The sequence below is a fragment of the Elaeis guineensis genome, chromosome 5 (assembly GCF_000442705.2).
Source record: "Elaeis guineensis isolate ETL-2024a chromosome 5, EG11, whole genome shotgun sequence".
Lineage (NCBI taxonomy): Eukaryota > Viridiplantae > Streptophyta > Magnoliopsida > Arecales > Arecaceae > Elaeis > Elaeis guineensis.
This window is the reverse complement of record NC_025997.2, coordinates 615539-687627: the sequence shown is the minus strand read 5'-3', so window position 1 is coordinate 687627 and position 72089 is coordinate 615539. Positions and strand designations below refer to the sequence as shown.

Below are 72089 nucleotides of genomic sequence, written 5' to 3'. Positions count from 1 at the left end.
GACAAGCATGAGTGGTAGCAACAATGTAGCTTAAGCAAGGTTTGCAGTACAGATGGGTGCACTGTGACTGTAAAGCTCCATTGCGACCAATGAGCGTTTGGCGCACAGGACAGAAATATTCACCAGGAAGAGAATGAATATTCAGAATGCACTCGTTATCAAATGTTATGGTAATCAATGACACTCCAGCTGAGCTTTTATATCAATATATAGAAAAATCCCTGCAAGCTTGGGGATTCACGCAAACAATCCATTAAAGATGCAACAAGAAGGGAATTACACTGTAACAATCCATAAACACAATGATCCATGTAATAAAAGAGCACAAAATGCAATTCAAACAATTAAGCAGCGAAGACAGGAAAGCGAAAAAAAAAAAATATCCCTTGAGCACTAGCAAACGGTTATCTCACTGATCCACAACATTAGTATAGTAATTAACATCAACAGGCTGATTTGACATGTACTAAATTCATATTAACATGCAGACCCAGGCAATCGGTGAACAAAAAATAAGGCATCATCTTCGTTATCATTTGCTTCAACAGTACCAAGCAAAAGCAGTGAGAAACGGGATCAGTTACTGTGCACACAAATAAAATGAGGAATTGGCTAAAAAAAGTGGCCCAAGGAATATCCAATAAGAAAACAAGACCAATAAAGATAAACAACACCTCATCAATCCGAGTACAGAATCACGTACACAAGATTTTGATAAGTAAGAAACATTAGTAGGCCATCCGAGCCAGGAAGAAGCTCCCGAGTACCCTGACATGTCATAAACTCAAGAAATCCAAGCAGCACAGTAGATTGGCCATAATAGCTAAACCGTTAGTAGAAAATAAAAGGAAATCTGGTGGGGAAGAGGTAGAAAATTACATGACGACTACCTCAAGAACAATCAAATAGCCCGCCAGAAGGAACCGCATCACAAAGGCAAAGGATATTAGAGATCAATAACCTAAACCTTTAGGAATTAAACGGAAAGAGCAGGCCTCATTCGCAAAAACTTGCAATAAAAAGCGGTCGCAATCCTGACAGGTTATAGATCCAGTGCCGCGTAGAAGATTGGGCACAACCATGAAACAACGAACTCGTAATAAAAGAGTATTTGAGAGAGAAGGGATGAAAATTACATGAAATCTTCATCAATAACGACCAAACCTTCCTCCGTTGAAAGCTGCATTAGAAAAGAGATGGGACCAAGGATCCATACCTGGAACCTTTAGGGTTTTGGCTGCAATTGGACAGGATTCGCAGATTGCTTGTGACGGAGGAGGACGCTTGCAGTGGAGAAGCTTTGGTTTTCTTCGAGCGTGCTCGGTGAGAGGGATGGTTTATACAGAGGGTCAGGCGCCGACTCCCCTGCGCCGGGGTTGTGATTTGATTAGGCCTGTCAGAAATGTTGACCCGTTCGGCTGGCCCCGGCCCTTGGCATTTGGCATTCCTGTCCGTCCACATAATTTTGTTTGCTTTTTTTTTTTTTTCGAGAAAACGGGGGAAGTAAGATACTTCCACCATTAAATAGTATATTATAACAAAATTGAGATGAGATATAAGAATAGAGATGCACGCACTCGGTAGGACGTGATCTCAACAATACATATGGGAGAATCCTTTACAACATATTTTACCAACTCCCGGTACACCAAAAATAGTCAGGATGCTGGAAAGTTTGAGACTGGTAACAGACCTGGAAATTTTGTTTGCTTGTCATGAATGCATTTCACGATGTACAGCTTCAGAGTCGGGGGCGGCTGAAGGGCAAAACCAATAAAATCTTTGTCTTAAGCCCCCGCCCCTAAGAGGCCCCCCGCTCGGCGCTCGCTCGCATCCGGCATCGCGGTAATGCGGTCCAGCCTTCGCCTCCGAGTCCGATGTCCTGATCCAGGCGTCCAGCCTCCACCTCCGACGTCTCGATCCCGCCTCCAGACCCTTCACGCTCCATCAGTGATCGCATCCTGGCATCCCGATCCTGTCTCCGGCATCTCGGTCCCGCCTCCAAGTCCAGTCGCAGTCCAGCCTCTGCCTCCACGCCTCCACCTCCGACCGTCCGGACTCCGGCATCCCGCCGTCCCGATCCCGTCTCCACGCTCCATCAGTGACTGTGACCGCATCGGCCGATCGGCGCATCCCAGCATCCCGATCCCGCCTCCACCTCCGGCGTCCCAGTCCCGCCCCGCCTCTAAGTCCACGCTCCACAGCTCCACCAGTCCCGATCTCTCCAGCCCGACAAAGCCTCTCCGGCCGGTAAGGCGGCAAGGCAAGAGCAAGACCACTAGGAGCCGGGAGGTGAGGAGGTCCAGCCGTCCAGGACCACCACCGGTAAGTTTTTTCTTTTTTTTTATTTTTCGGCACTCCCCCTCCACCCCGCTTGGTGCGCCGGGCCGGCGGGCCGCCGGTCCGCCTTCGTTTCTCGAAAGCCGAAGCCCGGAAGAAGGCCCCTCCCTGGCCCCTGTCGGACCCTCCGGCCTGCGCAGCCCCCAAGTCCCCCCTTCCCGCTCGGTCCGAGGGTGAGAAGTCGCCTGTCGCGGGCCTCGCGGCTCACCGACGGCCGATCGGCCGGTGACCGGTCACAGCCACAGAAGATGAAAGGCCTGTGCCGCTGTGGCATCAATTTTTTTTTTTTCAAAAATCAAAACACGTGACCGGTGGCTGATGGGCAGGTAGCGTGGCTGCGTGGGATGGTGGGAGAGCGTGGGAGAAAGAAAAAAAAAAAGGGGCGGCGGGCGGCTTGCATTAACAGCGTTACAGCGGTAATTAATCCGATCCAACCACTTCAACAGAAAAATTTTAACGGTCATTTTTTTTTTATAAAACTAAACTGAATTGCTTCTTTTTTTTTATATTGTTATATTTAGACAATTGATAAAAATATTGTGGAATAGTGTTGCAGTGGATGCTCTATATTTTACACAGCATTCAACAATCGGATGCTATTATTCTCATTTGCAATCAGCATTGAACAATCGGGTACTATTATTCTAATCTTTATCTATTTTTTATTTAATTTAAAATTTATATTATATTATTATATATTATTTTTATTTTATTTAATATTTGATTCATTGAATTAAAAATTTTGATTGTTGATCTTGTATTGGCTATTTAAGAAATATAAAATAATTATAATAATTATATCTTTTTGATAATCCATAATAAAAATTTAAATATGTCAACTCAAAAATATGAATCTGGTTATTCAAAGCTTCAAAAAAAAAAAATTGAAAGTTTAATACAATCTCAAAAAGGAGCTCTTGATAAATTCTTTACAAGTAATAAAAATAATAAATTAGAAAATATTGATGAATATTTTTTAAATAAATAAATTAATAATTCTTTAGAATTAAATGATAATGAAATATTAGAACAAGAAAAAGTCAATGAAGAGATTCAAGATAATCTTCAAAGTCATAGTGAAGAAAATCAATCGGTTAATTTAAATGATTGCATTCCTAAAAATATTTATGATCCAAGTCAATGGACAAATATTGATACAAATTTGAAAGATTTATTAGTAGAAAAATGTCTAATTAGAATTGATGATATAGATTTTTTTAAAGATGAATTTTTAAGATATTTTTCTACTATATACTATATTCAAAAGTTGACAAATGGAGAGAAGCATGAAAGAAGATGGCTAGTTTATTCAAAAGACTTAGACAGAGTATTTTGTTTTTGTTGTAAATTATTTAATTCTGCTTCTAGTATAAGTAAACTAGCTAATGTTGGTAGTAGAGATTGGAGAAATCTTAGTGCTAAACTTAAGAGTCATGAGATGAGTAATGAGCATGTTATTAATATGTGTTCATGGATTGATTTAGAAATGAGACTATTAAAAAATAAAATAATTGATAAAAGTATTCAATAATAAATAAATAAAGATGAAGAACATTGGAAAAAAGTCTTATTAAGAAGTTTTACTGTAGTAAAAACTCTTGGTAAAAATAATTTAGCTTTTCATGAAAAAAATGAAAAGATCTATCAAACAAATAATGAAAATTTTTTAAGTCTAATTGAAATGATTGCAGAATTCGATCCGATAATGCAAGAACATATTCGACGTATTAAAGATGATAAAATTCATACCCATTATCTTGGACATAATGTACAAAATGAATTGATAAATTTGTTAGCAAATAAAATTAAAAATAAAATTATTAAAAAAAATTTAGAAGCAAAATATTTTTCAATAATACTTGATTGCACTCCAGATACAAGTCATCAAGAGCAAATATCTTTTATATTATGATGTGTAGATATTTTATCAAGTCCAATCAAAATTATGGAATATTTTTTTGAATTCTTAAAAGTAGATGATACAACTAGAAAAGATCTTTTTGATGTCATTATGGATGAAATAAAATATAGTGGACTTGATATTAATAATTTAAGAGGATAAGGATATGATAATGGATCTAATATGAAGGGCAAACAGCAAGGAGTGCAAAAAAGACTTTTAGATATAAATCCTAGATCCTTTTATACACCATGTGGTTGTCATAGTTTAAATTTAGTACTGTGTGATATGACTAGTTCTTGTACTAAAGCTATATCATTTTTTGGAGTGGTACAACGTATCTATTCACTATTTTCTTCTTCTACTAAACGATGAAAAATTTTGCAAGATAATATTTCTGGTTTAACTCTTAAATCATTATCACAAACACGTTGAAAAAATCGTATTGAAAGTATTAAAGCAATAAGATTTCAAGCTCCACAAATAAGAGATGCTTTATTGTAATTAGCAGAAGTTAGTGAAGATCCTAAAACTAAAAGTGAAGCTAATTGCTTAACAACATATGAGCTTGAAAATTTTGAGTTTTTATTGGGCATGACTATTTGGTATGATATATTATTTGCTGTTAATTCAGTTAGCAAAAGTTTACAATCAACAGATATGCATATTGATGTTGCTATAGAACAATTAAAAGGTCTTCTTTCTTTTTTTGAAAAATATAGAGAAGATGGATTTGCATCCGCTATGATTTATTCTAAAGAAATTGCATCTGAAATGAAAATAGAACCTAAATTTCATGATAAGCGTATCATTCGCAGAAAGAAATAATTTGATGAGAATATTGACAATGAAATAACAAAATCTCTTGAAGAATCATTTAGAATTGATTATTTCTTATATATAGTAGATCAAGCAATTTTTTCACTCCAAAATAGATTTGAATAATTTAAGATATATAAAAATATTTTTGGTTTTCTATTTAGTGATAAAAAATTGAAGTCATTAGATAATGATAGTTTGAAAGAATATTATCTTAATCTTGAGTGTTCTTTAAAATATAATAACTACTATGATATTGATGGTTTAGATTTATTTTCAGAGCTAAAAATTTAAAAAAAAATTATACAAGTGGAAGATAATAGTCCAATGGATATACTCAATCATATAAGACGACTCGACTCTTTTTCAAATGCATATATTGCTTTTAAAATAATATTAACAATTCTAGTAAGTGTTGCTTCGGCAGAAAGAAGTTTTTCAAAATTAAAATTAATAAAATCTTACTTAAGATCAACAATGTCTCAAGAAAGATTAAATGGATTGGCTATATTATCAATTGAAAAAGAAATATTAGGAGAACTTGATTATAAAAATTTAATTAAAAATTTTGCATCTCAAAAAGTTAGAAAAATAAAATTTTAATAAAAAATTTATATAAATTTTAATTAAATAATTATATTTTAGTTTTTAGCTTTAGGCCTCCAAATATGTTGAGCCGCCCCTGTTCAGAGCTAACGTTTCTAACCTGCTAAGTGTGTAAAAATTGCTCATTTGTATCAAAGGTCCCTCAGACATTGCCATAACCAACTTGACTAAATTTCAGTTTCATGATTGATGGCAAGCTGATGTCTACAGAAAAAGTATGTCTTTTTTGTTTGGTAGGAAGGGGAGCGGAAGCTATATTATTTGAAATAAGCGTAAAGAGTATAAGCTATTGTACCGAGCCAGTCATCAAGTAACAGATCTCTTTACAAAGGGCAATGAATGCAGAATATATACAAAATAAATATTTATGAATATAGCAACTCCATGCATCCACGTTGAACCTTGATTTGAGAGGAAATTAATCATAAATTGAGCATAGCAAACAATCGATAATCTATAACAATACAGAGAAGAGTGCACCAAATGTAGACAATCTCTGAGAAGAAAATAACATAGTGTAACAAAGAAAGCAGCAGGGAAAACAATAACCAGCAAATGAAAAAATATAGAAGCTTCCTGCTTCCCAATTTGAGCAATGGAAAAGAGCAATAAATGCATACATATGGGAAGTAGAATTTCCTCTTGAGTATGGGACCTTGTAATGAAGAACATGAGTTATAGCACATGTGAGTAGACACTATCCTGTGAGCTAAATATAGTTGAATAAAGAGACACTAATGGAAGAATGTAAGAGTCATATACAACTGCTAACCTCAGTAAAGTGATGAAATTTTCATGAGTCCGTGGGTTTACAATATGAGGTTCCGAAGTATAGATACTCCACAGACACTTAGCTCTCATAGATGCCAACACCACAGGTTATAGAGACGGTGCATCAAAAGTTCGCCTCTCCCAACACTTGTCAATGCCCATGCTGATGAGATGAATACAACCATCATTGAAGAATTCAAGACATGTGAAGAAAGACTTTTGACTCCTGAAGCCCACGGAAGGATTGAAGATGCATAGTGAATTGATGTAGATGAATAGTGGTAGCTAATAAATAATTTTGATGTAATTTGAAGTTGGCATTTCATTTATCAATAGCACATTGTCATGCATTAATATCTAAAAGATATATATTTGTAGTAATTACACCGTGCACAAAGAAGAACAATAATATGTTAGAGACTCATATTTTTTTATCTTACTCTATTTTTGTTAACATTTCTTGCACTTTGTTTTTGTCCCTTCCTTTTTTGATTTTTGACCTCTCCCTCAGTGACCTTAAATCTATATATTTGCATTGCCAAACCAGTTTGTTTTCGCTCAAATATTTTTCTCTCCGATGTCCCAGATAAGATTGCTTAAGATCTGTATTGAATATCATCATCTTTGCATCAGAGAAAAGAAAAGAAAGTTATTTCTTCCCTTCTTGATTGGGAGCAAAGAAGAAAGGAAAAGAAAAAAAATGTTGCAACCTTCTTATATCATTATACCCTTGAAAAGAATCCAATAAATCAAAAAAAGAAACCACAAAAAGATCTTGTCTTTTAATTTTTTCCATCTTTCCTTTTGTTTTCGTTGATTTTTTTCCATCCACAGGAGTTCAATCAGATGGGAGACTTAGGTGAAAGGCTTGAAATAAGTCTTAGGATTACAATGTAATATTAACTTTAATCTTTATTATTAAAGAGGTAAGATGAAAATTTTAAAAGATTTACTAACTCTTCATTTCTTTCTCTCCAATTTCATTAGATTTGGAGAAGAAAAAAATTGGATATTTGAGAGGATTTGTGTTCCCTCTGTTTCTCTCCTTTTTTTTTCCTTTCTTTTATAAAATAACTCCCAACCAAGAGAAAGTTAATATTTTCTCTCACATTCTTTTCTTTTCTCTCCTATTTTTCCCTCCCAACCAAGGCGTTAAAGTCAAAAAAGTTATAATGCACCACTTCAACTTTGGCGGAAAACACTTTAACTTCAAAAGTTTAATCTTTTAATTAGATTTTAAATTTTATTTTTTTATTACAATATGGCCTAGCCAATCATCTATGCTTTATCATGGTTAGAGGCAGGTGAGAAATACCTTAGTTACCATTAGAAGATCATTAGTTGAATAAAACAACTTCAAAGAAATCCTCAATCAGATGCTCGACTAATCCATCTTAGCTCTCGCATTTCCCCCACCCAATCAGGCACTCAACTAGATCCTTCTCAATCGGATTAACATCTTCCTTTCATCTCCTCGGCATCCACCACCTCCACCACCATGAGCCCTATATGGTTATGAGCATTTATTAACACTGTACACCGATGATGATATGTATAGAATGACACCCTTGACAATCAAACTCTAAGATAGTGAAGTAAATTGAGAGATAGCAAAAGAAAATGCAAAGATCTTTTTCTTTGCGAGCTCTCATAGAACCCTCATTCCCCCCTCTGTCTGTTCCTCCATCTGCCAATCATTCATCTATCGATCCAATTTTTGTTGCTCTGGAAGAGGTGAATGTTGATCACTCTCAACCCTCTTAAGCTTTTTTCTCGGCTTTATCCAATCTAAATTCAATCCAATCCAATACAATAGATTCTTTTTCTTCCCTCATTGATTTCTTTCATGTATGCATCTTTCTTAGTTATTCTTTTGATTGATTTTTGTGTTTTATACTTAGAATTTTATGAAAATTAATCTTTTTCATTGTAATGAATTCTTTTTTTTTTTTCAAATTGATGCATCATTCCTTGGTCTTTATGTTTGTGCATTGCCATTCTTGATGGAAATTGACTGTTTTGATGCAGAGATTTTACTTGTATGATGCAATAATCTCCTCGTCGATAAGGTTGGTTGAATTATTTAGGGCATGCTTGGTTGGGATGGGTAGGACTCTAGAATAGGATTCAGAATAAGTGATTCTCATTCCAACCGTTTGGTTGGGAGAGATTCCATTCTGATTCTAATTTTGAGAGAGAATAGATATGCCCTAACACCTTTAAACATGATTCCTAATGCTCTAGTATTCAAACTTCATTGCAATTCCGATTTTAATTCTAATCATGAACTAAACATGTCCAGAGATTTAGCCATTCTGATTCCCATTTTAATCCATTTCAATTTCAATTTTAATTTTGATTTCAGTTGCGAACCAAACACTCTTTTAATCACGATGATACTTTTTGATTAAAACTAGATTTCTTGATAAATTTTGAATTACAATCAAACATTGGCATCCCTCTTTGTAGCTAAAGCCAACTTACTGATTTTGCAAAAATTTGGAATAAAGTCAAGAATCTCCATTCACTGTTGGATAATGTTGGGTGGCTTTTGCATCCCTTACAATCAAAAGAAAATTCCATTTTTTTCTTTCTTTTAATATGTTTTTGTTTGTCTGGATTGTGAATGTGGGTTCTAGGGCATTGATGATGTATATATAGAGAGACTTGTTGAGGGATGAGTTGCTAGAATGGCAACAATGGTGGCTAGAGGTAGCAGTTCTTTATCTTCCTTAATCTCTATTCAAGAAAAGGAAAGGAGAATAAGTGGAAGTTTCAAGCTGATCCACCTATAATTGAGCCAATTATAGTCGACTTACTATTGCAAACTGGATGCTCCAACTACGAACTATTATTCCCCATTGAGAGGAACTCCAACATTCCTAGCCTTGAGCACTATGCAGGTGCTTGCAATATATGTGGGATGCTTATGCGTGGTCCTTTAGAAGGAACAAAAATCATATGAAGCGAACACTATAAAATATCATATAAGGTAAACTTCATAATTTATCATATTTCTTTTAATACTAATCTTAAAGAATAAGTCTAAAAATAACTTTTTTTTTTACTAATGGAGTTATTAGTCCCATGACTAAAAAAAATAACATTCTCTTTCTTCATTATTTTCAGCATATACTTTTTACTGATGCATATTATATGGCCATATGATACATACTAAATAAATTAATCATCAAATAAGATACATCTACAAATAAATTGATATATAATTTTCAGAATATAGAGTTCACCAATATACAGTATACAGCCAAATAATACACAATTACAAACTAGTTATCTAGCAATCCAATATATACTTCTAACTAAATTGATGCACATTTTCGAAATATCATATTTACTAGTACATATTACATAGTCTGATGATACACACTCATCAATTTCTTAATACATACCGTAAGCTTCTTTGATACACATCCAGTAATGATTCAATCCATATCTCTAGATAAAAAATATATCTTGAAAATTATATATTGATTTATCTGAAGATGTATATTAAATTATTACTAAGTGTATATCAAAAAAACTTGCAGTATGTATCAAAAAGTTAATGAGTATATATCACTATACCATATAATGTATACTGATGAATATAATATTCTGTAAACTGTATATCATTTGCTTGGAGGTATATATTAGATTACTAAATGACTAATTCACTATATATCACCTGATCCTATACTATGTATTGGTGAACTCTATATTTTAAAAACTATATTTTAATTTATCTAGAGATGTATATTGGATCGCTATTAAATATGTATCAAAGAAGTTTATAGTATATATCGGAAAGTCAATAAGTGTATATCAAAATGCCATATAGTGTATACTGGTGAATATAATATTTTAAAAATTATATATCAATTTATTTGAAGATATGTATTAGGTTACTATACGACTAATTTATTAATCTATATCATCTGGCCATATATTATACATTGGCAAACTCCATATTTCAAAAACTATGTATTGATTTATCTGGAGGTGTTTATTGACTTGTTTGAACAAAGTGAATACTATATTTTTTTTATTTTTAATGATAAGACAAATAACTCTATTAGTAGGAGGAATCTTTGACTTTATATATTTTTTTTAAGATTAGTATTAGAAGAAATATGGTAAAATAAGAAGCCTATCCCATATGATATCCTATAGTGCCTGCCCCATATGATTTTTGTTCCTTTAGAAGGGTAAGGATTGGAGGAATTTCAAGACTTCGATTGGAGTGAGTTTACGGAAACCCAACTCAAGGAGGTCTTGTTGACTAATATGAATACCATCTTGAAGGGAGCAATTAAGATTATCACTTCTTCTAGTGAGAAGGTGGAAATGAATGCTATCTTGAGGTTCCACTTTGTTATGGGTGTAAAGACAGTCCTCCGTATCACTCTCATTTCCTCCTTAATCTGAGCTTTTGATAGGACTTTGATCAAAACTTTGGTCGCAATTCATGCTCAAAGCCATTTAGGAGCTTTAGCTTTGGATAGAGCTTTTTATATTCCCTTTTCTCCCTCTGACTTCAGAATATCGTGAGATAGTTTGGTCCATATCTGGTGTAGGCATTAGAGCATTAAGAGGATGTTTCCTAGTACAAGAGGAGTAGGAAGGATGTATCTCTGATATACCAATTATTATGCCCACAGTAAATATTGGATAGCTAAGTATGAAGCAGATAATTGAAGAAAGCATCCAAGTAGTAAGCCCATCTCAAGATGAATGCTCTTCTATTCCGACTTCCTCAGAGCCTCCGGTAGTATAGTCAAGACAGTGATGGATTTTTTTTCTCTCCAACATGATGATAGAAATATTGAAAATCTAAAATAAGATTACAAATAGATAAGTCGGTTATCATTACAATGTCTCAAATGGAAGTACAGTGGTATATGTAGTCGAGGCATCCTAATAAACCAAGTGGGAAAAAACTACATTGGGACAAAAGAATTTGGTTGTCTTTATTCCTAAACGATGGAAGTGGAAAGATAAATAAGGAGAGGGATATACTTTTTTTTATTTTTTAATTGCTGTAATTGGACTCATCCAAATAGGGCCAAAAGCTAAGTTTAAAAAGAAAGAGAGAAGGGGGAGGAGTCAACTGATTGCCATGTGATCTACTTTCATTTCTATAAAAAAAACTAATTGCTTTTCTAATGTAGGCGAAAACGATACTATAGAGCTGTCAATGAGCTGGATCCAAGCCCGAGATGCATGAGTATTTACCCGATAGGTCTGGGTCTAATACTAGCATTGGACCCATTTATTCGGATCTGGATCCGGATCCGATAAACTATAATGTAAATAGATAGGGTCTGGATATTTAATACCCAGATCCGATAGTTTCAGAACTTGAATAATATAATATAATTATTGTAGATTTGTACCTCGATCTCAGCCTAAACAATCTTGTCATCGTCGAGTAAATTATAGCTAAGCTACATGAGATGACATTTGCTGGATTGGACAGACACGATGATCGCCTAGTATTGGATTAGCGATAAATCTTCTTCCTCAGTCTGATTTTTTTTACCTTAACAATCGACCCACTTCAAACCGATCAACTTCAAATAGCAAGATCCTACATTCTTCAGCCATGGTGACCTACTAGATCGGCTGTTGTCGAGAAAGACCTACTAGATCAGCTGTTATTAAGAAAGACCTACTAGATCGGTCTTTGCTGAACTATTACATCTGTCTACAGATTCTTCCTCTCCAAATCTAAAAAATCCAGATAAGATAGGATTTTTTTGCGATCAGATCTCCTGTAAAAAGAAAATCCTATTCTGAATCTATCTGTCTAACAAATTCGAAAATCACTAGGACTCTGAGTCAAGTATGTCTCAAACTCTTCTCCAATAAATAAAGACTTTAGGATCCTCTAAGGTATGCAATCAATCGATTCTTAATTTTTTTCTCTCCTCTCATTGTTCTCCATCTCTTGACTTGAGCGTCGGAGGGTCTACACCGGAGCCAACCCTCTGATATGGATCTATTTTGCAGGTGTTCGAATGAAGTTATAGCAAAAGATCTATATCGACCACAACTATTTCGACGTCCGACCTCAAGCTGAGAGATCGACAGCAATATTTGGTACTAAAGGAAGGGTCCTCTTCGACTAGTCTTGAGATCCTACTTCAAAGCTAGTCCTAAGATCCTATTTCGAGAGGAGAGGAATCCCATCACCATTTGTCAATCACCATGAGGACGTGCAGAGGAGCATCAAATGGATTGCAGCATTCCAATAGTCGGCAGGCCAACAATATTCCGTCGACCAATGAAAACTGCCAACACAGGAGAATCCTCTGCCCATTTCACCAATAGCACTAGTAGCACCCTCGGTATCGACCATTTTTCACGACCAATATAATAGCCTCGTCCAACAAGTACAAGCCCTGTCAGTTGCAGTGCAGGGGATACAACAAAATACGAAGCCTGCCCTCATTGAAGAAGATGCATGGCTAGCATGAGGAAGATCACCAAATTGGCTTTCTCACAGTCCAAGGACAAGGACTAGTCGTCATAGCCGACCTCTGAGTCCTCCTCATCACCATCATAGATCTCCTACCCCTATCTCGAGAAGGGATTCAACCTCAAGCCATGCTTCACCCCGACATCGATAAACTAGAAAAGATGAGATGGAAAAGAAATTTCAAAAAATACAACAACAGCTTGATTCACTTCAGATACCGAAGCAACCAGAAGATGACCTGGGATTCAACGTCGATCCGCCTTTCACTCAGAGGTTGATGGATGAATCCTTTCCACCTCAATTTAAAATGCCTCAAATAAAAACCTACGATGGAACAGCTGATCTGGTGGATCATTTGGAGAATTTTCATACTTTAATACTTTTACAAAAGGCCAGTGATGCAACTCTTTGTAGAGCTTTTTCTTCTATTTTAAGAAAAGCAGCTTGTCATTAGTACTCCAACTTACAGTCGGGCTCTGTAGATTCATTCCACAATTAAGCCGACTCTTTGTTGCACACTTCGTCAGTAGTCATCGACAATGATGTAATTCGAATTTTCTAATCATTATTAAGCAGAAAGAGAATGAATCTCTTAGAAATTTCATAAGCCGGTTCAACGCTGCTACCCTAGAGGTATGAAATCTAGATTAGTCTATGGCGATGACTGCGTTCAAAGCTGGACTTCAGTAGAATGACCTTCTTTACTCCCTCAATTTAAATTATCCAAAAGATTTTCTTGAAATGTTGGAGCGAGCTAAGAATCATGCTCAGGTCGATGAAGCTTCGGATCAGTAAGAAAAAAAAGAAAGACTCTCGATGAGTGCAACATCGACGTCCTGAACTTAAACCTCATCATTCTCGGACCTCACTTTGTAACAATCGACCTAGATCTCCCGCACCACTTCATCGATCTAAGTCTCCTCCGCAGAGATTTCATTATTTCACTCCACTGAATATCCCTCGATCTCAGATCCTAATGGAGATAGGACAATAAGAAGATATGCCTCCTCCGAGGAAGATGGTTATCCCGACACAAGGGAGATCCAAGAAAATACTGCAGATATCATCATGATCATGGACATGACACTGAAGAGTGCCGACAATTTAGATAGGATATTGAGGTATTAATCCAGTGTGGATGCCTTCATCGATATGTTGACGAATGACAAATCTCGAGAAACCCATGTGACAAACCTCCTTGACAAAAAAATTTTCACAGAGATCAACCAGCTATAGGAGAGATTTATATAATCTTTGGAGGATAGCTCGATCGAGGCATCCCAAGTCCTAGCCGAGCTAAAGGTAAGGAGGCAAAGAAGCCAAAGGTTAGTGAAGAAGTCACTTTCTCAAATGTCGATCTGGATGGAATAAAATGTCTCCATGATGATCCTATCATTGTTTCTTTAAATATTCTTAATTATGATGTACATCGAGTCTTAGTTGATAATGAAAGTTCACTTGATATTTTGTTTCATGATACTTTTATTCGTATGAATTTGGATTCTAAACTATTAACAAAAAGGATTACCCCACTGATCGGATTTTTGAATACTACAGTCTTAGTGGAAGGAACCATCTCGTTAATTACCATAGCTGGATGAGCTCCAAAACAAGCGGTTGCACAAATAAACTACTTTATCATAAAAAGTCTGTCTGTGTACAATATTATATTAGGATGATTTGAACTCAACGCACTTAAAGCTATAGTGTCGATCTATCATCTGATGGTGAAGTTTTCTACTCCAGAAGGGGTCGATGAGCTTCGAGAAAATCAATCGCTCGTGAAGAAATGTTATATGGCAACCCTACGAGGAATGGCACATGTGGAACAATCGACAGATGAGCTAGATGTACAGAATGAGAAAATTGAACAAAGAGGACAACTAATAGACAATCTGATATCAATAACCATTGGTGAAGATTCGAGTAAGGTGGTCCAAATCGACTGAAACTTATGTAAAAAAGATCGTCTGTATCTCATCTCTTTTCTATGAATAAACATCGATATATTTGCTTGATCGGCTTCAGATATATCAGGAGTGAATTCAGAGGTCATGGTACACCAGCTCAATGTGGATCAAAAGTATCGTCCGATTAGGCCAAAAAACATCCTTTTGCCCCTAATCACTAAAAGGCCATACAAGAAGAGATGGACAAACTTTTAAAAGTCGGATTTATACGAGAAGTATATTATCCAGAGTGGTTAGCCAATGTCATTCTCATCCTAAAATCAAATAGAAAATGGCACACATGCATTGACTACATCAATTTCAACAAGGCATGTCCTAAGGATAGTTACCCCCCATCTCGTATTGATCAGCTGGTGGATGCAATCTTGGGATATTTGCTCCTCTCATTTATGGATGTATTCACTGGATACAATCGATCCAGATGGCCTCCGAGGATGAGGAGAAAACTACTTTTATTATTGATCAAGATCATTTTTGTTATAAAGTTATGCCATTCGATCTCAAAAATATAGGGGCAACCTACCAACGACTTGTCAATAAAATCTTCAACGTGCAAATAGATTGAAACATGGAGGTATATGTCGATGACATGCTCGTCAAAAGTCAAATTGCTGAACATCATATTGTCGATCTTGAGGAATCATTCGCAGCGTTGTGATGATTTTGGATGAAGCTCAATCTTAGCAAGTATGCATTCAGTATCACCATAGGCAAATTCTTCAATTTTATAGTGTCTCCACGAGGGATCGAGGTAAACCCAGAGAAGATTTGAACTCTCTAAAAAATGAAGCCACTGAGGATGATTAAAGAAGTGCAGCACCTGACTGAAAAGATTACAGCTTTGAATAGGTCCCTTTCTAGGTCGACCGAAAAAAGCCTACCTTTCTTTAAAGCTCTCAAACAGGTGAAAAACTTTCAATGATCGGAGGAGTGCCAAGCCGCCTTTGAAGATCTAAAAAAATATCTTGACTCACCTCCATTTTTTAGCAAGCCTGAATCTAAGGAAGCATTGTACTTGTACCTTGCCATCTCTCCCACTGCAATCAGTTCCATCCTTGTCTGCCAAGAAGCTAAGGTGCAAAAGTCGATTTACTACATTAGTCGGATACTCCATGATGCTGAGACAAAGTATACGAAGCTTGAAAAGGTGGCCTATGCTCTCGTGATATCATCCAAGCCATACTATTGTTGTCCTCATTGATCAGCTCATAAAATTAATACTCCATCGATTAGAGACCTCGGGTGATTGGCCAAATGGGCGGTTGAGCTAGATAAATTCGATATTAAGTACCTACCTCAGCCATCCATCAAAGCTCAGGCTTTGGCTGATTTTATCTTAGAATGCACTATCCCAGATGAGGGACAGAATGCTAGGGAGATCATCTCATCAATCGATGAATGCTGGATTCTCCATGTAGATGGATCCTCGAATACCACAGGTACAATAGCAAGATTGATTCTAACCAGCCCAAATGGAGTGATCACAGAATACGCTTTGCACTTTGAGTTCTCCACCTTCAATAATGAAGTTGAATATGAAGCACTGATGATGGGACCGAGGATGGCAAAAAATCTAGAAGTAAAGCACCTCAGAGTTTATAGCGACTCACAACTCATTGTAGGCCAGGTGCAGGGAGAATATAAAGCTCGAGAGCCAAACATGATAAAGTACTTGCAGAAGGTCAAAGATCTTGCCTCCAGCTTCGATACAATGAATATCCTATAGATACCACGGGCGAAAAACATGTGGGTTGACCTACTTTCAAAGCTAGCAACAGTAGGTGTGGCCAACCTAAAGAGGATATTATATCTCGAAACTCTTGAAAAGTCGAGCATCGAAGAGCATGAAGTGATGCAAACTAACCCTAAGCCAAGCCGGATAGATCCCATATTGCGTTATTTACGAGATAGAATATTGCCTACTGATTGAGATGAAGTTAAGAAGTTGAGCTATCTTGCTGCCCAATACCTCATCTATGATGGAAAGTTGTATAAAAGATTATTTATCCTACCTTTACTTTGGTATCTCCATCCTTCAAAAGCTGAGTACGCTCTATGAGAAGTTCATGAAAAAATCTGCGGCAGTCACTTGGGGGGCAAGGCTCTTGCTCATAAAGTGCTACGACAGAGATATTTCTGGCCAACCATGCAGAAAGATGCTGCCGACCTGATGAATAGGTGTGACCAATGCCAAAGAACTTCAAATATTCAGTGCCGACCCTCTACCCCTTTGACTTTGATTACAACCCCTTGGCCTTTCGCTCAATGAAGAATAGACATCCTTAGACTCTTCCCAATGACAGCAGCACAGAAAAAATTTTTGCTCATTGCAATCGACTACTTTACCAAGTGAGTGAAAGCAGTAGCACTAACGACTATCATTTTGGTGAAGGTTTGTGACTTCGTATGAAAATTAATCATATATCGATTTGGTCTGCCATAAGCGATTATCACCAACAATGGACGACAGTTTGATAATCCGAACTTCAAAGATTTTGTAATGGATTGGACATCAACCACAGGCTGACTTCTATAGCTCATCCTCAGAGTAATGACGAAGCTGAGGTAACGAACAGGACCTTACTATAGGGATTAAAAGCTCGGCTCAGTCAGATAAAGAGATTGTGGGTCGAAGAGCTATACCATTTACTATGGGCATATCGAATGACTCAACGACTTCCAACAGGAGAAATCTCTTTCAGGCTAGCCTTCAGTACTAAAGCCATGATACCATTTGAGATTGGCTTGCCAACGCTGTGGGTGGAAGAATTTGATACAGATGATAACTTCTTTGGGCTAAGAGTAAATCTGGACTTACTAGATGAAACATGTGAGCAGACGTGAATTCGGATGTCTAACTATCAACAAATGATAGTTCGATATTACAGCTTCTAAATTAAAGAAAAATCTTTCTTGACGGGATAATTTGTCCTTCATCGAGTTGAAGTCTCTCATCCGATGGAGCGATCGAAGCTTGCACCGAACTGGGAAAGTCCTGACTGCATTATTGAAATAGTTCAATCACAAGTTTACCGACTCAGACGGCTAGATGGAACTCCAATCTCCAGGACTTGGAACGCAGATAATTTATGTATCTACCATCTTTGAACTGTAATGATTCATTTTTTTTTAAGTGAATAATAAATTATTTTTTTTATTTTATTGAATTATGTGTTCTTTTGAAAAATATATGCTCTTTGTCCATGAACAGAATATGGTATATTCGCCATACAGATGTCCGAAACACGTGGTCCTCAGCTATGATCGAGGAATAGAATATGTTCTCCATCAACACAACATGCAGTCTTCGACTATGATGGAGAAATAGAACGTGTTTTTCATTAGCATAACATGCGGTCCTCGGCTATGGTCGAGAAACGAAACATGCTCTCCATCAACACAACACGTGGTCTTTGGCTACGATCGAGGAATGAAACATATTCTCCATCAACATAACATGCGGTCCTCACCCTCGATCGAAGAATGGAATGTATTCTCCATCAACACAACATGCGGTCCTCGACTATGGTCGAAGAACCAAATGTGTTCTCCATCAACACAACATACGGTCCTCGACTATGATCGAGGAACGAAACGTATTCTCCATCAGCATAACACATGATCCTCGACTACGATCGAGGAATGGAATGTGTTCTCCATCAGCATAACATGTGGTCCTTGGCTACAGTCGAGGAACGGAATATATTCTCCATTAACACAACATGCGGTTCTTGACTACGATAAAAAAATAGAATATGTTCTCCACCAGTATAACGCACGGTCCTCGGATACAGCTGAGGAACAGAATGTGTTCACTAACATAGCAATTTTTGACTACGACTGAGGAATGAAACGTATTCTCCAACACAACATGCGATCCTCGACTACAGCCAAAGAATACAACGTGCTCGTCATCAACTTAAACAGATTGTCCCCAGCTACAGCTGAGGAATGGAATGTATTTTCCAACAAAATAATTTCTACTCATCATCAAGAGAATCACCTACGACTGACAATTGCTATCCTAAAGAACTTAACGAAGATCAATAATTGATTCCAATGATTAGCTTGGTAAAGGAAACATTTTTATTGAAACAAAAAAAATTACAAATAAAGATCGGCCCGTTACAAAATACCTCGATGACAATTGAGGTTACAAAAAGATACTGATCAAAGAAGCTCGGATATGCCTGAGCTGGGATACAAAATAAAAGTGAAAGCAAAAAGCTTCAAACTTGGGAGGCAGATAGATCTTCAACCTCGGCTTAGTCGGAAAGAATGATAACAGTTGGAAGTGTGGTTGAAACTGCTTTCTCGACTCTCCTATCCTCTCACTCTGGGCTGAAGAGATCTTCAATCCGTAGACCTTCATCTCTGCCCTCACCATCCTCCTCCTCATCGTCAGACTCCAATAGGCTGAGGTCGAAATCGGGAGCCATCTTCTTGACCTTTTCTTTGAGGTCGGTAATATTTTGTGCATACGAGGCAACTCCGAAGTCCACTTTGATATCATGAAACTCGATCAAAGATTTGAAGGCCTCAATCGTGGCAACCTTGGCGGTCTTCAACTCATTCTCATACTTTTTCTTCTCGATTGATAGCTGAGCTTCAAATTCGACCCGAGCTTTAGAGAGCTCGAATTCTAGTCACTTTATTTCCTCCTCCAATAACTTAGCCTTCTCTTTGGCCTTAAGCTTAGCCAGTTGGGCATCATCCATCCTTTTGCTAGTCTGGTCGGTCTTTTTCTCGGCCTCTCTTGAGATGCACCGAGCTCCACGCATCACCTCGGTATAGTAGTCTACATGATGGGCAAGCTAAAAAAAGATTTAGTATCAAATATCACGATCAATAATGATTGAGCAGCATGGGAAGATCGTCACTTACTTGAAGTATAAAGTCGTATGCATCATGCATACAGAATGCATTGCCTTCAGCATTGAAGGCTTCAGCGTCGGTCAGTAAGAGGATTGACTGGATCAAAGACTGAGCAACTCAGAAATTGTTTATGCTCGTCCTAGTATCCCGAGCCTCAATGCCTGAAGATGCTCCCACTGGAGCAGAAGATCCAACCTATACGTCAGCCATTCGCAAAGACATCTTCACAAAAATTTTGGGCCTGCTCGAACTCCTCTGTGATGAAAATACAGAGGCTCAGAGGGCAGGCTCCCCTGGAGCAGCTGATTGCAGCGGCACCACGACGCTCGTTGGTGCTGACGATTCCCTCCTTGGAGTTCTACTCAACCTCAAGGAGCCTTCGGTAATGGGCTGAGCAAGAATAGCCTCGGTGCGGTCGCGCTTTGGAGCTGGGGTCGTGCTTGTCTTCTTTCTCTTCATTGCCTGATGAAGAGCCTCGGCATCCTTGGGATCCATTTCTACATGGCATATGATGTCAGTAAAAATGCAAAAAATGATGAGCTAAAGAAGTTTATGAAAAGCAACTCACTCTTTGGGTCGGCTAGAATTAACCCGATCCTGAACAAAGTGTCCTCAGTAAGAAACTCAGTTAGCGAAGGGAGAGTCTGACTGAAGATCTGCTTTAACACCTCCTCTTTGACGTCAGACAAAATTGGAGCCCTAACCACCGACCTATAAGGTCCACCCCATGACGTGTAGAAGTTTCAGGGTTGCTCGATCGAAATGAAAAAAAATGCTCCTTCCAATTGTGAACTGAGGAAAGAGCATATTGGAAGAGACAACATCCTCACCGAGGAGAAACATACCACCACTCATTCTCTATGGGATGCTTCTTCAATATGAAGAAGGCCCGAAGAAGATGGTAGGTCTGCTAGACCTCAAGGAGAAGGCAATGAGCGAAGAAGCCTATGATCTAACGCCATGAGTTCGATGCGACACTACAAAAATATATTTTATATAATTTAAGAAATTTCACTATGAGGTAGTGGAAGGGTAGCTAAACTCTGATCTTTAGAGCTTCCTCATACAGACCAATCTGACTTGGACAAGGAAGAGCTATTCTTTCACCTGAAGCAGCCACCTCTAGTTTGTACTCAGAAGGAATTTGGTATTTTAATATGAGGACTTCTAAGTCCTCGGAGTAAAGGATAGAATCTACCCTATAAGGATTGAAGTCCGAAATCTCGGGTCTCCCCGAAGAACAAGCTATGTCAGATGCAGGGTCTATATTTCTAATATTATCCTTCAAGCTTAACATCTCAGGGGTAACACTCCTAACGTCGTCGTCCAAACTTGATGCTCCAAGGCCACACTCCTAAAGTCATCACCTGTGCTCCAGGTGTTGGCAAAAAAACTAGAATCACTCATGGCTGAAAGAAAGAAGGACTGACCTAAAAGATAAGTGGCCAAGCAAATGGGGGACGAGGAACGGAGGGAGACCAACTAGCTCGACTTTACCCGAGCAAGATCGCAGAATCACCAAAGTGCCAGAGTCCCTCCCTTTTTGAACAGTAGAAGCAGTAAAAAAAAAGTTACCGTGGCCCTATTTACAAAACCCCAGAACGGCTCCGATCTAGTGATGATTTGCCTCCCTCGATCGATGTTCGACAAGTGTCGTATGACGATTGATCAAAATAGGGCTTTCGTGGATCCGAGAAATCGATGCTTCAGATTCAAAGATGGTTCGCCTCAATCGTTTGATTCTTGATGCATGTCCTCAGTGAATGGTGATCTTCTCAGTATCAACCTCAGATTAAGTACTCTCTTCAGTCAATCTATTTGCAGCTCGACCTTGAGAGTGGGGGGCATTTGTTATAGATCTGTATCTCAACCTTGACCTAAACAACCTTGTCATCGTCGAGCAAGTTATAGCTAAGCTACACGAGATGGCGATCACCTAAATTGATCGAGCATTTGCTGGATTGGATAGACATGGTGATCACCTAATATAATTTATTGGATTAGCGATAAGTCTTCTTCCTCAGTCTGATTTCTTTTTATCTCAACAGTCGATCCACTTCAAGTTGATCAATTTTAGATAGCAAGATCCTATATTTCTCGACCATGGTGACCTACTAGGTCGGCTGTTGTCGAGAAAGACCTCCTAGGTTGGTTGTTACTGAGAAAGACCTACTAGGTCGGTTTTTGCTAAACTATTACATCTGTCTACAGACTCTTCCTTTCTAAATCTGAAAAGTCCAGATAAGATAGGATTCCTTTGCGATCAGATCTCCCATAAAAAGAAAATCCTCCTCTGAATCTATCCATCCGATAAATCCAAAAATCACCAGAACTTTGAGTCAAATACATCTCAAACTCTTCTCCTATAAGTAAAGGCTCCAGGACCCTCTAAGGTATGCAATCGATCGACTCCTAATTCTTTCCTCTTCTCTCATAGTTCTCCATCTCTTGACTTGAGCATCGGAGGATCTACACCAAAGCCAACTCTCCGGTGTGGACTTATTTTGTAGGTATTCGGATGAAGCTATAGCAGCTACTTCGACGTCCGACCTTAGGCTGGAAGATCGACAGCAACAATAATAATATTATATATATATATTAAAAATATAATATCCATCCCTCTCTCTGTCTCTCAATCTTCCTCCCTTCCTCTCCCGCTCTGGATGTCCTGTCTCTCTCTCTCTCTTCGTTGTGAGATCCACTCCCTAGCGGCCAAACCCCGCCCACCCCACATGGTGCATCTCCTCTCCCCCTTCTCGTGCAAACCATAAAGAAAGGCATGGCTGCTAAGTGATGTTCCTCCCTTCTCCTCAAACCCTAATCCTGAGATTGAGATGCCCTCATGAGTCTCAGAAAGGTAAGGAGGAGATCAAGAAAGGTAAGGAGGAGGAGGAGCTGCAGAGGAGGAGGTGGAGATCAAGAAAGGTAAGGAGGAGGAGGCCCCGACGATGGAGGAGAAGCGCAGTAAAGATTCTCTGAAAGAGGAAGAGGTGGAGGAGCATAGATCGACATGTGACGATGGCGTCAGGGATGAGGATTCCACTTGAGATTCCTCAGATCAGAAGGTCTCCAAAGAAGGCAGAGGCGATGGAGGTGAGTAATTTTTTTAACTTAGTTCCATCTTTTTCCTCAAAATTTCTCCTCCTCATGTTCTATTTAATCAAATTATTTCATATAGATTAATTAAAAGAAGTTTTAGATCTCGTTTCGTTAATGGTTCCACTGAGCGATGTTTTTCAATCTCCCTCTCTCTATCTCTCAGTCTCCTGCTCTTCTTCTCCATCGAGATCCCTCTGCCAATATCCGATCTCTCCGATGGTGCCGAGCCCTCCCTCCTCTCATGCTCCCGACTTCCTCTCCCTCTCCATCGAGATCTGATCTCCTCTTTGCCTCTCTCCCTCCACCGTTGCCTTCTACGGCTTGGCTACTCCGCATCCCCTCCCTTTGTCTCACATCGTCTCTGCCACCATCCAGGCTGCTTCTCCCTCTCCACTGCTACCCTCCACAGGACCCAAATATGAGTTTCGGATCCTGAAATCGGGTCCGGATATCTGGGACCCATTAGGGTTTGGGTCTGATACTTCAATGCCAGACCTGTCGGGTATTTGGATCCGGGTCTGGTATCGGTAACTAAGATCAAGTTCCGACCTGAATATCCAATTTTGGATCCGAATCCAATCCGTTGACATGTTTAGAATACTAGGAGGTCAAATTCTATGTTAGGTAACAATGGTATATTTGTGGTTGGGCCATGCACAACAAAAAAAATAAGTTTTAAAATTTAATTAATAAAATTTAAAATTTTAGATTAAAATGTTTTTTTAATTTTTTATTTAAGATTGATATTTTTCTGTCATCAAACTTCAAGATCTATCCAGACGGATGAATGAGTTTGGAGTACTCTCAGATTTGTGGTACCTATGATCTGATGGCCGATGTTGCTAAAGAAGATCAAAGATGCAGCCCGAATCCTTATCTTAATTCTTCCCCCAATGGTCGGTTCGTTGACAGGACGGCGAACGTGGCGCACTGAACAAAGCGGAAATTCCCAACTCATATATGTTAACGGATATATTTGGGAAGAAGTGGTATCCATCTCATCAACGCACTTAGAGCGGTGGAGGGCGATTCGCAGATCCGTCCAACGGTCCTTTCTCCACCCAATTCGTTTGCCCCTTTATCTTTATACGGAATCTCTCTCTTTCTCCTCTGTATGTAAATCTCCTCCTCTCAAAGAATAGATGGAATTTTCCTTCTTTGTTCTCTCAGTGATTGGTGGGAAATAATTTTTTCATTTCCTGATGCCTTTGCTTTTGAGGCCGCGTTGCTGTCCATCTATAGATAACGGGACTCCGATGGCGACCGCGTTGAGGCTGGAGAAGGACCACGCCTCCTTCAGCTCCTCTTCCTCCCTACATCTCACCACCGACAAAGAGACAACCACCAGTTTGCGGTTGAAGTGCGGGCGGAGAGGAGTCGATGGCGACAGCGATGGAGGTCGAGGAGGAGAAGTCCCGGTTCCACGAGGGACCGGAGCCTGATGCGTCGGATGACACTGCTCACCAGATAAGCCACGGTATCTTTCTTCCTTCTTGTAATTCTGGATCTGTTATCAATATCCCGCAAGGTTGGTTTGACGAAATAAATATGACGATCCTTTTATACCATTATTTTTTCTAAACTGGCGGCGGGAACTCTTCCATTCTTTTTCCTTCTTCTAAAAAAGAAGGAAAAAAACATACAATAATGGGAATGGTAATGCTCTAGAAATTGTGAAAAGACTTGTTGGGAACCCCCCCTTTTTTCTTTTTTATTTTTTCTCGAGGGTGATGGTATCCGGTGGAAGAACTGTTTTATACGCATCATCTCTAAACTTCGTTGACAAAGAAGAGCTGTTACTTTAAAAAAAAAAAAATCAAGTTTATTCCTGTAATAGTTCTTAATAGGAGGAGAAGATGTTTGAACACCACCCTTCTCCTTTGGGTTGTATCTCTGGAGGAGAAGATGTTCTTATAAAAGCACAGTGCATTTCTCATCCTCTCTGAACTTTTCTCCTCTGCCTTCCTGGTTCCTATTAAAATTCTCTGGAGCTTCCATAATCTTATTTTACCTCAGCGTTCTTTGTTTTCACTGAATTTCTCGTAGCTTCTATAATCTTACTATTCTGAAACACCACCTACGCAACATGACTAGTGTCTAAGTTTTACTATAATCTCTTAAATTTTGAATAGGATAGTATTCGGTTGTCAACGATTCATGCAGGAACGAGAATAGGAAATAACTCTTTGTGCTCATGCTTTTTCAATACCTAGGAAGCAATGCAATTTATCATTTCAAAGGCCTATGTGTACTGGGATGACATTTTGGAGTTGTGGCCAATGAAGTTTTGGCTCTTTCCAGAATGCTACTCCAAATATCTTATTGATTTTTATTTTTTAATAAAATGGGTGGCTCTGCCTCCTCTTCATCAAAAAAATATATATATATAACTTCATCGTAAATGTTTCTTGAAGTTTCTCCTTGGAATCACACTATAACTCGAAACACTTCATGAGTTCAAGGATCAACGGTTCATGCCAAAGTCAAATTTAGACATTTCTCTCTATTATATAGGGTGTTTGTGCTCTCCCTCCTCCCCTCCCCTGCCCCCCCCTCCTTCCCCTTTGTGTGTGTGACAAACACAGAAACAGACATTAAAGTTGCGGTCTATTACATCATCTACATCATTATACATGTACATGTACATGTACATATGTTTGTATATATTGTTAACGACTACTAACTTCATAATCCATTAAACTTGAGAATAGTTTCAACAATCTATAATGTGTTGGTTCCCATGAGGCCATGACTTGTATGACTCAATCAATCTATTGTATCTTACTATAATTTTATTCACAGCTGCTGGTGTCATCTCATGATTGTTCTTTAAAAGTTTTATTTCAAGTTCTCTAGTTTTACTTTGGCTTTCCATTTGAAGTTGTAATGATTTACTTCATATTCTTCTTGTGTACTGGTTTACTGGTTTTCCAGATCATTGGCTTCAAGTTAGTTTCGTCCTCACAACTGGGGTGAACAGTGCTTATGTCTTGGGATATGCTGGATCAACCATGGTTCCTTTGGGCTGGGTAGTTGGTACAGTTGGTTTCATTTCGGCAGCTGCCATATCCTTGTATGCTAACATTCTCGTTGCCCGTCTTCATGAAGTTGGTGGTAAAAGAAGGATTAGATATAGAGATCTTGCTGGTTATATCTATGGTAAATTACCTCTTTAATGATCAGTATTATATCCAAATCTTTGTCACGCAAGAGATTGGCTTGAAGGATGTGCATAGTTTCAAAGGGACATAGTCAGCTCCATTCTTTCACACATTTTTCCTAGATAAGATCTTTCATCTTCATGTAGCACAAATTTTCTGAATTTAGTGTTTCCTTCCCTACAAAGTTGGTCTGACTTTCTAAACCTTAAATTATTCTTTTCTTTGCTATGCTTATTGCAGGTAGAAAAATGTATGCTCTTACATGGGCCCTACAATACGTTAATCTGTTCATGATTAACACGGGATATATCATTTTGGCTGGGCAGGCATTAAAGGTACAATAAATACTGGCCACAATCACCTTAATATTATTAGTTTTTAATTTTTTTTTCTGCTTCCTCTTCTTTTCTGTTAGTGATACATCACATTCCTAACTAAGAAGCTACTGCTGAAAAAAGAAGCTAGGCTGCTGTACTTTGGCTTCTCATGTTTTCACAAGTTTTCTTGGTCAAGTTGATGGTCGTAACCTCGTAGGCAATCTATTTCTTTAGGATAAAGCAATATGGTACATTCAGCAGGAAAAACAAGAGCTAGACATTTAGAACAATTTTCGAACTACTTGTATAAGTGTAGTTTATGAGAATATATTGGAGTCCTAAGAATCTTCTTGGTTCCTGTGACTTCAGGCATCATGGAAACTTTCTACATCTGTAGTTATGTTTTTCACAATCATGATGAATTGAACTCCATTGATTACTTCATGTGACAAATAGCTGTCTAACAGTGTGAGAAATGGCTATAATAGGAGCACAGACTTTCACTTTCATCCAGTTTGTTGGACTTATTTAGAAGTATCCACCCAAGCATAAGCATCTCTCAAAACACTATCAAATAGATTATCAACCACTAAGAACTTGGTGAAATGATCTCATGAGTTATTTAGAGCTTTTGCGTTGATTCTATAACCAGTTTCAACAAGATTTTAACACCATGAATGAGGTGATGTGACCATATGAGTTACTTTATTTGATGATGATGCCAAACATCTGGCTGATGGCAGTAGCATGAACTCATAAGATGCTTATTTTTGGTCATCTTAAATCATATGTATACTCTCAAAATCAGCTTATGCAATATGAGCCCTTAAGATAATCTTGCTAAATTGATTATGGTAAATAGGATAACAGTTATGTTGATGACCAACTCATTTCTAATCATTAGGGTGAACAATCAGGAATGCAGCCACTTTTGCTCCTTAAATCCAAGTTTTGTTGCCTGCTGAAATTATAATTAACCTCTATTTTATTTTTGTGCAGGCTATATATGTTCTCTACAGGGATGATGATGCCTTAAAGCTTCCCTACTGTATAGCAATTGCTGGGTTTTTATGTGCTCTGTTTGCCTTTGGGATACCTCATTTATCAGCTCTGAGGATTTGGCTGGGAGTTTCAACTTTTCTTGGTCTTATATTTATTATTGCAGCATTTGTTATGTCTCTCATGAATGGTATTAAACCAGCTACAAAACTTTCCTTCAAATCCTACCTGATCTTAAATTCTGGACTACCAATTAATGTGCTCCTAAACAATGCTTGGACTCTCATGTCTATCATGAAAATAATTATGCATGCGTTTAACACCGTGCATTTATTTGTACATATATCTTTGAGAGATTATTTATACATATATTATTCAAGCATTTTCTTGGCAAATTAAATAACTTCTCTTTTTTTTCCTCCTCTGTGTCTATTAGTTTGTTGTATATAATTATTGCAAGCTTGCAGAACTGACAAGAAGAAAAATAATGCTGTGAAATTTACATGATTATTTTTTTAATACAGGAATAAGTACTCCATCTCAGAATTACAACATTCCAGGGTCTCATGTTAGCAAGATTTTCAGTATGGTTGGTGCTGTTGCAAGTCTTGTTTTTGCATTCAATACAGGAATGCTGCCAGAGATCCAGGTAGACTTGGCAAAATCCTTCTTAAGGTCATAACAGGAGTATTAAAAATTCAAGTCTTGACATTCGCTAAGTTGTAGAAACTCTTTGACTTTCTGTGCTGTGTTTTACATTACAACCTTAAATTGCAAATGAATTAATTATTATCTATAATGATCTCCATTGAGGGCAGGCTGATTGGTTTGCAGTCTCATGCTCTTTAGGAACTTAATGTGGCGAATGGAATGGACCTAGTGAAAATAGATAGCAAAGATCTGTACATATTGATATCTGAAGGCATGCCACTAGTAGTTGGATTCAGGCTCTTCTCATGGTTTGTTTGGCTCTTTTGTGTTTGAATAAATCAGCTTAATTTCCTTAGAGCTCCAAAGATTTTAAAAATGTAGCTGGATGGTCAAGTATTGAGGCTAGTTATATGGTTAAACATTTGCATCTGACTCTTACACCATATTCATGCAAAAGTGAACTTCTTAAGCATCTCAAGGATAAGAGGTTGTAGTAATCAGTGATATATATATATATATATATATATATATATATATATATATATATATATATATATATATATGTACAAGTCAAATCACAAACACATGCATCCGCGTGTGTACACACTCGTATCTATCTATCTATCTATATATATATGTATATGTATGTATGTATATATATATATATGTATATGTATGTATGTATATATACATATGTATATGTATGTATGTATGTATATATACATATGTATATGTATGTATGTATATATATAATGAAAATAGGGCTAATATGTGGCACTCATGCAACAGTCCAAATAATGTTGCTCTTGACTAGATGACCGGGGCTTGACACTGGTAATCAGCCTAGTGATCCAACACCAGCCCAAACTGGGCGGTAGCGAACCGAACCGGCACCAAGTTGGAATGGTTTGATGGGTCTTGGTTCGGTTATAAATCTATGTCCCCACTTGGATGGTTCAAGAGCTCTAAGGCTCTCTCATTCGCTTTCCTGCCAGATGTTGCTCGATCCCCCCTCTTCGATGTCTCCTCCCTCTCTCTATCTCTCTCTCTCTCCACCATCTTTTCCTCTACTAAACCTTTAAGCTGAGAAGAATGGGAGCGAAACTGTAGATTGCTGCCGTCGGAAGGCTTTCCGCTTCACCTCCCTCCTTGTGGCTTGCCGCCCTTTGTTAGTAAGCCTCCCTCCCTCCCTGTCTCCCCCCACCATCAATTCCTCTTGTAAACCTTGAAGTTGAGTAGAATGGAAGTGAAACCCTAGATAGTGGTTGTCGGAAGGCTCACCGTCTTCACCTCCCTCCTTGTGGCTGGCCCGCCTTCATCTGTAATCCTACTTCCTCTCTCTCCCTTCTTCCCTCCTCTCCTTCCCTCCTGTCTTCCTCTCTCTCCTTCTCTCTCCTCCCTTTTCCTATGCTAGTACATCTAGACATGGCATGTTACAAACCCATATTGTATCGAAGTGGATGCCGATCGGTACCAACCTCAGTACTGGTTCAATAGATCTTGTTTAGCCATTAGATGTAATCTATCATCTATAAACTTTTACTATCAAAAGATCATGTGATTTTCTTATTCATCGTTTATGCATCCAAAGGTCAAAAATGGATAGTTCAAATAAAACAAACAATGTATATTCTTTTGAATACTAGATGCATAGGCTAGGGGTCTTTGAGTCATAATTTTTGATAATCATAAGTAATTTAAAGATAGTAGATCATATCTAATAGCTCAAATCATCAGTATAGGGCTCCCTGATCATCCGAATAGGACTGCCATTATTTCGATTGTTGTGTGGGCACCCACATATTAGCTATATATATGTATAGAGAGAGAGAGAGAGAGGGAGAGTAGTATGTGTTATGGTAGGATGTACTCGGGTGAATTTGGCTCCTAGTGCTTCTTACTGAAAATCTATGGACTTTTCCGAATGAAAATCGACATAGTTAAACACGATCTATGGTGCATAAAATATGTAAAAACAAAAAATCATAGAGTTTCAAGATCTTTTACCCATGTATCAATTAATGAAAATGAACAATTTTAATGGTATGATACCATGTCTTCATTTGATCTATAGTTTAGAAGTATTCGGATTAGCTAAAATTTGGTCTATATATGTTTTTAAGGTATTTAGATCAAGATCAATTGTTTAGATCTGTAAATTATGTGGTGTATAACATACTTTAGCTCACTAGCTATATTACTACTATTCATTTTGTGCTTGTGCAACATATCTCCAAACTAAAAAGTTTTTAGTTTCTGGATATTTTATATATCATAGATCAAGGATGCTAATTTTCATTTTGAGTAGTGCATCATTGATTTCTACTAGAAAACATTTGGGATCAAGTGCACGTGAGTGCATCATAACCTCTCTCTCTCTAAGCTTTATGTTTGGAACAATTTTGCTTTCCTTAAAGTGGCAAATATGCCATTATTGCTTTTTTGCTCGAGAAGGATTAAAGTTTGTTCTTTTGAATCTCTTTGTTCTGTTTTTGAAACAAAATTAGGGCTTAAGATTTCAAACTGCATGGTGGTAAGTTTTGTTTCCCACAAATTCTTACTGGCTTTTTGTTTTTTGGTTTATAGGCAACAATAAAACCTCCTGTTGTCAAGAACATGGAGAAAGCACTTCGGCTTCAGTTCACTGTTGGTGTCTTGCCATTGTATGCTGTTACTTTCATTGGATACTGGGCCTATGGTTCTTCAACATCAACGTATCTTCTCAATAGTGTGAAAGGCCCAACTTGGGTGAAGGCAGTGGCCAATATTGCAGCCTTCTTTCAGACGGTCATTGCTTTGCATGTATTTTCCCTGATCCTTTCCATCGGTTTTCTGCTTTCAGTTTCTGATTATTGAGGTCACAAATGAAAATCTACCAGTCAATTCAAGAAGATAGTAGATCAACTTGAAAATTATTAACTGCTGTTTATCAGTCTATGGGCTGCTACTGCTGTCTATTCACCGAAGTTCATCAGTCTTGCCTGTCAACTATCTGGACTTCTATGATCCAATACTGTTGTTGTTGTATCATTGAATCCTGGAGACCTGATCTTTGCTGGTATTGTTTAAAGAAATTTAACTAGGTGCAGCTCGTCAATCTTTTTGTTGTCATCACGATATAGGCCAGTCATAATGCTGCAAAAACGGTCTTTAACGTTCAAATCAAACAAAAATATGTTTTCATATTATTTCATTGTTTTGTGTGTATAATTGACTCTTGGATAGCTATCATTTTATTAACACTTGTCCTTTATTTGTGGCAGATATTTGCAAGTCCGATGTATGAGTACTTAGATACAAAGTATGGGAGAGGAAAAAGGAGTGCTTTCTCCGTTGACAACATTTCATTTAGAGTCCTTGTAAGAGGAGGCTACCTGACTATAAACACGTTTGTTGCAGCTTTTTTACCATTCCTTGGAGACTTTATGACCCTGACAGGGGCCTTGAGCGTTTTCCCCCTTACATTTGTCCTGGCGAATCACATGTACTTGAAAGCAAGGAAGAACGAGTTGCCAGCATCCCAGAAGGCCTGGCATTGGTTGAATGTTATTGGGTTCAGCTGCTTAGCTGTAGCTTCTGCCATTGCAGGTCTAAGGCTTATTGTTGTTGACTCCAGAACCTATCATTTTTTTGCTGATCTGTAAAGGTTTCTTGATAAATTTTCTGTAGCTTCATCCATGAAGTGGGTTTTTGCTGTAAGTTTTGTATGTTCTTGTGTCCGAGGAGACAAGATAATCAACTATCAAATGGTTTACAAGCTGATTAGTTACATTTGTTTGTGGATGTCAGTTGCAAATAACCGGATCTCCTTTTTGTTTTTAAACTATATATTGCTAAAGCTGATGAAGTTTTTCAGTTGTAGTTCTATTGATTGCCTCGAAATTGGACTGCATTGATATGTAATTTCAAATGAGAAGCAGCATCACTTCCAGATTACATCAGTAGACCATACATACATATATGTGATTGCAACCTTTTGGTCATGGCACTAATGCTCAACTTACCCCAGCATGAATTATTTCGACTTATCCTTTTACCTAGCACCAGCACCAAAATTTTTGAAACATTCCAAGGCAATCATATACTGTCAGTATAGCTGGAATCTTCTATTTAGCTTGTAGCCGAGAAATAAAATGATTATAACAAACTCTAATTTTATGTTAGAGTAGCGTACCATCCAAGTCATTCTTTATCCTTCCATTTTCACATTCTTCATCTCGTAAGTTAGAAAGCATAATGTCATGCATGTACAGGGACTTCTGTGAATCAAGACATGGATATTCACCATAATCCAATTATAGCCACATTGTATATTATCACCATCATTTATAAATCTAAAACCAAAAAATAATTATACGTCCATATAAAGAACAAAATGATTTGGAAAAGAGAAGGTTGGAATGATATCAGGCCGCATTATTTGTCTTAATGCAATAATTCATGATCTGGTTGAAATGAAATTGGCAACATTAGAAAAACTTTATTTCCTGTATTTATTTATTTTTTTCAAAAAATCTATATACTGTATTTCTAAGTACCTATGTGTCATTCTGTAAAGTCATCCCTAAAATCCAAAATTGTCAGCGCCACAGGCATGTACTACGTCTGTTGTTTTTTGCACATGCACCCAGGATTAGGGTTCGCATAAAAGAACTCCTCTGACCTAGGATTGGGTCCTCCTTTTCTTTCATCTGGACCTCCAAGTCTATTGACATGATACTTTTTCACCTTAAGTTCGAATTCTTTCCAAGATATTTTTCCTTCATCAAGCTGATCAATCAAGTTCACAAATCTTTGCCTGAACAGAAGTCAAAAAAGAAAGGAAGGAAAAAAAAAAAAAAAAAAAAATCAATTTTAGGTAATCGACTGAATTCTGGGAGCACTTAATTAGAGATATACTTGGCACCAGATATACCTGTCAGGACTGATGGTCTTGAGAAATCCCTCGAATTTTCTATGACCCTGCACTGCTTTGGCCATGTTGCCGTCATAAGTATGCACGAAAACATCACTATTAAGGGCAACAATGTAGTCCAAAGCAGCAAGCCGGTTCCGATGCTCGGAGAGAGGCTTCAGTTCCTCTCTTGTTGTCAGACTGCTATGTGTATGAATATTTGGGTATTCTGCTTTTAAGGCGTCCGAGCTATTGGCACCATAAGCTGGTCCTGCAGCAATGTAGATGTTTGTGGTGGAAGGATAGCCCATAGCCTTCAAGAAAATAGCAGCTTCTCGTGGAGTCATTGGGCAACCCCCTTGTATTCGTTTCTGCATGCTATTAATCTCTTTTTCTTTCCAGTGCGTCACATTATAACGCATGACCCGTAATTCTTCTGCCTCTTCTAATGTCAGGCTGTGGCTGCAACCTGTAAATGAGAGCATGTCCTTCTCGTACCTGCAATTCGAATTAAATAGATGCTTATGTGTGCTGCACCCACACACACACACGTACATTGCTCGAACGAAATAATAATACCTCAAATGAAGTGCAATATAAGGATCCCTTCCATTCCTCAGCCTGGCGACGATCAACTTCCCAAGTTTCTCAATTTCTTCTGCATATCTAAGTGCTTTGTAGTTTGCACGGCACCGGAGTTTCTGAATGGAAGGAGAAAGGTGATTATTTGCGAGCCTGGTATCTGAATGCGTAAACTTCATCACTTTTTTCTTTATCAGGATCGGCCTTAAAGCTTTATAGTAAGAAACCTGAAGAGTGGGAGATCAGATTGGTTATCATTTTAATTGGTTTCACGAGCAACTCAATGCATGTAAAACAAAACACTCTAGCAACTCTAATGCAGAGCAAAATGCTCCAGCACATACTTTAGACCACGAAACAGGTGCTCTCCGATAGGGCTTCATTTTTGCATACGCTTGTGGGAGAGACTCAACAATCAGGACATCATCTCTCAAGGTATCAATAAAATGCTTCACATCAAATATGTCTCCGAATTCGCTGCAAAAATCAATTCAAATTTGCAAAAATCAATTTAAAATAAAAATAATCATTGAATATATATATATATATATGGACAGATTAATGATGCAAAATCAAGTCTTAATACCTTCGATCTGTCCAGAAAGAATCATGGTCGAGAGAAGGAATTACCAGTGTTGCATTCATTATTTTTGCAATCGCAACCATATCGCTTATCTATATTTAGAAAGTTAGGAGATGAAGTCAAATAATTAACTTGCTTCCATGTATAACAGAAGTAAAATAAGAACCCGATGAAACGGTACGCACTCCCATCCTCATCTGATTCAGTCCACCATTAGGATGGAATAACAAGTAGCCTGATGTACCATCAGCGCTCCCTACAGTAAAAATGGTAAATTGTTCACAATAACTGAAGTGAAAAATATGCAGTCTTCAGCACAAAGACAACTTACTGTAACAGTTCTTGGGGCGCTTGATGCATTGATGGTACTCTTCGCTATCTGGTTTAGTCCAGATATCAAGAATCTATGGAATATCAAATAAGAAGAACATTTTAAATGATTATTAGTTTCAAGAATCATGATCCCATATAAAAGTACATGTTCTATAATGTAATTATTGCTCAGAATTTGCTGAGCTAAATACTAGCTTAGCATCAGGCTGATCGAAAGTCTAGGTTCTTTTTGCAAAAGCTAATCGGTACAATTATTGGTATCTCAGTCCATTTATAAAAACAAATAATTCGTATGTGCTCCATACGCTTGCGTAAACTTTGAGGAAAGCTTACAACTTTTCATAGCTGCGACATATTTAATGGAGATACCAGGCAGCAGAATATACGCCAACGGGCAACCCAACGACAGGAGTCAAAAACATATAATAATAAAACAGAACTGCCAGATGGGATCTTTTCCATATCCCTCACTCTCCACCACCAATCATATAAATTAATGGACACAAAAAATCAACAGTAAAATAACAATCATAACGTCCAAAGAGAGGAAGAAAAAGGCGAGAGCTTTTTTTTTGTAAATAAGAGAAATTCTTTTTATTTGACTTCTATTCAACGAAGAACAAATGCTCTACTCTTTCATGAAACTAAATAATAAAAGTCTAACAATGATACATCAAATTAAAAAATAAGTCAAAATTTCAAAGAAGGCGTCCTTGTGCTCCCACCAAAAAGAAAACCAATTTTTTTTAAAAAAAATTGTTCTGCTAGGAGTTTCTTTGATTTAAAAAAGCCACATGCACAAAGAGCAATCGGTGAAATTGTGAAAACGAACCGATCCAAAAGTAAATAATCAGAAACCAGAGCATCATATAAATAACACAAGACAGGACGATATAACCAAGCAATCCCATACCAAGAACTTCAATTTTTTTCAGAAAACAAATAAAAAATCTTGATTTTTTTTTTTTTTTTCCGAGAGAAGAAGAAGAAAGAAAGAAAGAAAGAAAGGATGTATAACTTGAAAACGGCAAAAGAGATTTATCTTCCTTTTATATATATATAAAAAAAAATAAAAGAGGAGGAAATCTGGGGATATATATATACCGGATGAGCAGATTCTCTCTTGGGCGGTCTGGTCTGGTTCTCCAGCGTGACCCTTTCGGCTATGTTCGCACCGCCGGCAATCTGGTGGACCACGCTCTGGCGCTCCGGGAGGTCGTCGATCCGGCGAGAGGTCGAAATCGCGGCGATCCCGAGCAGAGCGACTAGGAAGATCGCCATCATGAGCAAATTCATCATCTTCCATACCTTCCAACTACCCGTTCTCCCACCGCCGGCCTTGCCATTAGGTGGTCTCCGCGGAGGCGAGCGAGGATCCTCCTCCGGGTCTCCGCACTCCGCCAACCTCCTCCGCGGGATAGGGAGGGCCTTACCACCGGCGATCGTTTCCATCATCTCCGACGATATATGATCGATCGGAGATTGAGGAGGAAGCGAGACCCCGGAAACGACGACGTCGACGGTGATGGGTGGGGTTGGAGAACCGTCCGACGCTTCTCTCTCTCCCTCTCCCTCCACTCGTGTGGTTTTCACTCTCCGAAATCCATGGTGCGGTGGGAGGTAGGAAGGTCTCTCTTAATTTTTATATATACATATATACGGAAACAATTAATTCCCGGCCCCTAACTGCCACGATGAATCTATCGAATCCAACTTACACTCCTCTTAGAATCTTGAGATATTATCTACTAATAATTATTCCGGAAGATCGTACGCCTCTACTCTGAATCCGAAACCGACTTTATTTATCTGTTAACCTCCACGAAAAAGGTCAGACCCGGGACGACCAGTGGTGTGCGGACACTCGGTCTCTCATAAAGCATAAAAAATAATAATTTCTTTCACTGCAGAAGGCCACAAAGACCGCAAAATTTTGTTACTGCAGCCTTTTACGTGGACTTGGATGTTCCGGCCACTTGGATGAATAATGAATATAAACTCTCCCCTCTGTTCGGTTCTCAAAATTAATCAAGTCACGTCCTCCATGGAACTACAAAGATATAAGCTGGAAAAGCTGAATAATGCTTTTATTTATGTAAATTAAAGATAAATTCATTAGGCTAATTGCAATGAGGGTTCTATTTTTTCTTTATTTTAAAAATATAATAGTAATATTAAAGAGACAACACCACTTTCGGACCCAAATTTGTTGGCTAATTTGAGGTGCTATGACTTCGAAACAGCACTTTATCGAGTTTGGATGTTATTCTCGTGAGTTTCTCGATTTGCGCATAGATGATATGGAGGCCGTACGTCTAAAGAAATCTTAGAGTTCCCTTCTCTACCAAAGTCCAATGAAGATAATAACAGTGGCTATCAACAGCAAATTTATGAGACCATATTAAGTAGGAGTTCTAATTTGATTATTAATAAAATACTAGAGATTGCCTGTGATGCTAATTAATCGGTTCACTAGTTCTATGTGGAAGTCAATAAATGGCAAAGTAATACTTTTCGACTTTAACTAACTCCACCTGAGCTCTATGCGCTGCACTAACCCAGGCTGCCATATCGGACCGGTGAAAAAAAACAAATAGTAGTCAACGGATGGGTGGTTGACAAGCATTACCCATATATTAATACAACAATGTTCTAGATCTCCAAGAATGCACAAAAAAAGAAAAAGAAAAAGAAAAAAAAAAGAAAAGAAGGAAAAAAAAAAAAGTTACGGGAACTCGAAGGTAAATGTGCTCCCACGAGGAGTTAACATAGTCATATTATGATGTTGCGGTCAATCTCCTCATCATCTGGTCGTCGAAAACAAACGTCTGTAAAAAAAATCCGCACTGACCGGAGGTGACTCCGACGGGGATCCTCCGACGGTCAAATCAGAGAGGAGACTAAGCAACAGTAAAAAAGAAGAATCAAGAAGCTCAACGAGAGAGGGTGAGAGCGAGAGCTAGGGAGGAAAGGTTCAAGGATTTCGAAAGAAACCTCCTCAGCACTGTTGCCTTCCCCGATTTATAGTAAGAGGTGGTATGGTCCTGCCGTTGGTGATGTAGATAACTGGAGAGTTGTCAAATCATCGGAGGTTGTCAAATTGCCGGGGGTTGTCACGTCGTTGACAGGCTGACAGGTCCTAGGAATTAATTTGCGTCCTTGGCAGGACAGCGTCCCAGATTTTCTGACAGGACAACACCCTCTGGCGGTTGCACGACATGTCCTTGATAGGATTGCAGCCCATGCCGCTCGTTCGGCATCTAGAAGGACCTGTAGAGGTCGGACGTTGGTTGTCCAAACCGACAGTAAGTCGGTGACGTTCTACCCGACAGGGGGTCGGCGATGGGAGATCGACTTTCAGGCGATCGGAGGCAGTATTGGCCTGTTAGGCCGACACGTTCCGGCTGGGCATGATCGGTAGTTACCGTTGGTGTTGTCCGTCGTCAGATGGGCAAAATCGATCGGTCCATCCTCGTGGATGGGTCGGCATCGGGATCCGTCGGTGAGTCGGCGTCGAGGATGGGTCGGCGAGGATGGGTCGGCGTCGTCATCCGTTAGTGAGTCGGCATTGGTGAGTCGGCATCAAGGTCGGTCAGTATATCCCAACATATGATATTTGAAATGTTATATTACGAAGGGACAGCCATTGAAAATCTGATCATTTATTTGCTTATTAATTGGGTGGTTAGTCACGACCGTCAAAATTAACTAAGTTTACAGTAATACGATGGAAAACATGATATTATGAGAAAGAAAATACCCATTTTGTCCCTCCTTCTTGTAAGTTGTGCTATCCGCGCATTTGTTAATATTTAGTAGCCTGGGCATGTTCCTTGCACGTACCGCCGCAGGGGAAACAGGTTGAGGCGTCACTCGTAATTTTCCTGCGGGCCACGAATTCTGCCGAGAAGAGGAAACGGTGGGTACGGCAAAAACTAGTTAAAAAGTTTAATTTCATTACTGTCTGGCACACAACGTGATCCAAGGTATTTCTTTACCCTTTGCTTCCGTTTAGTATGGATAATCTGATGATTTCTAAAAATCATCCATCTGAAAAAAATAATTACAAAATTTTTTTTATTATATTTGATTGATAGAAAAAATATTTTAAAAAATAATATTGAAAAAAAATTATTATATTTGATTGGAGACAATCTTATATAAAAATATGATGAAATTTATAAATATATTTTATTAAAATAAAATAATTTTTTTAATATTAAGATAGTATTTCTATCTCTAATTAATTTTTATATAATGACTATAAATACATAGTTCTTTGTATAATGCCATCTACATATTAATTTTTTTGATAAAAATTATTTATTAAATAAATTTAAGAATACATTAAAAAAATTCAATAATTACATATATATTTTATAGAAAATATTTTTGATCAAGTATAGATTATCATCGCTCGAAAATTTATCAAATACTAACTCTTTATAATATTTATTTTATTTTCTCTTTTCAAAAAATAAATATAAAATTTATTAATTTTTTTTATATTTTTTTCATCAAATATGATAATCTAATATTAAATTTATTTTTTAATATTAAAATAACTCCAACCAAATTGGCATTATGTCTAGATTTTTTTTCCCCTTCGGCCAGTGGAAAACGGGGCAGGCCAATTTTTTCTTTAGTTATGTTTATCACTCTAACGTAGAAATAGCCTCACGTTGTTATATTAGTCGCTTGTTGTATATGAAATTGTCAAGGGCAATGATATTACATTTTTTATTTAATTTTTGAATATTGAAAAAGTTAAAAGAATATGGGTGTCAAGTTGTCAGTAACATTTGTTATTCTTCCAAAGACATCATTTCCGTTACTACAAGGCGGATCGAATCGAATGAAACTGTGGGCTGGAGCGATCCTACAATTTAGTAAAAATTCTTCCAATTTACAAAACCAATCAAGAAATTGGATAGGATTCTTCGATTTTTGACCCTTCGATACTTGAGTCAGTTCGAGCCTTGAGAACAGAGATGGAACAAAGTGAAAAAGCAAGGGAGATCGAATGAAACTGAAGGAAAATTAGGTAGGTGCCAAGATTCTAACCTAGTTTCCGACTAGTAAGATCTCCCCTAGTTTTAAAGAATCGAACTTACCAATAGAGGATCTCTGATCCTCCATCTATAAAAGGATTGAAGAGGCTGTTCCAGAGTTTGTTAGTCCATTAGAAGAGTTTGTTAGGTGGTTAGAAAATCATCTGAGGTGAGTTGGTGTACAGCTGTGTATATGAGCTGGATATAAAATCATACCTAGCTGTATCTGCCAACTGTACATGAGATCGTGGTCAGTTGTGATTTGATTGCAGAAACTACTATGGGCGCTCGCGGAACGATTAAGCTCGTCAATATAATAGTTCATCTCGATAGATGACTGGGGTGAAACAGAAACTAGTCATAAGAATCATCTCGGATATGAGACATCACGATTTAGATCGGTAAATATTTAATTTGAATATTCTTTTATCAGCTGAGACTTATCATCTCGAATATAGAATATCATGATGTCTTTTATTCAGATCAGTAAAATATCGATTTGAATCTATTTATCGGTAAATTGAATTGTTGGAATTTGATATTTTGATATTGATATTTTTTTGATCTCATAATGCTACGTATTTTGAGACTGATATAGTGCATTAATAATTTTTTTATTTTTTAAATGAGTTCGGAAGTTCCCGGTTCCTAAATTATTCGAGAAAATTCGTGTTCCTAAAGGGCGGGTCTGCTCGTCGATAAATGACAGGTTTCCACGATAGACAGACACCCCGGCAGCAATGGCAGTTACAATCTCACGAACGAAAACCACGATTTTATGGACAAATCCAGCAAACTTCCTTCTTCGGATGTACGCCACGTGCCTGCAAGTTCGGGTTACACATCTCAATCGCACAGTAAGACTTCTTCATGACAACTAACATCCTTAATACTTATTTATATGCAATATGCTGTCAACATTACAAATGACCTCTCCGTACCCCCAAAAAATTTGATAATAATAAATGCCCTCTAACTTATATTCCTAATTTATCCCTCGAATCGATGCCAACAACCTAGCTTCACTGCAATAAATTGACGCATCAGGTGTCGGAAGCTGCTTCTCTGAGTCAAGAAAATGTCCAACGTTTATGATCAGAACGGCTAAAACCATCGCACCATGCCCTCTCTCTCTCTGTTTTTTTCTTTTTTTTTTTCTTTTTGTGAAATTATCGCACCATGATGCCTGGTTGAAAGATGGAGTTCATTTGATCACAACCGTAATATCGTGGGAAGCGTGATTTATCTCCAGTTCGTAGTAGGTCGAGGCGATCCATTTTTCTGGAGTTTTAGGGTTTACCAGGATGAAGTGCATGTGTCATTGTGAAGTCACCGTGTAATGCGATCGGGCCTAAAAGAGAGAGAGAGAGAAAGAAATAGAAAAAAAAAATGGTCTTCCACTTGGGCAGAATTCCACTACAGACATAATCTTTTAATATTCGTCAATCGCAACGCGTGGAGCAAGTCACGGGTGCGATGGTGGAGAGGCCTTTCATAGTGGGTGTCAACTTCCAGCCTTGCGGTCAATAGTTGTTGTCGTCTTACTACGCAAATGAGTCGTATCCATGATGTCATAAGCGCAGATCAATTTCGTGATCGACTCCGATGGTAGATCGCCTGGTGGAGTCAATTCAAAGACTCGACGCACCAAGTGCTTGAACTCGCGGACAAATAACCAGCTGAACTCGATGGCAGGTCATCGTAGGTCTCCGGTCCACGTCTGTTGTCCGTAACCAGCCGAGCCTACGGCTGATAGACAATGGACAAGTCAACCGGACCGGGAAAACAAAGGTGAGGACCGTTTGCCGTCTTTACCCGTTTCGCATGCGTGACCCCGGCACATCTTTACACGTCGGGACCAGGTTCTCCGCACATGGGACTTTCCGTGCGTGCAAGCAGTCGATCCACGATATTGGAAACCGATTTGATCAAAGGGGTCGAGCTGATTGGGTCATTGGAGTTCTCGACTTATCTATTGTCCAGGTCGGAAGGATCGGTGCCGTGCGTCCTTGCCTTGCTAATTTGGTGGCCGTTGTTGCGCTCAGGGGGCGATGGATGGCGGAGGTCTCGCTCAGACTGTCGCTCCACTAGATCTAATCTGAAATCCTAAAGACAAGGAAGTTCATCCATCAGAATATGTCTGGCAGAAGTCCCTCTTATGCCTAAATCAAATATGCTCTCAGAAAGAAAAAGAAAAAAGAAAAAGAAAAGAAAAGAAAAGAAAAGAAGATTTGAGAGTGGTAGCATAGGATAGTTGAAAGATAACTTACTTGGAGAGCCCCTGGTAATACAATATATAGGCAAGGGCTAGAGCCAAGCGAATCAAACACGTACATAATTATGATAACAGCTCGTGTATCTTGTGTGTGTATTCTGTTTGTGCATCTTTGTTGTGCGGATTGCTCGTGCACCATGCATATTTGGAAACACTTCATAATCATGGCTGAACTATTGCCACGTGACAAGTTTGAGTGGTTAGCTTGTGGCTATATGGCGAACCCTATTGCCTGATTTGTCACGTCGGTTGTGGTTGGTCCTGAGGTGCGCTATTTGCACCTCTATTTTCGAGGCCAAGCTTAGTAGCTTTTCTCTTATCAAGCTGACTAATCGAGACATGCCATGAAGTTAATCAATCAGGGTTGTCTTTTCAATTTTAAAAATCTTTTGGAGACTTCATTAATAATTTCATCAAGCATCTTTCCTTCCTGAAGCAATATCATTAGCGATAGAATTTTAGGGGCAATGATTAGACACATTGCTCATAGCGATCCGAATGACGGTTTAGGATGGAACACCCTATTGACATATGGCAGAGATCAAACCGAGTACCCTAACAATGGTGTCAGCCCAAGTTGCCCGAGGCTCTATATAATGCTAGTGATCTATACATGCACCATCTCCATTTCGAGCCTTCTGTAGCCAATTGTTTGAAGAGAGGCTGAGAGTGGGCTAGCGCTTCATCTCCGAAGTTCCTTCACCATCCTGTCTTTGGCTAGAGTTTCTTCTCATTTTTCCCACCTATGTTTGTCCTTCCATTCCTCCATTGGAACTTTCTCATTTTAAGGTGCTGTTTAGTATATCACCGGTGATGTAATCACTAGAGTAATGTGATCACTGGGATAATATAAATACTGAAATAATATACAAATACAGAAGTGATATATAATTATCGTGTTTGGTATATCACTGAAATATCACTGAAAATAAAACTTCACTGCGTTTGATATATTACCAAATAGTGATAGTGATAATATATAAAATACCATAAATAATCTTATATATTAGTACATAATAACTACTCTACAACTTGATTAAACATTCTTCATTTATAACTCTTCATAAAAATATGTAGCAATAGTAATAATAATAATTTTTATTTATTTATTTATTATTATAGATATTTATTTTGATGAACCTATTAAAATGATATTACAATAATATTATATATAATCAGGCTTGATTAGACTTAGCCAATTTTGACTATCAATATTAGGGTTGCCCACTAAGAATGATTTAGCCCATCAAAATAAATTAAAAAAAAAAAATGAAGGATTTAGCATGATCTATCCATGCCAATTAACCGTAGCTACCTACAGAAATAAAGTAGATATTTAATAAATAAATAAAAAATATTTATATCATTTAACTAAATCTATCAATAAAAATAAAAAACACATCTAGTAGATAAGCATATACAGAAAAAGATAATGAGAATTTTTATTTTCTTCTCAATTTACTGACTAAAAATATTTTTATCCCAAAATAATTTCAGCACATCACTAGTACCCGATGATATGCTATCACCTGAGGTATGTGTAGTGATTTTAGCATGATCTATCCATGTCAATTAACTGTAGCTACCTACAGAAATAAAGTAGATATTTAATAAATAAATAAAAGATATTCATATCATTTAACTAAATCTGTCAATAAAAATAAAAAACACATCTAGTAGATAAGCATATATAGAAAAAGATAAGGAGGATTTTTATTTTCTTCCCAATTTACTGACTAGAAATATTTTTGTCCCAAAATAATTTCAGCATATCATTAGTACCCGATGATATGCTATCACCTGAGGTATGTGTAGTGATAGCATTACTGCATTGCAGTGATGCTATCATTGAATTTATCACTAGATCCTTTAGATTTAGGGGGTGTTTGGTTTGGAGGAGTAGGGGTTTAGAATCGAAATCGGAATGGGTGACTTCTATTCCAACCATTTGGTTAGGAAGAGTCCCATTCTGATTCTGATTCCGGGGTAGAATGAGAATAGGTCAATCTGTATAGAACTCAATCCCTACTCTCCTCTATGGATTCAATTTTTCATTCCAATTTCGATTTTGATTCCGATCACGAACTAAATACATTGGGGGATTTGACTATTCCGATTCTAATTCCAAACTATTTTCATTTCCATTCCCATTTTGATTCCGATTACGAACCAAATATCCTCTTAAAGTTTTCACCCCTTGTTTCCCCCTTTTCTCCTCTTCTATTCCTTTGTTTGCTTTGGTCGGAGCTAATGTTGAGGCAAATAGCAGAGTGGTCATTGGATAACGAGCCAATGGCTTGACGCTCTTTTGATCGAGCCTTCAAGGCTTTGAAGGGATCCTCATTGGAGGCTGAAAGAAAAGAATTTTAGGGGGGGCCAACTTGAATAGGATCCCCTCAAAGTATCATATTTCTCAGAGACCTTTTTTTTTTGGAGTCATTCTGGCCTTCTGATCACTGGCATCGCATGAGAAGGACCGACTGGTCGTTTATGAGGAGACTTTGGAGCTTCTTTTCCCAATTCTTTTTGTCATTTTGCCGAGCTTGTCCGCAATGTCTAGAGGATTAATATGTGGAGGTGTTTGGTTGGAAGGAATGGAGGTCTGGAATCGAAATCGGAATAGATGATTTCTATTTCAACTGTTTGATTGGAAGAAGTTCCATTTCGATTGCGATTTTGGAGTGGAATGAGAATGGATCAATCTATATAGAACTCAATCCTTATTCTCTTCTATGAATTTAATTTTTCATTCCAATTTCGATTTCGATCATCAACCAAATGCTTCGAAGAATTTAGCCATTCCTATTTCAATTTCAAACCATTATGATTCTCATTTTTATTTTGATTTCGGTTACGAACCAAATACCTCCAATATTCATCCATTACCGTTAGATAGGTTGAGTTTTCATGTGTCAAGCACTCAGACCGATGGAGAGCATTACATAATGATTGAACTGCATTTTGGCGGTCTTTCTAAGAAATAGTTTAATGATTGACCAGTCCAAAATTTTAAGCTTTCAGAAGCCCAAATCCTTCATCTTTATGTCCAAATCCGTCGATCAATACAACCTATGCATCGCTTTCGTACTCCCCAATTGCGTCCTTTTTGTCCATAAACCACGCCAAGCAGACCGTCACTGCTGCAGTGTCCTGCCAGCGAAGTCCTCCCTCAGAACCTACGTAGACATATCAGAAGTTCATGGGTTCTTCACGACAACACCTAACAAGAAATCTCCAAAAGGCCTCTGTGTGAACCTTCTGCGATAAAACTGAAGTTAACCTAGATGATTCTTTTAATTGTTTTTGGTTCCTATATTTTTCCGTATTGCTGAATTACATGAGCATTCTGCAGCTAGCGTGATGTCCGTCTCTTGATACAACCGCCTATGATTTGCCCGTCTCTTCCGTCAATCGGTAGCATGGTGATCCAGATGATGAAAAACAACTCGGAAAACAAATCTCCCGCTTTTTGTCTCTAGATTGCCTGAATTTAAAGTCACATTTATTAGGCAATCTGAAAGCAACACAACCAAGAGCTGCAAAGAACTGGTTGGACGTAAACAAGAAAAAAGAATCTACTTGTTTTACCGACAAAACCAACTTGAGAGAATCCCTCGTGTGCCATTCCAGATGGAGATCTTTAAGTAATTTGTTAGAGAGAGACCAACCAAACAGAATCGAATGGACCTAAAATGCATAGCTTGGAAACAATGAATAAAATTCTACCACCGCTTTACGCTTCAGTAGACGCAAATCCATCAGTACAGACTTGGAGTTTCTGGTTGTCCAAGGTACAGAAATTCATGAAATCCATACCTTAAAGTCATTGTCGTTCCCCACCACTCGAGACATTTAAGTTGATGAATAAAACTTGCTCTCAAACCTGAGAAAATAAGTTCTTCAAAATCCTCCCAACCGAACATATCACTCATACTGCCACATAAAGCACTCGAACCTCTGAAAGTAACATGGGCCAACAGGAAAACAGGAGACAGAATTCCCCAATCACACCTATAATAAACACCATTAGAGTAGTTTCTTTTTCTCCAGGATCCAATTCTTAGCTTTGCTAAAATACTTGGCATATACTCTCTCATACATCAGCAACTCTGTGTAAGCCCATTGCACGTATCTGTCAATGCAATCTTCATACTTCTCATACAGTGCAGGGATGGTTAGGATGATGACAAGGCCTGATAGCACGAAAGGAAATTAAGTGAACTTATCATTGTTTAACAAGCTGAGATAACTCAGGAAGTGTAAAGACTCATTCATAAACTCTTGAAAGCTTATGATTTCATGATAAATGAGATGTATGTGATGCCATCAATTTTATTTCTGATATTTTAAATGATTAGAAAATAATCATCATTTCTTATAACCCAGGAGCAGCAGAAATAATCATAGAAAAATAAAAGAAAATCATAATCAGACAGCACACCAAATTTCTTGACTCTTTTCAATTAATTCAGAGATAATTACAAGGTATGGAGAAATAAAAAATAAGCAGGACAGCAAAAACAAAGAAGACCAGTGCTCAAATAATGCTCCTTGCAAAGCTAAAGAAATCAGTAGCTGAATGCATATTCAGAGATAAATATAAGGTATGGAGAAATAAAAAAATAAGTAGCGCAGCAAAAACAAAGAGGACCAGTGCTCAAATAATGCTCCTTACAAAGCTAAAGAAAGACTATCAGTAGCTGAATCCATGCTCCAATACTTGCCTTCCGGTAGCCTAGAAATCATCTTAACACCACCATTCAACATGCCAAGCCTGGAGCATTCTCTCAAAAATCTCTCTTGTCCCATGTATGTGCACCTACTCACAGTTCCCTCTGTTTGCATAGCAACCCACCACTTATTCTGTACACAAGTAGGAGTAGAAAAACATGGGAGAGTGGGAAGTCCATTAGAAGCACATGTGAGGAGGTAAAGCAGCGACAGATATTTAGGAGTGGGGTTCCCACTCTTTCTCAAATTTTATCACAGGGTTGAGTAGGAGTGGGGTCTCCCGATCTTTCTCAAATTTTATCACAGGGTTGAGTAGGAACTTCCCCAGTCTTGCTTTGACACAGGTGAGTGGGGTAGGATCCCACTCCCCAAGTTCTCCCACTTGAAGACTTGCTTCAACATCTCTCTGAATACATTGAACACCAAGAGTATCAAGAAGCCACAGCCCAATTCTCAGCAATCATCAGGAGCTCAAGGCTAAGAGAAGCTCTACTCAATGTGAACTTTTTGCGATGAATCTCATGAGTATATCAGCTGAATTTTTGTTAGTGCAGATCAATCTTATTCTCCACAACTCTTGAACAAAATAATATTAATGTATATATGCTTCATCCTTGTGTGAAACATTGGATTCCTTGCCAAGTGCAATGTCCTCTATCACATTAGACCAACCACTTTCCGCCCAACATGTAACTCTCCAAGCAACCACTTGAGCATCGAAACAAAGGCAATCTCAAGCCTAGTGCAAACCATGACAAACATGAGACTCTTACTGCAGATGAATATGATACTCAAGGCATCTCTGCCTTCTCTGCTTCGGTGCGAGGGCACTGCTCCGAAGACAATATGTAGCTTACAGGAAATAGAGTACTCATTGGCTTAGCATTCTGCATATTGAAGCTGTGCAGAACCTTTTCCACATAACATTTTGAGTTATCCAGACTATCCTGTTCTTTCTATCTCTGAACATCATTATTCCAAGAACATGATTCACTAGCCCCAAATCCTTCATCTCAAATTCCCTAGACAACCAAGCTATTAATGTTGTAATAGCATACTTGCTAGTTCTAGCAACCAACATTTCACCAACATAGATTAGCAAGATTGTGAAGCCACCATTCTTGAATTTTCATATATAGGCACAACAATCAACTTCACATCTATGAAATCCCAAGATCATAATAAAAGAATCAAACTGCTTGTACCAACACATTGGCACTTGATTTAACCTAAAAAACAATTTGTTTAGCCTACGAAAAAATCCTTCTTGTTTATTTAACAAAGCCTTCAGGATGAATCATATAAACCTCTTGATCTAGATTCCCATAGTTTTCACATCTAACTATCCCAGCTCCATATCAAGCACGACTACCAATATTCAAAATAATATGGGCAATCTCTAAGCCAACAACTGGGGAGAATCTTTCTTCAGCTTGAAGACCCACCTGCAACTAATGGCTTTTCACCCCTTAAATAATTTCACCAAGTCTCCATCTTCTCATCCATGGATGGTCTCCATAAGCTAGCATCAATAGCTTCACAAGCCTGATGATAAGAATTGGGCTTACCTTCTGTCATGCAAATATAAGCAGTAACATAGTTGTTGACCTATGTAGGAGACTTATGAGCCCTTCTGCACCTTCCTGGATCTTCTTGCCCATGCTCTTCTCCACATTCTGGCACATGATCCCTCGCCTGCTGACTTTCTATGCAACTTGATAACTATCACCATGCTTTGGTGCTTTAACTTCAGTTGTGTCTTTCAATTTGGACTCCAGTTGTATTTTTCCTTTTTGCAAAGAATCTTCATAGAATACAATATCTTAGTTAACAATCAACTTGTGGGTGGCAGAATCCCACAACTTGTAACCCTTGTTCCAGTAGCATAGTCATGACAATACGTTTTTTGGACCAAGGACCCAACTTGGTTCTCTTATCCTAATGAATCCGTACATAAGCATCACATCCAAAAATATGAAGGAAAGAATAATTGACAGGTTTGTTAGACTTTAGACCACATCTTATCAGGAATTTCATAGTCAAGTGCAGTTGTAGAAATTCTATTCACTAGGTAACATGCTATAGAAACAGCTTTAGCCCAAAAAGACACCTCCAATTCAGCTGTGCTCAACATGCTAATAGCTTTGTTCCTCAATCATGCGATTCATCCACTTAGCCACCCTATTTTTGTTACAGCGTGTGAGGACCATTAGCTGCCTGTTGATGCCATACTCACTGCAAGTTTCAAAACTTCGTTGAGGTATACTCTCTATTGTCGGATCTTAGACACGATTCTTTTGCCTTTCCGATTCTTAACCAAAGCCTTGAACTTCTTCAAACAAGCAAAAGTGTCAGACTTCCTTTCCATGATGTAGACCTAGTCTTTTCTAAAGTAATTATCTACAAAAGAAAGAAAATATGATGCTCCAAGGGATTTGGCTTGGACCTCTCAAGTGCCAGATGAATTAACTCTAAGAAGTCTTTACTTCTACTAGCAGATGAAGGAAACCGGAATCTATGTTGTTCCCCATACAAGCAATTCTCATAAAATTCCAAACTCGAAGATTTCAAACTTGGAAGTAAATCTCTATCAAGGAGTACCTTCAATCCATGCTCGCTCAAGTGACACAAACATGTGCCAAATTGATACAGGCTCTGATACAGCACTAGCTGCTACAGCATCACCAATCATAGTATCTCCAATGAACCAATACAAGCAACCTCGTAACTCTCCTTGTCCTACTACTATTGCTCCCTTCACTATTTTCAATTATCGTTTTCCTCTGGAAAATTTATAGCCATCCACATCAAACTTTTCAAGTGATAGAAGACTCCTTCGTGATCCCAGAACATGTCAGACACCGGAAATAATGCAACCAACCCCATTAAACATTGTAATCTGAATGCCTCCTACTTCCACTATTTTATATTCACCACACCACCCATGTAAACAGTGCCGCCATCACACCAACTGTAGGTGTAGAAATAATCCCTTCATAATGTCATACGAAAAGAGGCACCAGAATCCAAATCTATTGATGCATCAAACTCTACCACTAAATCACTGACATCTCTCCATTACCAGAAGTATAATCTTCAGCTAAATTGTCTTGAGAATCCTTTGACTCAACTTCAGGTTTTATTCTGGTTCACCTTCCATAAGATGCAATCATTCCATAGATGGTCTGATTTCCTGCAGTTCTAGCACTTTACTTTCTTCCTCCCTTTTGACCTGGATGTCATAGCTATGCTTCTCACCAACATCGCATCATTAAAAGAGTTTTGACCAATTTTCCAGTGAGTCTCCTCCATAAGCAATGCTGGCACAACATAGTCTATGTTAAGAGTAGCCATGCTGCTGAGATACAAAATTAAACCATCCCATGAATCTGCATCAAAGAGAGCAAAATTTTGATTTTTTTTTTTGTAATCATCATTCCTGCAACCTCCACTAACCAGCTAATTGATCAGAGTATTGAACTCATTTAGATCCTCCTACAAAGAGGCCCCATCTTTCATCCTTAGGGTGAATAGCCATCTATGGAGAAAAGATTTATTTTGCATGGACTTGCCTTCGTACATATTTTTAAATCTCCCATAGCCCTCTTGCATGCTCTCAAACAAAACATTAAATAACACAGACTCATCAAGAACCAACAAGAGGTTGGCCATAGCCGGCTGATCCTTTTTTGTGAACTCCTCATCGATCATGCTCTCTTGCTTTTGCTCCTTGCCGTTAAATGTAGCAACATAGTTGTCTTTACCAACATCATGTTCATCTTTAACTTCCACAATGCAAAAGTGGCACTGCTAAACTTTGGGATCTCGAATCCTGTTAAGCTATTGCATACCATCTCAAACAGTCTATTATTTTCCTATTCTTGAACTTGATGCTTTGATACCAATTGTTATGACCCATAAGCAATAGAAATAATAATAAAAAAATAAAAGAAAATCAAAATGCATGGCACATCAAATTTTACATGATTTGGCAAAATTGCCTATGTCCACGAGGCAAGATCTCCACACTTTTCCATTAATTCAGAGAGAATTACAAGGGACGGGGAACAAAAAAAATATTGGGTGGCAAAAAAAGAGAGGACAAATAACGCTCCTTAAAAAACTGAAAAAAGTTTGATGGTATTCGAATCTATGCTCCAATACTCTCCTTCAATTAGCTTGAAAGCAACTATAGCACCATCTCAACATGCTAAGTCCGAGCATTCTCTTAAAATCTCTCTTGTTCTATGTATGTGTGCCTCCTCACAATCCTTCTATTTGCAGTGCAGCCCAGCACTCAAATTGATATATGAGCAGGAGTAGAAAACATTGCAGAGTAGGAAGTCTATGAGAAGTACATATTTTGGGCAAGGTGGTAAGAGACACAAGAGAGTAAGAGTGGGGTCTCCCACTCTTTCTCGAATTCTATCATGTGGCAAAGTGGAAACTTTCCCCTCCCAATTGGACATGGATGAGTGCGGCAAGGCACAGCTCCCGAAGTCTTCACACCCAACATAAGTTACTTTAGTCTAATTTTACATGACATGAATAAAACTTGAAAAAAAAACAACTTTTTCATAACAATCTGCAAACTTTCTAGTAGATAATCCTTAAACCACCAAAACTTCTAGCCACTTCTAACAATCAACACTATTTAATGTATCCAAGGATTAAAAAAAGCTAATTCACAACATAGGATGTCAAGCAATAAAATTTACTTGAATTTCTCTTTTGCTTCTTTAGTAAAGTCATTAGGCACTTTGTGCCTACAGTTGGAAAAGGGCTCAGGCTGACCTAAGGCCTGCTGGGTTCAGCCAGCTTTAGGTTGAGCCTTAGATCCTTCAGGTCGGGCTTAAACGTAAAAATAGAGCTGAATAAATTTTCGAGCTTGGCTCTATCTAGTGCTTTGACCCAGTTTGAGCACAAAAATAGATCCACCTCTCCGATCCTCCTCTCCCCTCTCTCTCCCTCCCAATCTATCTCCCCTCTCTCCTCTCTCCCACTTGATTTCTCTTTCTCCTCTTTCCACTCTCTCCCTTCTCTCCCCTCCCTTCCAACCTCTCTCCCTCCTCTCTCTCTTCCACCCAATCTCTCCCTTCTCCCTCTCCCTCCCAATTTGTTTCTCTTCCCTCTCTCTTGTACCCGATCTCTCTCCCCTCGTTGCTCTCTCCTTCCCAATCTCTCTCCCCTCTCCTCTCTCTCTCTCTCTCTCTCCCACTTCTCTCCCCCCTCTCTCCCCTCTCTCCATAGTCCTTCCCAATCTCTCTCTTCATCCCCTCTCTCCCTCCCAATCTTTTCTCTACTCTCTCCCTCCCACTCTCTCCTTTGATCTTCTTTCTCTCCCTCTCAATCTCTCTCCTCTCTCCCTTCCAATCTCTCTTCCCCTTCTCTCCCTCTTGATCTATCTCTCCTCTCTGTTCTCCTCTATGTTCTCTCTCTTCCCCTCTCACTAATTTTAAAACCAGATCCCAGATGAGAAGCTCATGCCTAGATTAGGGCTAGCCCAATCAAGCTTCGGCCAAGCTCAAGTTCAAACTTGGACCGAAATCCTGAAAGAAATTTGGGGCCTCGACCTAGCCTAGAGCTTGAATATTTTCTTTGAATTGGCTCTAGGGTGCATAGAAACCTGACCCGGAGCCTAATTCTAGCATTATTTGTGCCTACTGTTTACTTTAAAAAATAAAATAATAGTAATTAAAAAAAACTTCTCTTTTATAGATTTAGGGGTGTGAGATTAGTTTAATGCTAACAAGAAGATAAAAACTGCATGACAACCACTTACTTGTGTAACCCAGAGTAAGAAAATCAGTCAAACTGCCAATAATGGATATCAACAATAAGCATATTGCTACTCTGTAGAAAAGCTTCAAGTCCTTTCCAAGTGCAATCCTATGAAAAGTTGACAACGCCATATCTGAAAGAGAATGCACAAAAACTGCCACTTCATTTATGGCTTCTTCTGATAGATGCATCGCTGGTATTGGTGGAGGAGGCCTGCACATCCATGCCATCAAATAGCTTGAGAAATATTAATTTTCATAATAATAAGGGAAAAGGAACCAGAGCACCTTAACATAAAAATGAATATGTAATTAAGTTTAAAATGAGAAGGTTGAAGACTTTTCATCTCCAAAAAATTTTGAAAGGAATGCATAACCACAAGAGATAATATTGCACTTGTTTTCTTGCCGGCTTGTTTTATTCTTAACATTCCCAATTTCTACTTCAGAACTTCTCAACCGAGAGCGCTTTGACTTGTATCCATGAGAATGCACTATCTAGGAATCAGAGGTTATGATGTTTTGGCAAAACAAGTGGTTTGTTTTGAAAGCCAAATTTGTAATTCTTTTCTAGTTTATGCCACATATCATTAATGAAGCTTCAACATCCTCATCACTATCACTGTAAGATATCAGCCCCTGAATAGATCAATTTGTAGTTTGTTTGGTACATTCTTTTTCCTCTTTGTGGCAGTGATGAGGTCAAACCCCATTTTATTCCTTGTACAAGAGAGTATCTTGTAATGATTATCAGGGATCCTGGCAACCTCATAGGTTGTTGCTGATAAAATTGAAGTTGTCAAGATTCGTTTGATAGTGGACACTATGTTAGTTGCTCACCATGTACCAATCGCTGCTGCTGAACCCATGCACCCCTAGTTGGCAATGGCAGTGTCCTGACTCACGAGTATCTTCATCATTCTTGTGGCTTATCAATTATGTTCCAGAAGAGGACATAAATTCAGACAATGTTCTATGCCACACAGTGAAATGCACATCACATGCCATAAATTGATAGCTGAGAAATGTATTAACAGAAACTTCGAGAACCAAAGAAAATGAATATTGTGCAAAAGGCCCCATCGAACCTCGATTACCTGTTAAGAATTGTTGCTGCTTTCGCCCATACAAAGAGAACGGAAATCAAGAGCAGCAGAACATTTGAAGCAAACGACAGCAGAGTATATCCAGATCTCTCGAAGACCACCCAAGCGGCCAGGGTTCCAAGCAGTATCCCCACCGTTATGTCTCTCCTCCTCCACAGCATCACATCTGCAACTGTCACACAACTGCGCCATTAATACTCCGTCCGATAAGAAAAGATATGAACCACTCATCAGACGGCAAATTCGTACAGCACTTTTCACAACGAGTCTAGATCTCCATTCTTAGAAATCCTAGAAGCGTTTTTTTTTTTTTTTTTTTTTTTTTTTTTTTTGTTGCTTTCAACGAAAACAATAAAGCATAGAAGGGCACTTAAATGGAATCGGTAGCTTAGGATGAAATTTTGGAATGAAGAAGAAAAAATTCCCAAACAATTCTGGACAACAAAACTGATTAGTAAGAGATAAAACATATCCAAATTCAAGCCTATTATTGTTTCAGCAATAGAAATCCAAGAATCAGTTCTGACGATCCGATTAGACCCCAATTGCTACAAGAGAGAGCCCCCCTCTTTGTTTTTTTTTTTTTTGGTACATACAAGAGAAAGACCTTCAAGGGGGGGAGACAGACAAGAAGAATAGAGCCAAATTTTATGAGACGCCCAGAGTCCAAGAAATCCATAAAAAATCCTCAAGACCAGAAGCTGGACCGACCAAAACAAATTATCTGAAGATGCTTGGAAAGGGACTTCTGCTCTCAGATTCTGTTTCCACTTACCGATTCCTCCCCCGAGGATCTCGTGCACGGATCTCTGCCTCCCAAAAAATCCAACAGAGGTGCCCATGGATGGATCCAAAAATTTGGAGGCGAAAAGAGGCCTGCCGTTCCGTCTCCTTGGTCTCGGCAGTGCGAAGGGTAATGGAGTGGCTTAGAGAGGGAAAAGGGGCGTGGTGGGGCTGGTGGAATCTGACTCCAGCCGAAAGGCAAAATAAAGCCGCTAATCACTTCTATCTCCACTTCGATTTGAAAAATAGAAGACCGGTTCCGATTTTTCGTGGGATTGGTGGCTGAGGGTAGCATCGCTCCTCTACCCTTCTCATTTCTTCTACTCTTTCCGATGTCGATCGTACGCGAAGGATGAAGGATGCTCATCCTGAATCTATGATGCCAGCCTGGAAAGAAGACGAGGGGAGCTGGGTTACAAGTCAGCCTTGTGCCCTCTTGTGTATGTGGATATATATATATATATATATGTTTTTAAAATGATGCATTAGATGGTGGTCAACAAAAGTTAGCTCGATTGCATCCTCCGCGGGTTGGGTTGGGTTGGAGCCACCATGCGAGAGATCAAATCAATCTGCTTTTAGCTTCGCGCATGACGAAGTGAAACCATATCAAATTTGACAGTCCTGCGTGATAAATCCCAGATGCGAACTCGCCTTGTAAACCTTTTTCCTTCTTAATAATAATAAAAAGAAAAAAAAAAATCCCACATGTTCAAAAACTATATGGATAAGAGCCCGATCCCAATCTTCATCTTAGCATCTCTAAGTGCCTTTAGAAGAGTTCAATGTGGACCTATTTATGGGGCGGGTCAGACTTAGTCCCAAGTATGATCACAATTAGCTAGATCCAAGTCCAGCCCAACCCAAATGGGCCTACTTCTCAAACCTGAGCACGTTAACTTTAGGTTGGGCCTCGGGCCTTTTGGATTTCAAAGATAAGGATTAACGAAGGTGAAAAAGCTAGAAGTCATGGCGGCCTCGTTGCTGAGGAGGTGAAGAAGCTAAGGAAGCCCTTGTGCACCATCTCCAGCACCAGAGGATAGGGGGGAGGGGATTTCCATGTCGAAACCTCGAAACTCTAAAGCCCATCTCGGATTCTCATCGGTTGACACCGAGCCTTGAGGGCCCCATAGTCGTGTCGATGCTAGCGTTGACATTGGGAACCTGCAAAATCTATAGCTCAGTTCTCCTCCTCAAATTGATGGGGAGGCGGATTTTTTTTTTTTTGGGGGGGTGGGTTGGGGAGATAAGAGGAGGTGAGGAGGCAGATTGATGGGGGATGATAGGAGGTGAAGAGCCGACTCAATTCTTCTCCTTGAATTGGTGGTGGTTCTGGTGAGGGGTTGAGGCGGAGAGGTAAGATGATAATCCTAGTCATCCTTTCATTAATCAACCAAAATATGCTTGGGTCATCAGGCATGGCCATGTGGGATAAGGGCCGAGTAAAGATGTATGATATATCTTATATAAATAATTAGACTCGGGCTAGGTTAATATAAATCTGAGATTTAGCTTATTTAATGGGAGGGCTCAAATATCAGCCTGACTTGACAAATTGGGCTTAAAAATCTGACTCAGGCCTGCATGAAACAATTTAGGCATATCAATTCTGCTATCAATCACTATTTTGACCTAAAAAATCCAAGCATACCAAAAATAATTAGGAAAAAAATAAAAGTACATTCCTTCAAGCCATCAATCATAGAGATCTAACGAGAACAATAGAAGTTCGAACTCAACTATAAAATAGATCACATCCATCAAGAAATCTATGCAACAAAAATAAATCCTTTATCAAATTTAGTAATCAAAATACTTTTTAGTTAGTATAAAAAATCTATACTATTAACTATAATAAAATAATAAGTTGATAAATCCATCATAATCTCAATTTGCAATCTTTGTTATCAACTTCTGCAAATATCCGTGGCCCAACTGACTCTCTTTCTATAATAGTCTCTTACACTTATTGAACCAATATATTTTATCTTCTGCCAAATATATTAATTTTAAGATTCTAAATTATTTTTATTTAGATAACAAAAAATATATTTCTAACTTTAGTGGAATACATCCTACTAATTCATATCTTTCTCAGATTTCACTCATATCTCTTAAATCTCTCATAAATATCCATCGACGCCAATACCCCAATCCCATCTCCCTCTTTAATTCCATTGCACCCCTATCACATCGCCCCATAAATCTCTCATCATTTCTTTTTCTTTTTTTTCTATTTCTATAGCATTCTCTTGTTCTTTGATTCTCTCTCCCTTTTTTCCACCATGCCTCTCTTTCCATCTCATTTCTTCACCTTGACCTAGTAGATTATATTAAGAATACAAAAACATTATTTTTCTCTTTTATATTTTTTTATTATTGTATTGACAATTTTTTTAAATATATTTTCTTTTTTTCATAGATTTTTTTAATTTTTTATGTCATTTTATTTTATTTTTCTTATGTTTGTTAAATGATGCCTAAAATTAGAGAGGGTAAGAATGCTATGAAATTGATTTAAATTAGAAGAAGAATAGTAATGATACCAAAGAATGGTTTGGATTGCATCTTTCATACAAAAGAATGATTAATTTTTCTTCGTGATATCAACTATTAGGTCGCATGATAGTCATTTTGGAAATCTCTACGTATGGATAGAAGAAAGAAGTCATAATGGTTTGAAAGTTGTGCAAATATGGTCCGGTGGTTGATGTCGTTGGGAGAGGAAAGGGAAAAAAAAAAAAAGAAAAAACCATCCATTCATTCACGCGAAAGATACAACAGATCCCCTTGACGGGATGAGGAGGAAGGTGAGCGAGGCTTTGCCCGGTCAATCATGAACTCCATGACTATGACCTCCTCTTGGTTCACTTCCAGATAAGGTTCGCCAGATATTTTGTTACATTGGCTGGCCAAGAGGTGCATTTCGCTTTGCAATTCGATATAAATAGAGGATGTATCCAAAGGGCAGAACCGGGCAGGGCAGGGCTTCTTTCCACTGCAGACTCCAGAGCAAGCGAACGAGAGAGACAGAGAGGTATGTCTGTGCCTTTGTCGAGGCCAGCCCGGAGCGACGCTCATATGCCACCGGATGAGGAGGTGAAGAGGGAGGCGGAGGCGCGGGAGTACTTCCAAGGGATCGTCCCCAAGCGCCATTCCAAGCCCTCCCGCAGCGACTACTCCTCCGTCTACTCCGACGCCCTCCAGCCCTCCGATCAACATTCCATTCCCGAATTCGACAAGTTTCAAGATCTGGAGGCAGATCCCCAGGTGGCTTCCTCTTTTTATCTTTCACCACTTCATGTTCATCATGGCCTGGTTTCCTCTCCTCTTCCCTTCCCATCCAACATCTCCGTCAACGATCGATCAATTGGTTCGATTTCCTTGTAGAAACTGTTCTACGATGAAACCCATGAAGCGGTAGAGGAATACGTGGAGACAGAGTATTACAAAGATCTCGACTGCATCGATAAGCAGCACCACACGGTCTGTTTCTATCCCCTTCCTCCCTAAATTTTTGGTGATCGTTATTATTATTATTATTATTATTTAAAAAATTATTTTTTTTTCTATAATATATATATATATATATATATATATATATATATATATATATATATATATATATATGAAAGCAGAGAAAAATTATATTATCAATCTAGTCTATCCACATAAGCAAAAAATCTTCACATTTTTATGCTGTCTGCCACAATATAAAACCTCCATTATGCCACATTAATATAGGATGATATAAATATTATGTTATTAATTACAGTATTGAAAGCACTTAAAAGTTATTTAAAATATTGAAAGCAATGATTTGGTGTGGTTTTTTGAAATTCTATTAGGCTCTCTGTCATATTAAATGAGCTTGAGCTTGATCATTTTATTTTTTTAGGAGATCCTCAACATGCTTCTCCCTCTTTATTTTTATTTGAAATTCTATTAAGCTCTTAAGAGCTCTCAACCTTCCATATATTAGATGCATATTATTATCATTATAACTTTTTATTTTTTCTCAAATCATAACTTATGTGATTTTATAACCCCCCACATGCACGGGATTAAAAACTAATTTTAATTATTTTATTTTATTTTATTAAAAAAATAAACTGACTATATGATCCAGATTGATGGACTAAAAAATTAATTTTAATTATTTTATTTTATTTTATTAAAAAAATAAACTGATTATATGATCCAGATTGATGGACATGTATGTAAACCCAATGTTGTTAAGTGATCATTGTGTTTTGGGCTATGCGGGCTTTATGTTGGATGGTATGGTTGAGGCGGCACGGTGTAGACCTGAATCCGACTTGAGCCCGTGATAGGAGGGTCTGTTAGGGTTAGCTTTAAATGGCTAGATTCCCTCTTCACTTACTATAACTACTATGAGATAAATTTTCAGATAGGAGGGTCTGTTAGGATTAGCTTTAAATGGCTAGATTCCCTCTTCACTTACTATAACTACTATGAGATAAATTTTCAAACTTATTCTATTGAATAGCCGCTTGTTGAAAGAAAGCTGGGGATAAAAATTTGACTTTTGATTTATCTGAGCATCCATGATTGATCGAGTTTTGAGAATCAATGATAAATAGATGCTCAATCGAGTTTTGAGAATCAATGATAAATACAAGTAAATATTTATAATTTTATATTCTAATTTTTTTTGCATATGATCTGGAAAAAATTGATAATATTTTTTTTAAAAATTAAAATTAAATAAAATAATTGATTTATTTTGGTATAATTAAAAAAAAAGAAAAAAATAAAACCAAACAAAAGGAAGAGGGATGGATCTCCTGTGGCTGTGCCCTCTTCTCCTTTTTCTTCTCACTGGCTCTCCGACAGGATCAAGCTCTGGCCACCACCTAGACCAACCGGTGGTAAAGGGGCCGACGGAACATAAAATAAAAAAAAATAAAATAAAAGAAAAGAAAAGGGGAGGGGTGGCGGTTCCCACCACCGTGCCCTCCTCCTATCATGAGGTGACCACAGGGGGGTCCTCGTGCCAGGCCGCCGGCGATCCTGCCGGTCCGGTGGCAACTAGGAGGAGCCGAAGGAGAGGCAGCGACGATTCCCGTCCCGATCCGAGGATCCAAACAATAACAAAAAAAAAAAAAAAGGAGAAAGGAAGAGCAAAGTGAGGGCCGGTGGTTCCCACCGCCATGCTTTCCTCCTCCTCCCTTGCTGCCACTGCAGGCGGCCATGATGCCGACAGCACGATCTGGGCAGGCGGCGGCGACACCGACGGCGGTGATGTCAGGTGCTGTTCTTCCCCTTTCTCCCATCAAACAAAAAAAAAGAAGAGGGAAAGAGGCCGCCGGCTCCTCCACACCGTAATTGGGGCCGGCGGCCGATCGAGATGGCCGGGGAGAGGACGGTGGTCAGTCTCCCACCGGTAGGGCCGGTCTTGATATTTTTTAGGCCTGGGGCCAAATAAAAAAAAAATTATTAAAAATTGATATATTTTAAATATTAATTATTCATAGCAGATTGAAAGAGGAGGATTGAAGAGATTTACTTGACTTTTTGACGGATTTTGATCTGATTTTTGACGTCCAAAATAAGGAAGAATCACCGATGGACAGCAGAATAGGATGAAAAGATCGGAGACGGAGGAGGAGGCGGGGGAGAGGAGCTACAGATTGTGAGAGGGAGAAGACGTTTGATTTATCCAAAAAAGCCGTTGGGGTGCTGGGACTCGGGAGAGGAAGAAAGCGTTTGGTTTACCCAGATAAAAGAAAAAAAAAAGAGGGCCTGGAGCGGTCGCCCGCTTTGACCCGCCCCAGGGCCGGCCGTGCCCACCGGCTACCAGACCGGGATTTGGAGAAAGGGGCGCCGGTTCTTGGCATCCTTTTTCCACCGTGCGATCCCAAGGGAGAAACCCCTTAATGGGTTTCGGGTTTTGGGTTTCAACCCAAAATCCGAACCCGATTTGTTAGTTCTATGGCTTTTTGCATTTTAGTCCCTCCAGTGTATAATATTTGATTTTAGCCCTTAATTATTTACATTTTAATCTCTATAATATGTTTATTGCATAAAGATCTTGTGTTACAGTTTAGCCCTACTGAAGTTTATTATTTCATAATAGTTCTTCAAAACTTCAGTTTGATCTTTGAAAAGGGTTTATTTCTGATGATAGTCTTCAAAAAAATTATTTTTTAATATTTTTTAATTATATAATATAATATATTATTTTTTAAAATATTTTTTGAAGCATAATAGCTTAAAAAATTATTTTGGCATGTGACAGATGTTTGGTAGCATGTATTTTTTCTAGTTGTATATATACTTTCAGCTTTCTTTTTAGAGGTTAAATAGCTTAAAACCTAACCTGTTTATTTGAGTTGTACAAATTTGTTACTGTAGCTTTGTAATACGATATTATGCTGTAATATGATCAGTGGGGTGTATGTTGTTTAGCATCCTATTCTGGACTTGATCTTTTGTGAGTATACATGTGGTTAAAATATGTCGACTTATATTTGTTTGGGCATTTATTTCCCTGTATGGATAATTTATAGGTTGGCATAAATATTTATCATCAAAGTGATTTATTTATGTCAGTCTATGAGATTTTTCATCATAAGAGAGATATTTTCTAGTTATGGCATACAATCACCTGCCCAAAGAGGGTTATTGTATGTTTTAATTGGGAATTATATGAAGCATTGTGTCGTGAGGGTGCTTTAACTTTCGAAGTTTATCCACCCAAAGGGGATAGGCTTTTGAATGCTAGAGTATTTCTTCTTGTGACTTCATGTGAAGAACACTTATGCATATTGCATATTCTACCTAAGGTGGAACATGCGATATTATGTTTGGGCTCTTGTTATAGCCTATATTGTTTGTGTATATACCCATCGACTAATGTTTTGCATTCCTGCTATTTGATTGTACAGTCTCATTTAGAGTAAACATAACAATATTATTGTTGAGATTTTGACTGGATAAAATTATAAGAGGTGGAAGCAAGACATGAATTTACTCTTGGAATTGCTGACATTGATGTAGTATTGTATGAGAATAAATCTGATGATCTCAATGATCAGAGTATATCTGAATAAAAAGATTATTTTGCCAAATGGAAAAAATCTAATAGGCTTAGCTTGATTGCTATTAAGAGGTCTATTTCTGAGCATCTACTGAGTGACCTATTAGAGATCAATAATGCTAAAGAACTATTAGATGCTATAGGATAGAGATACCTTGTGTCTGAAAATGCTGAGTCTAGATGCCTAATGAAAGAACTGATAACTATGAGATATGATAATATTAGGAGTATCAGAAAATATATTCTGAAAATGGTTCATCTCCAAACTAAGTTTAAGGGTCTCAAAATTAATTTGTCTGATTCTTTTCTTGTGCCTCATGCTTTGAATTTCTTATTTGTTGAATTTTTTCAGATCAAAACTGCCTATAACACTTTGAATGAAATCTGGAGTATTAATGATTTGATCACTAGATATATTGCTGAGGAAGAAAAGCTTAAGAAAAAAAAGAGTGAGAGTGCCCGTCTTTCCTTCTAACCTAAACCCCATTCTAGCAAGGATTCTATGAATCAAAAAAGGCATAAATCTAATTGCTCCTAGACAATCTCAAGATGCTAAAGGATATAGTAACAACTCCAGTCAGAATCATTCTGTAGGAGGTTCCAAAGCTGTCACTGAAAAAATATCAAATAATTTCACTGTAAGAAGAAAGGCCATATAAGGAGTCAATACTAGAAGTTCAAGTCTTGGATAGAAAAAAAAGAAAAATGGGAAGGTAAGCCCCTAACTCTTGTTTGTTATGAGTCAAATATAGTCAATGTCCCTATTGATTTCTGGTGGATTGATAGTGGTGCCATAACTCATATTGCTATTTCTTTGTAGGGGGTTCATAAGCAAGTGGAAACAAGTCTGAATGAGACCAAGCTGAAAGTAGGAAATGATTTTGAAGTTGAAGTCATATATATAAGAGTTGTCAAGTTATCTTTAGAGTCGAGTTTTAGAATTTTTTTGGAGAACACCTTTTATGTACCTTCTTTTAGAAGAGATTTGATGTATGTTTCTTCTTTAGATAGGCTTGGATTTGGTTTTGATTTTCATGATGAAAAAAATAATTTGATGTTTAATTCTCAGATTATTGGTTATAATATTTTAAATGATAGATTATATAAATTATGTTTAGCTTGTGACAATTGCTTCTTTAAATGTTGAGAATGTAGTTGCAAAGCATTTTAGGATCATAGATCCTCTATATTGTGGTAGAAGCACTTAGGATATATATCTAAAGAAAGAATTGGTAGATTAATAAAGGATGACATTTTACCTGCTTTAGATTTTAGAGACTTGGAGACTTGCATTGATTGTATTAGGGATAAATTGATGAAGACTAAAAAGAAAGGGGCAATTCGTAGTTCAGGCCTTTTGGAAATAATTCACATGGACATTAGCGGACCTTATTCTTCTACAATGTATAGTAATAAATACTTCATTATATTTATTGATGATTTTTTTGATATGGTTATCTTTATTTAATTAAAAAAAAATCAGATGTCCCTAAGAAATTTAAAATCTTCAAAATAGAAGTTGAAAAATAATTGGAAAAGGTCATCAAGATCTTAAGATTTGATCGTGGGGGTGAGTATTATGACAAACATGATGTGGTAGGACAGCATATGGATCCATTTGCCAAATACTTATAGAATTATAAGATTATTGCCCAATATACCATACCTGATAGTTCGGAGCAGAATAGTATGATCGAGAGGCGTAAATGCATTCTTAAGGATATGATGAGGAGCATGATGAGTAGGTCTAACTTGCTAGAATATCTGTGAGGTGAGGCTGTTAAAACTATCTTGTATATCTTTAATAGAGTTTTCAGTAAATCTGTGCCTAAAACACCTTTTGAATTTTGGACTAATAGAAAATCTAGCTTAAACTATTTTCGAAATTTGGGATTATCCTGTAGAAGCAAAAATATATAATCTCACAGAGAAAAAAGTTGATCCTAAAATCAGTTGTTGTTTCATTGGGTATAGGTTCTATAATCTTGAGAGAGGAATAGAATTGTAGAGTCACTGGCTATTAAATTTTTAGAACTTGATGTGATTGATGTTGAATTTTTTCAGTAAAAGAATAGTATCCTACAAGTCAATCACATGGATAATGTGATGAGACTATTCTGTATAATCTTTCTACTTATATGTATAACATTGGTTATTTTATATTTATGAGTCATTGTTTCATCATTTGTTGTATCATATTATGATTTAATTATGATTATGACGAACTCCATAGATTAGGATAATAATTTTAGGACTATGATAAGATCATGTCAGTGAGACCTAAAATCTTGATAGCCTCAGTCTAAAATATTCTTAGTCATAGGATCATTGAGTCAGAGATCGATGATACCGATAAGACTGGTACATCGTATGATGCTCCATGAAGAGGATGATTAATCTCACAATCACTTGTGTAGTGACACTAATACAAGAATATAGGTGCTCATTAAAGAATGAGTTCACTGAATTGATCTATAGAGAGAACATCTGATGGAGTCTTATTAGCATGTCAAAAGATGGTTCTTCAGTGAAAGTGGTGCAAATGATCTTTAGATCTGAGATCGTCATAGTATCTTATGCATGTGGATCCATGCTTTGGTTCATACTCTAGCATGACTCTTTGAGATGTCTGTGGAATGTTCTAGGTATGGTGAAGTCTTTATGAAGATTGTGAGTGATCAACAAAGAATTGATCACTCTTTGTAAGAGGAAAGAACATCCTATGTGGTCTCATGGGATGATGACTCAGAGAGTCTCTGGCCAAAATATAGATGAACATTAGAAAGAGTTTCTATTGGTTCATCAACCGAGACATCATCAGATCGAGATACATATGGATAGATATTTGAGCTTGACATGATTTCATGCTCATGGTCTGTCCGGGATGTTGTATGATCGAACGATTGAATTGTACGGTAACTCATCATGGAAGGATAATTTTGGTATTCCATCAAATTTCATATTTTCTAAGTAGTCATGACACGGTTGCTAAACGTCAATCTTGACTTGTAGGTCCCGATGAATTAAAGAGTTTAATTCAGTAATTAATTAGAAAGGAGTTCTAATTAATTGATGTACTTGGGTTCAATGTATCTTAGACTTAATTGGATTAGGTACATATGAGTTTAGACTTACTGCTGGTTAGATATGGAATCCAATGGATCACACACAAAAGAAAATTGATCTAGAACTTTTGATAAGGTTTTGTTGAACCTAATTCAATAAAGATTTGATCTTAATGGGTTTAGGTCAAGCATGCTAGTACGTGTTTAAATCCTAATCCCTAATCTATTTGGATTCATATGGGCATTGGGCTTTGATTAGTCAAGGATCAAATCTATTTGGACTCTTAAGCCACCTTTGAATAAGTCAATGGGTTATCTAAGAAAGAGTCCAAGCCTCCTGGGAGTACCCCACGCCATTTAGCTCTCTTATTTCTTGCACCTTTTGGAGATTCACGTGAAGGATTCTTAGCGCCAAAAGATGGCACCTTTTTCTTATCTCTTCATTTAAAGTTAGAATCCTTCTTTAAGAAGTATCCATGCCCCATATTTTCTTCACGCACAAGATGGCGCACCCCTCTTTATTCCACGCATATTGGGAATTGCATGAAAGAGTTTCATGCAACAATAAAATCTTTCACGCCTCTTCATTCCATTTTAGAAAAGTGAAAGAGTTTCAAGCCCTTAGGACTCTCTTCTCTGGTGCTAGTGCCATTTGTTTTTCTCATGTCTATCTTTGGCGTCCAAATGTTCGATACCAGAAAGGGATTCCACGAAAAAGTAAAGGCTTCATGCCTCTGAAAAAATCTGCGCCTAAGGAACTCCACGTAGAAATAGAGTCCAAGAGTTGGATGCTATTTCTTGTATCTCTTGTAGTGCGCCCATGGAGAGTAAGACTCCTCCATCCCTCGTGCCAAAGGTGGATTCACGCCACTAGTCTTAACGTCCAATGGTTGGGTGGTTTGAGGGTGTTTGACACCTTTCATGACTTCTATTTGAGTCATGATTTGGGGCTGAAAATGGCTGATTCATAGGGCTTGGGTGTGTGGTTCCTAAGGTCCAAAAATTGGACAGCAAGAGGGCAAGGTGACATGAAGGATTTACATGTCCGATAGAAGAAAAAAAGGAGAGAATATAATACCAAATGTTGGTGATGCAAAGAAAGGAGTTGCTAATTTTTTTGAGAAGAAAATTTGACGAATGCAGATTGGGGGAAGTCCTAGATCGAGATCCGTATGGATCACCGTTGGAGGGCACATACTTGGGTGCCTCAAGGATACCAATCAGTGGGCGATTCTGATTTTTCTGCATGGTATATCATTTCTGATCTCTCATTTATATGCTATATATTTATATTTGATTGACATCATCAAGATGATTTTGGATTTGGGATTCGGATCACATATTTTTAATAGTTGGTACATGTTTAAAAATTTTTAAAATCTATTTCTGCTGTGCATCCGAATCCCAACACCTGGACTATTAATATTGATAGTAGTCATATTGAGACTGTCTCCATTCTTATGGCTTTATCACATGAGCATATAGTTTCTGCACCCATTGATAGAGTGGATGTTCAGAGCCCTGGTCCTCCTACTGCTGTAAAGAATCTTCAACTAGTTCAGCCTGTTAAGGAGGTTCCATTAAGGAGATCTGTCAGATAGAGAGGGCCTACTATTTCTGATGATTTTTTTTTGTCTATCTTGGAAAAAGTAACTATAACATTGGACATGTAGTTGATCTTGTAACATACCATGATGCTGTGAGTTGTCTCTGTTTGATTTGTGGATAGATGCTATGAAGGAGAAAATACAATCTATGATTTGAAACAAGCATCTCAATAATGATACTTGAAATTTGATGAGGTGGTAATCTCTCTTATGCTTTGAGAAAAATAAAGTTGATTAGTATATTTATCTCAAAATTAGTGGGAGCAAATTTATCTTTCTCTTAATTTAATGTTAACTAGTCGAAGATCTATGCATTGCATGGGGCCAGATATATGAAAATAATTTTTCTTCTAGATCTGATCAGATTGAAAAAAAATTATATATAAATAATAAAATAATATTCATTTAAATTTTTAGGATCACTTCATATTCTCAACTACCTATATAAATAGACTTTAATTGTAAGAATATAATAATACCATACATTAATAACATAATTTAATGTGAAGAGATGTTAGGCTTTAATTGTAAGAATATAATAATATCATACATTAATAATATAATTTAATGTGAAGAGGTGTTCTTTTCAGATGGTACAACAAAACTCATTTGAGAAGCTGAGTTGGTAACACTCCAATACTCCTTCACAGAGTATTGTTATATATATATATATATATATATATATATATATATATATATATATATATATATATATATATATATATACATATATATATATATATATATGATATCTTGCTTGCTATTTGTGATTTTGGTTTGCTTAGTGAGACTAAACAAATACTATCTAGAACTTTTGATATAAAAGATTTTGAGGAGACAACCTTTGTCCTAAGTATTAAAATTTATAGGGATAGATCATGTCATCTATTGGGTTTGTCACAGAAGGCATACATTAACAGGGTTCTTGAAAGATTTAATAATACACAATTACAAACCATGTGATATGCTTGTTGCCAAAAGTGACAAATTTAATAAAGATCAGTGCCCCAGGAATGAGCTTGAGAAAGATCACATGAAGAACGTAACTTATGCCAGTATTAAAGAGAGTTTGATGTATGCTCAGATTTGCATCAGACCTGATATTGTCTTCATAGTGGGGGTTCTTGGTAGGTATCTGTTAAACCTAGGCTTCCAATATTGGGTTGCTACAAAGAGAGTGATGAGATACTTATAGAAAATTAAGAATTACATGCTTGTGTATAAAAGATCTGATAATTTAGACTTAGTGGTGTATTCAGGTTCAAATCTTGTTGGATGTCCTAATGATTTTAAATTAACTTCAGGATATATTTTTATGTTGGCTAGAGATGCAGTATCCTGGAGGAGTGTTAAACAGACCCTGACAGCTTCTTTCATTATGCAAGCTGAATTTATTGCCTGCTATGGGACTGCTACTCAGGCTATTTGGTTGAGAAATCTTATTGCAGGGCTTCGGATTGTTCATTCTATCACTAGACCACTGATAATTTATTGCGATAATAGAGCTATTGTGTTCTTTACAAAGAACAATAAATCTTCTAGTGGATCTAAACAGTTAAAGCTGAAGTACCTGATAATAAAAGACCTTGTGAAGAAAGGGGACATAACTGTTGAGCACACAGATATAGAGTTCATGTTGGCTGATCCCCTAACCAAGGCTTTGAGGCTCATGTAGTTTACAAGGCTTGTTGAAAATATGTGCATATTGAGTTCTTTTGATGTACTTGATTGGTGGGAGTGACTTTGTATTTTGATTTATCAATATTTTATTGTTATGGACCTTTTTCATCTCGTATACTTACGATGAATATTAATATATATTGTTGATATGACAAATTGATGGTATATTTATGTTAATTCTTTTAATTATATGTACATATTTGTTTGAGTATATTTAGAGATCTCTTATTTATATATCTGTTATATGAAACTTGAGATCAAGTGTTGAGTCTCAGATATGTTGTGATGTTTCGTCATTGACATCATGTTGAGTATGTGAGATAGAATGACTTGTTGTTGAAGCCGTTAAATTTTTTTTGCTTATTTTGTATCCAAGTATGTTGAAGAGAAATTGGGGGATTGACAATGAAAATAGTATGTATTAGGATCATTTTTGGATGCTATTTTTTTGCTACACTATCACACCAAGACTCATGTCGATAGTATTAGTGATGTTCATAACTATGGATAGATCTTGTGTCAAATAAAAAATGCAATGACTCCCATGATTCAATATGATTGATACTATTGGACCGAGTTAATTTTAAGGTACTATCTATGGATCATATATTTTTCAAAAATCATGGCCATATACTATATTTTCTGTTATTCAGTCTGAAAGTTATTTTTAAAATAAAATATTTTTAAAATTTTAAAATCATAATTAATATTGTCCAAATGGAAGAATGTGAGAATTTTTTTAATTATGGACGGCCATTAATTAATTAATTAATTATATTTTATTAGAAAAATAGGCTGATTATATGATCCAGGTTGATAGACATGCATGTAAGCCCAGTGTTGTTAAGTGAACCTTGTGTTTTGGGCTATGCGGGCCTTATGTTGGATGGTGTAGTTGGGACGGCACAGTGTAGACTTGAATCTAACTTGAGCCCGTGATAGAAGGGCCTATTAAGTTAGCTTTAGATGGATAGATCTTTTCTCTACTTCCTATAAATATTTTGAGATTAATTTTCAGACTTCCCCCATTGAATAGCTCTCCGTTGAGTGGAAGCTGGGGAGATAGACTTGGCCTTCGATGTTCATCTAAGCATCCATAATTGATCGAGTTTTGAAAATCAATAGCGAATATATGCACACATCTATGATTTTGTGTTCTAATTTTCTGCATATGATCTTAAAAAAATTCCTACAATTCTCGCATTAATATTTCCACTCTCTGCACGTTGATGGCCATCCTCGTGGCACCACCAAATTTAAGGTGGTTGCCCTGCATCAGCGCCCGTCGGAAAGGATATAGATTTAATTGCAACTCACTGCATTCCTCCATTAATACAGTCGGGATTTTCGGGAATAACAATTATGTTTATCTAATTCCTTCAGTCGATGACATTTTTCCCCCTTATCTGAATGAAAGATTTGCGTGCGAAGCACCCTTCGATTTGAATTTATGCACAGATGGGGAATGTGGACGCTCTGTTTCTGGTTCTTCATCATTACGGTTACCTACTCCAGGGTTGGAATAGCGTAAATATTATGCCTGCTTGTGCTGATGAGTTGATTGAGGACCTGAGCCCACGCTTCCTCATTGTTGCCATTGCTCTGTGCTTTTAGATGTTACATAGGGGAACATCTGTGTATTTAGCTTGCAAGTTGTGTCTCTCATGCATGCTTCTATTTTATGCACGGGCTTTTGTAGACTGGGACCGGCTTCATCAGGATGGAAAAACCCACCGGAAGCAGCTTTGAACTGACACCGGACTCTGATGCACCGGGCTGCCATCTATCTTCCAAGGGAAATCCAGCGACAAATGAATGGATTCCATCTCTTGAAACGGTACGACTGATTGAAGGCTATCTCTCGATCTTCTAGTGATTGCTGGCCACATTTTTTATTTTACTTTTATTTTCAAAACACTGCCGATTCTTTTTATTCCAGGTGGATCCAGTCTCCCACAAGCCTAACAGGGGTGACGTATGAAACTGGCGTTCGATGATGATCCCCCTAGCATTTGGCATGGCGTCGTATTTATGTCAATATAAATAAGCACTCGAGTGCAAGTAAATATGTTCTCTGAACATAAACATGTCTGCTGGACTTGTGCAATTTTAGCGGGGAAAATGTAGTTGCAATGTTCGTATTTGAACACATGCAGCGTTACCTGTTGCGCTAATGCTGCCCTAATTGAATCTCCTGATCCATAGATATGCTGCTCCTATGAGTGCGTGGGATGTCCTGGGGACAATCTGATCCATAGATATGCTGCTTTTATGAGTGCGTGGGATGTCCTGGGGACAATCTATGTCCAGCTAGTCTGTGAGGGCAGCTGGTGCTGGGCTTGCTAATTAGTTTCAAATTAGTTACCAAGCTTATCCTTTCCTATGCTGAGATAAAAGAAAATAAATGAAAGGCAAACGAATGCGAGTAGAGTGGTATGGAAAAGTATATATATTTGTTCATATTTTAACCAAATAATGGGTTTTCAAAAGAACATGGGACACTTGGTGAGCACACGCATATGAGATTGGATGGAAAATTCTGTGCACTGCGGGTGGTATAAAAAATTTGATATGGAGTACACCGTCTTGTCTGATTGATTTACATAGTCATTGCTTTTCAATATGCATTTAATATCTGCAGATCGATTTTTTCGTTTAAAAATTTTGTATGGCGAAAATATCTCTATTTTTGAAAAAATTATGATACCTTATGTTTATATTATGACATCCTGCATCTAAAAAGTCAGAATTTTTGTCCATCGGATGTCATAATATAATACAGAATGTCATAATAAACACAGGATGTCTAAATTTTTTACAAAAAATAAGGATATTTTTATCATTCAAATTTTTAAAATGAAAAAGTAAAATAGCAGGCATTAAATGTGCATTGAAAAGTGATTGGACAAAATGCTCATTCTATATTATGATATCTTAGGGTATATTATGACATCTTAGACCATAATATGCTATAAGATATCATAATTTTTTTCAAAGAACAGATGTATTTTTGTCATACAAAATTTTTAAACGAAAAAGCCGACATGCAGGCATTAAATGTGCATTGAAAAATGATGATTATGTGGACTAATCGGATAAGATGGTGCGCTTCACGTCGGATTTTCTACATCGCTCGTGGTGCACAAAGAATTTCTTTAGATTTTCACCTTAATGAACGTGCATGGGCCGACCATTCACCTCTTGGGCTCTTTGGTCTTCATGGGCTTGTATTGTAGGCCCAAGACTCCTAGTATAGTGGCCAGAGAAAGTCTTTGTGCACTGCATGTGGTGCAATAAAATTGACGTGGAGAGCACCATCTAATTACATTGGACCATATACGGTACTTAATGATGGGATAGATATTTAATGCCATTCAACTTTTTTTTCTTCAATTTTCAGTAACGAAAATATCCTTCTTTCCGTAGAACAAAGAAAGAATAATTTTATTATTTTCTGATGTCTTGTATGATTTTTTATAAATATATATGATATTCTGAATAATATGTATGACTTTCTATATTTTTATGATATTCTGAATAATATATATGATTTTCTGATACCTTGTATGACTTTCTATGAATATATATGATATCCTAAATAATATATATGACTTTTTGTGTGTTGACGCGGAAATCCATCTCGATGTTGGTATAGCTGAAGCTGGATGGCAACGGTTGGTTGGCAATGGCACGATGGTGGTGGCAATAGTATCTGCAAAGGAAGTTTCCATCGGAGGTGGCTCCGATGGAGATCTTTTGATGCTTAAGTTAGATTTCTGATAATAGGGGGAGAGGAGTGAGCGTATTGGAAGGAAAAGTCTCATACCTGGAGGGTCCCTTTTGGTCTTTGTTATATATGAGAATTGAAGAACTGTTCGGGTAGGCTCTCTGCCCATTACCAGTTTGTTAGTCGTGGCCATCTGCTTTTTGTCAGGTTGTTAGTCATGGGAGAGCTAAGATTGTCAGAGATATTTATCTTCCTTTAAATACCCTCCAGAATCATGCTTGACAGCATTGGTTAGAGCATGTGTGGGGGGGGCTACCTATTAATGGTGTGAGCTGACAGCTAGAGACTGAGAGCTGACAGCTAGAGACTGAGAGCATGGGGGCCTGCATTACTCATGACTGTTCTCATTTTTTAATGGGTGGCGTGGCTTGTGAGAGGCCTCCAAAGGGATCAACTACCAAAGCTGAGAGTAGAGGCGAATGCTGGAACATGGCCGATGCTGGGCATGGAGGCCGAAGTAGGTCAGAGGGCTGAAGTAGGGTTGGTAGTCGATGCAAGAGCCAAAGCCATCAAAGGGGCTCGTAATCTGAGGTGGGAGGAGTCGGAAGAGCATGGAGGGTGTGGGCATCCATGGCCACCTTTTTTCTCTCCTCCACCTTTTTCTCTTTTCCTTTTTATCTTGTTGGGTGCTAATGGGAGGATGGGATAAGAGGCACGGAGGCAATATTTAAAGCCTCTATCATATCCAACTGACTAAGGAGAGCTTCCAAAGCCTATGCATGGTGAGAAAAACGGTCACATCTTTGGCCAGAACAAAAATACCACCAACACTTACCCTCTCAC

General features: G+C 37.8%; 4 protein-coding genes and 1 long non-coding RNA gene across 10 annotated transcripts in view; 2 read left to right on the top strand and 3 right to left on the bottom strand.

Moving 5' to 3' along the window:
- The window catches only part of LOC140857874 (uncharacterized), an 11157-nt gene extending 9667 nt beyond the window's left edge, over positions 1-1490 (bottom strand). Inside the window, exon 1 of the long non-coding RNA XR_012141275.1 lies at positions 1-1490. This exon is cut by the window's left edge and continues 1326 nt beyond it. This is a non-coding gene — a long non-coding RNA (uncharacterized lncRNA).
- A 22325-nt stretch (positions 1491-23815) lies between these two features.
- LOC105032589 (probable proline transporter 2) lies at positions 23816-31751 on the top strand. Of its 5 annotated transcripts, none has more exons than XM_010907068.4 (8): positions 23816-23970; positions 24078-24335; positions 25793-26017; positions 26260-26354; positions 27336-27525; positions 27860-27984; positions 30573-30788; positions 31250-31751. In XM_010907068.4, the coding sequence occupies exons 2-8, from the start codon at positions 24239-24241 to the stop codon at positions 31628-31630; spliced, it is 1329 nt and encodes a 442-aa protein (XP_010905370.1). In that variant the 5' UTR covers positions 23816-23970; positions 24078-24238; the 3' UTR covers positions 31631-31751. The 5 variants fall into 5 exon arrangements, with proteins under 5 accessions (XP_010905370.1, XP_010905371.1, XP_010905372.1 ...); XM_010907069.4 differs by having other exon boundaries at positions 23822-23970; positions 24101-24335; XM_010907070.3 differs by lacking the exon at positions 23816-23970 and having other exon boundaries at positions 23981-24335; positions 31250-31287; positions 31386-31751.
- Positions 31752-32441: 690 nt separating this feature from the next.
- LOC105032588 (O-fucosyltransferase 19) lies at positions 32442-36167 on the bottom strand. The gene is made up of 8 exons (XM_010907066.4): positions 35483-36167; positions 34377-34449; positions 34231-34301; positions 34049-34137; positions 33807-33939; positions 33460-33689; positions 32902-33378; positions 32442-32784 (listed from the first exon to the last, which is right to left on the bottom strand). Exons 1-8 carry the CDS (start codon positions 35831-35833, stop codon positions 32586-32588), a joined length of 1623 nt encoding a protein of 540 aa, XP_010905368.1. The 5' UTR covers positions 35834-36167; the 3' UTR covers positions 32442-32585.
- Positions 36168-45386: 9219 nt separating this feature from the next.
- LOC105032587 (reticulon-like protein B12) lies at positions 45387-54529 on the bottom strand. Of its 2 annotated transcripts, none has more exons than XM_010907065.4 (4): positions 54097-54529; positions 53313-53487; positions 52218-52429; positions 45387-45897 (listed from the first exon to the last, which is right to left on the bottom strand). In XM_010907065.4, the coding sequence occupies exons 1-4, from the start codon at positions 54161-54163 to the stop codon at positions 45731-45733; spliced, it is 621 nt and encodes a 206-aa protein (XP_010905367.1). In that variant the 5' UTR covers positions 54164-54529; the 3' UTR covers positions 45387-45730. The 2 variants fall into 2 exon arrangements, with proteins under 2 accessions (XP_010905367.1, XP_010905366.1); XM_010907064.4 differs by having other exon boundaries at positions 53313-53493; positions 54097-54526.
- Positions 54530-57071: 2542 nt separating this feature from the next.
- LOC105032586 (uncharacterized) lies at positions 57072-69725 on the top strand. Its single transcript, XM_010907062.3, has 4 exons — positions 57072-57374; positions 57495-57590; positions 69219-69356; positions 69459-69725. The coding sequence occupies exons 1-4, from the start codon at positions 57144-57146 to the stop codon at positions 69498-69500; spliced, it is 507 nt and encodes a 168-aa protein (XP_010905364.1). The 5' UTR covers positions 57072-57143; the 3' UTR covers positions 69501-69725.
- Positions 69726-72089: the final 2364 nt, after the last annotated feature.

Bases quoted from the DNA above. Each gene is read 5' to 3' on its own strand.
- LOC105032588 (XM_010907066.4), bottom strand. From the start codon at position 35,833: ATGATGGAAACGATCGCCGGTGGTAAGGCCCTCCCTATCCCGCGGAGG. The intron at 34,302-34,376 runs GTAAGTTGTCTT...TTTTTACTGTAG, and splicing joins GCGCCCCAAGAACTGTTACA to GGAGCGCTGATGGTACATCA. The intron at 33,940-34,048 runs GTATTAAGACTT...TGATTTTTGCAG, and splicing joins TCTTTCTGGACAGATCGAAG to CGAATTCGGAGACATATTTG.
- LOC105032589 (XM_010907068.4), top strand. From the start codon at position 24,239: ATGGCGACAGCGATGGAGGTCGAGGAGGAGAAGTCCCGGTTCCACGAG. The intron at 26,018-26,259 runs GTAAATTACCTC...TGCTTATTGCAG, and splicing joins TCTTGCTGGTTATATCTATG to GTAGAAAAATGTATGCTCTT. The intron at 30,789-31,249 runs GTATTTTCCCTG...TATTTGTGGCAG, and splicing joins AGACGGTCATTGCTTTGCAT to ATATTTGCAAGTCCGATGTA.
- LOC105032587 (XM_010907064.4), bottom strand. From the start codon at position 54,163: ATGGGCACCTCTGTTGGATTTTTTGGGAGGCAGAGATCCGTGCACGAG. The intron at 53,494-54,096 runs GTAAGTGGAAAC...GTTGTGTGACAG, and splicing joins GATCCTCGGGGGAGGAATCG to TTGCAGATGTGATGCTGTGG. The intron at 52,430-53,312 runs GTAATCGAGGTT...ATGGATGTGCAG, and splicing joins GCAGCAACAATTCTTAACAG to GCCTCCTCCACCAATACCAG.
- LOC105032586 (XM_010907062.3), top strand. From the start codon at position 57,144: ATGTCTGTGCCTTTGTCGAGGCCAGCCCGGAGCGACGCTCATATGCCA. The intron at 57,375-57,494 runs GTGGCTTCCTCT...ATTTCCTTGTAG, and splicing joins ATCTGGAGGCAGATCCCCAG to AAACTGTTCTACGATGAAAC. The intron at 69,357-69,458 runs GTACGACTGATT...TTTTTATTCCAG, and splicing joins GGATTCCATCTCTTGAAACG to GTGGATCCAGTCTCCCACAA.